The following is a 72,089-nucleotide window of genomic DNA, read 5'->3' as shown; positions in this document are numbered from 1 at the left end:
CCTTGACTTTTTCTTGAACAATTTAGCCTCGAGGTTATCCAAAATCGGGGTCTCAAAACTACCATGAGGTGGCCAACTAAGGACACCATCTTTTTTGGTGTAACGAATCCAATATTCATTAAAGGTAATCGGACCTAACCCGTGCTTACTATAGAGCTCATAAGTGGGAGTTCCAACCGGAGGTATCGGACACGAGTCCTCCAGTCGGGAATCCGTACCACAACGTCTGAAACAACTGAACAAAGTACTACAACCAGGCATCTTGCACGCTAGTCGAGTTTCATAAACTTCAAGGGTTACGGGATTTACCAAGTCCCAGCAAAGGAGCAAAAACCCTCGGTTTTTGGCGGCTGCAGTCGTCAAATATCACAACAAAGAACCAAGTACGAAGAACCACAAATGCAATGGAACCATGCAACAACTAAGCAACCACAACCAAGGACTCTGGGAGCGACCCACAAATACTTAACTCAAAGATCGATGGCGTCACCAGGAAGGCCCGTCAATCATCTCGCTGTACCAAGGTCTACGCCAGGCGCCAAAACAGGTCTACAGTCAGGGCAGCAGTCCGTCGCAGCCGTCAGGAGGCGGGAATCTTCGCGGGAAAAGTCGTCGGGCCACTTATTTCGACAACAGGATCGATGAAGCGGGGTGCACCTTCCCTCGGAGATTTCACACGAAGTTCCTCACGATCGTCGGGCTTGGACCGGTACCACTGATGCAGCCCCACGTTGGGCGCAAACTGAAGGACTGGGTTATTTAGGACCCAGCGGTGCCAGGGGACAACACCTGAAACCTTCGTGGGTTACCTGTTCCGGCGTACAAATGACAGAGACACGGGACACTTCCTTCGGCGTCAAAGATTCGGGGTTTATTTACTGCAGGGAACACAGAAGTCACGTGAAGTACACAGTCGGTATGTTCGCGGGATCTGATTCAATTCGCTACTGTGGATCGCTCCTTTTTATACACATTTCTCTCATAGGTTAACATGGTACACAAAGGTTTACAACTTGGTTCCCATAATTATCCCCGAGAGGGGTCACTTTGATGTATTCGAGGTCCGGAACATAAGTACAGAAGCATTTGGTGGTTCCCAACTGTAAAAACCCATCTTCCCACCATTAGTACATTCCAATCGGCAGTAAACAGATCGAAGAAGGAACAGAGACAGGTGCAGAGGAAGGCAGAAACAGTGGGGAGATCGGAAAGGGTGTAAAAGGGGTGGCATCGGGAAACACGAGCTACAGGCATCAAAGGGACGTGCCTAATGAGATGCTCGGCTGAGACAATAGTCCGGCACGGCAAGATGAGCCTCGAGCAGGGCCATCTGCCTTACAGTATCATCCCCCTCGTCATAAAGACACTTTCTAGAGAAATGTGTCTTCCGCAAGAGTCTTAGGAATCCCAGGGTCGCGAAGCGGACAGCGTCCGTTCGCTGGCTACTTGAGGGCAAGAGACAAAATGGATGCCGTATCTTAAGATGGAACCCGAGGGTACAGATAGAAACCCACGAAACAAACAAACGGTTTAGGTTAGCACAGCGAAACTGCGCACACCCACTAAACTCGTCATTTGCGGTTCATAGATACCAGACTCGACCATATTCGTGCGAGTCGAAAACACCACTTACGATCGTCACGGAACCTCAGACCGACATCATAATGGAGCCCATAGTCATTTCACTTGGGCAAGTGGGTTCAATATCAAGTTCGAGCTGCCTGTTTCTCCTGGTATCGTCCTGCAGAGAAGTTGATTTGTGGCACTTATCCAGCCGCTGTCTGTTGATATGGATGAGAAGTGGAGCAACGCTTCTCCAGCGGCAGTTTTGCTCATTGACGTCTTTGCCGGTGGACTAAATATTGTTATTAACTGGTGAGGAGTTTTGCGGGAGGGGCAGGCGGTGAATTGCATTGATTCAGCACGGCGAACAACGTGAGGCATTCAAGCCTCATTCTCAGCTCTGGGAAAAGATCTTTGCGTTTCACAGTGACAATTGTTCCTTCAGACGTGTGCAGCGAACGACGTGAAGCAGTCAAGCCTCATTCTCATCTCTGGGAAAAGATGTTTGCATTCCATAGTGATGCTTGTTTCATCAGACATGCGTAGGCACGAATGGGCGCCATCTTGAGTTGGGCAAAGAAATCGTATTTGCGAAGTAACTAACAGAGCTTAGTTGAGCTCAATGCCAATTTCTTCAAGACTTATATGCCTTCAGTTTTCTTGTGCATGAGCATGTGAGGCAACTTTCAGTTCTGTTACTTAAGGATAAAAAAAACAGATATTTAATTTTGAGAGTGCCAGCTTTAATGAGTTGCTGCTCAACGGTGATTGGCACAACTATTTCTTAATGTCTGCATTTCATTTTGGTGTGCTAATTGTTTATTGATAATGGTCATTGATACATGTGGGTTTTCACACGAAATTTAAAAAGAAAGTAGGAGGTGTTATATATTGAGAAACTAGAAGAGAAAATGCATTTTTTTAATAATTAAACTTTATTTAAAAAAAAGCATAGACATATGACATATAACAGTTTCACTCACTAGAAAGTGATAACACACAGTTATAAGGTGATAAATATTTGTTATTTATTGTAACTAGTAGTTATGCAGAACGTAACTGCACCACCATTTTTCTTGAGCAGCCCTGGTTAACCAGTGATAAAGTGGCAACATTGAAAAAGATCTTTGCGAACTACGCTAGAGTGTCAGGAACAAATTTAAGTGCTAAACGCAAACATTCATTGTTACTACATTGCCTGGGAGGTCAGGAAGTACTGGAGAAGTTATCTGAACTAAGTGCAGCGGTTCAGAGGACATTGAATGAGTATGAAAAAGGCATTTTACAGTGGGATCGTCATTATCTTCCACGTGTCTGCACTATAATGGAGAGATATTATTTTGAGTTACGTGAACAGAAGAAAGATGAGTCAATTGAAGAGTTTGTCACCGGATTAAGGAAACTAGCTGCAAGCTGTCAATTTGGTGGAGCAGTAGAGGAAAGGATAAGAGATCAATTTGTACTAAAGTGTGCACATGATAAAATTAGAGAAGAGCTATGGTTAAAATATGAACCTCCATTAGACGAGGTTTTAGCAATTGCCAAACGGGTTGAACACATGATGAAATGTGTAGATGAGTTAAGTAATGCGAAAAACAAATCTAATGCTTTGTCTTATAATGTTGAGGAGGTGGTTTGTCAAGTAAAGAATAAAAAGTCAATGGAGGTAGATAATGTAAAACCTTTTCATGGTGCTGTAGGTACCAGCCCCCATGACAACAAGTCTGTCTGTTTTAGATGTGGCCGGACAGGTCATAGGGCGAGTGTGTCATTTTGTTCAGCTTCACAAGTTATTTGTAATGCATGGGGTAAGAAATGTCATTTTGCCAAATATTGTAAGAGCAAGGTTAAAAGAACAGAACAACCACAAATTAAAGAAATTATGTATCAAATTAATGATGGTAAGGCAAAACATCCTTCTCATGTTGTCATCGTGGAAGGTGTTGAACTTCAAATTAAGTTTGATTTATGTTCACATCTCACAATTATTAACAAGGAGATATTTGATGGTCATTTCAGAGATCGAGTTTCTGTTAAAAAAACGGATGCTTCTCCTGTTTGTTATGGAGGTTTGCCAATAAACTTGCTATGATATTTTATGACTTGTATTGAGTTGAGTGGTAGAATGACTGAAGGGAAGGTATATGTTGCTAAGAGAGGGGATGCATTGTTAGGTTGGCCTCATCAATGACTTCTTGGAGTGTTTCCTAATCCCAATGCTGATCTGCAAGTTCAAGTTCAATCAGGTGTTGAACTTCAAATTAAGTTTGATTTATGTTCACATCTCACAATTATTAACAAGGAGATATTTGATGGTCATTTCAGAGATCGAGTTTCTGTTAAAAAAACGGATGCTTCTCCTGTTTGTTATGGAGGTTTGCCAATAAACTTGCTATGATATTTTATGACTTGTATTGAGTTAAGTGGTAGAATGACTTAAGGGAAGGTATATGTTGCTAATAGAGGGGATGCATTGTTAGGTTGGCCTCATCAATGACTTCTTGGAGTGTTTCCTAATCCCAATGCTGATCTGCAAGTTCAAGTTCAATCAATTGACAATCCTGTGGATGTTCTAAGTGAACAGTTTGCCGATGTTTTTGAAGACAAGTTGGGTTCTCTCAAAGGATATATACATCATTTAAACTTAAAGAGGGTGCTGTTCCAGTTGTTGCCAAATTTATAAGGGTAACTTTGAATGAACAAGTCATTGTGCAAAAGGAGATTGAACGTTTGGTGGATATGGGTGTCATTGAGTCTGTTGAAGCTACTGACTGGTTGGCTCCCATTGTTGTTGCGAAGAAAGCCAATGGCGAACTTCATCTTTGCATTGATTTATGCTCTCTCAATAAAAAAGTGGTGGTTGTTAGATTACCATTACCTAATCATGATGAGATAATTGGCCGGTGCTACGTTTTTCACCACACTTGATTTAGCGTCCACCTACCATCAGGTGCCGATAAATAAAATATCGCAAGACCTGACTACATTTGTGACACCCATGGGGACATTTACATTTTTAAGGATGCCTTTTAGGCTGGTATCAGCAGCATCAGTGTTTCAGTGAATAATGTCTAATGTGCTTAAAGGTCTTTCTGGTGTAAAATGCTATCAAGACGATTTTTTAATTCATGGTAGTATGAAAGCTGAACATTTTTCAAGGGTATGTGCTGTATTAGATAGGCTGAGGAAAGCAGGATTAACACTGAAACTGGAGAAATCTAAGTTCTGTTTAGACAAGGTTAATTACTTAGGACATTGTATCACAGGACAAGGTGTTTATCCCAAAATAGATTTAGTTGACACAATTGTGAAATTGAATGAACCAGGAAATAAGGACAAGTTGCTGTCCTTTTTGGGCATGGTTGAGTATTATTGTAAGTTCATTCCAGACTATGCTAGTAAGACACAGAGTCTTAGATCTTTGACATTTAAGAATGTGGTTTTTGATTGGAGTACAGAGTGTGCTAAGGAATTTTGAATGTATAAAGGAGGAATTGAAGAAAGCACCGTGATTACAGACCTTTGTACCAGGTCATAAAACTATCATTTTGACTGATGCCAGTGCCAAGGGCATTGGTGCTGTATTGCTTCAGAGGAGTGATGGTGAAGAACGACTGATAGCATGTGTCTCTAGATGTTTGAGAGGCTCAGAGCTCAATTACTCTGTGATTGAGAAAGAGTCCTAAGCCATTTTCTGGGCCTTAAGGAAGTACAGGAATTTGGTTTGGGGAACAAAGGCAAAAGTTCTCTCGAATCATAAGCCCTTAAAAGAAGTTTTTTTCTAAAAAAGGACTTGATTCAATTTCTGCACGAATTCGAAAATTGATTATTTCTCTTCAAGAGTATGAGTTTGAAGTTAATTGTATTCAAGGTGTGAATAACATTTCAGCAGATTGTTTATCTCGATTGGTGGATGTAAATGAGCTTAATCTGGAGGAGAGTTTTGAAGGTGAAGGTATTAATGTCTGTGAAGTAACTTTAGGAGCTGTAGAGGAATCAGAATGGAAGAGTCAGTTGATTAAAGATGTGGACATTTCTAAAGTGATTGAGTTGTTGTTGTTAGGTAAAAACAAACATCTAGATAAACCTTGATCTTTGGTGTGTGAAGAGTTATCGGTGATGGATGGTATGCTCATTCGTGGAACAAAACTTGTTCCACCCTGGGTATTCGGGGTAAACTTCTCAGTCTTGCTCATGTTGGACATTTAGGCATTGTAAAAACCAAGGAGTGTTTGAGGATGCAATACTGTTGGCCGGGGAAGGATAAAGAGGTTGAAAGGATGGTTAGAGATTGTTTTGAGTGCTGTGCAAGTGACAACATTTTGAAGACCAAACAAATGCCATGGTCTGCAGAAGGCTTCCTGTTCATCCTTGGGATGAAATTGCAATTGACATTGTTGGTCCTTTACACGGGGTGAGTGATACACCTTATTTGATTGTTGTGAGTGATCTTTATTCAAGATGAATTGAAGTAAGAGATATTTCATCAGGAAGCTTGATTATGTTTTTAGAGGAGATTTTCAAGAGAGAAAGTTATCCTAATTTTTCAGAAATGCAGACATTTTTTAAAGATTGTGGTATAGTTTATAAGAGGAGCTCAGTTTACCATCCAGACACAAATTGGGCTGTGGAGAGGGTGAATAAAACTTTTAAAGAGACTATTCAATTAGCCAGAGTGAGTAATCTTTGTTGGAAAACTTTTCTACAGAACTGAATTGCTGCATATCGCATGTCCCTTAATTCGACCACTGTAAGAACTCCCTTTGAGTTGTTCAAGAGGAGGGCTTCAAATTCAAAGTTGTGTCCAGGTTGGATGGTTTTGAATAAAGGTCTGAAGAACAATGATATCAGTGAATGGGGATGTAGAGAGCTTGATAAACAGAGGGCAAGGAAAATGTATTTTGATTAAAAGAAATGTGCACAAACCTGTGATGTGTCTGTGGGGGACTTTGTAAAAATAAAGGCACCTGTTGGTTGTCAACCGTGCTCTAAGTATACCAAGGTAAGGAGAGTTGTCAAAATGTTCACAAATGCAGTGAAAACTGAAGATGGTAGGATTTGGAATAATAGCTGAGTTGTTGTTGTCAGAACCAATCCAAATCCAGCCTTTATGAAAGATGGTTTTGAGGACAAATGTTCATCCTCAAGTGCTGTATTGTTCTCTAATGCATATTCTCACCCTCTTCCTGTCAATAGTAAAGCTACGAGTCAGAGGGTGAGTAAACGGCCTTTGTTTTTAAGAGACTATGTTTGTTAAGTTTTCTTTCTTGTGTTATTATTCAAAATGTTTAATTGATTTTAGCTCATGTGTCTTTCTTGTCTTAAGTTGATCTTTTTACTGTTTTCTGAATCTTATTGTAAAGAAGGAAAATGTGTGACATCATTATGAGTTCCATTTGGAACTGTTCCATGAAGAAGTGTTCCAACGTGGCAGTTAGAGATGATCTGTTGGTGGATGAGGTGATTAACGTATCTTGAGACTTCACCTGATTTTAAGTATGAATCTTCCCAGTGAAGCTGTTTGTCCTCCGCCTAGGTGTAATGAGCTTTTGAGGTAGCTCGGGTGGGCCCCTTCTATCATGGACTATCATTGGGTTGGGTCAAGCAGAGACATAATTCAATTTCCTGAAGTCTTTTAATCCCCAAATTGTATACTTACAAGAAACCTGATTATGCACAGAGTTTGATTGTACTGGTTATTTTGTATTTTCCTGTAATGCTAGGCATTCTGAAAGGGGCCATGCTAGTGGGAGGGGGACAATTTTACTAACAAAATATGCTTAATTAGAACCATGTAGTTTATATACATCTCTCAAATTTGTGTTTATGCTTGAAACTGGCTTTCTAAGGTCCTAGTGGTTGTGCATCCTTCTTTTTATTAGTGAATATGTAAAGTCCACTTGGGAAACAATTTGATTTCTTGGTGAGTTTGCTCTTTGCCTTTGTTTATGATATCTGTAACACTAACGATTGTCCCCTGGTTTTAATCATAGGTGACTTAAATGTAAAGGTGTCAAATTCTGCTTCGTCAACCTTTGCTAATTCCAAAAAAGAAGATGTATGGTCTATCACGGACATTCTGCTCCCAGATAAAATTAGAATGGACAAGTGTGAATTCTTATTACTTGGAACTCTTGGAAAATGTGACTTTATTATATTAAATGTAAGATCTCCAGCAAGTGAATTTGCTTCATATACCTTCCACTCAACCTCCACACAGAGTCTTCTTGATTATGCAATAGTTTTTTATCAACTGTTCAGGATGGTGAAAAACGGACAGTATTTTCAGCTGATTTGAGCGATCACAGTGTAGTTGTCATAGCTGTGGCCTTTTACCTACAGGATTTAGATTGTCGGAACCCTCGTTTGGGTAAGGTCAGCTTTAACAAGTAGATTGGTTGTTCCTTCTGGACAGCTAATTATATGGTTGCTTTAACTGTCAAGATCAAGGGAGTTTTTGCTGACCCTATTAGACTCATATGGGATGATCCCATCTCCTTTTATGAAGCCCACATAGAAGAGTTCCATAACTTGAGCACTAGGCATGATGGTCCTCGGTTGTTGTAAAAATGAACATTTTCTTTAAAGGTAATAAACTAGGAAATACATTTCCTGACATGAAAATAGTGTTTGCTGTTTTCCTTGGCTAGACAACATGAGATTGACGGCCTGAAACAGATAAGATCCCCATGCAAACTCCAAGAAGGTTGGAGGGAACATGTTTTGAAATGGATCAATCTAAGAGGGCTGCAAATGACAAGGACTGTAGGAAGTACTTGCGATTCATGTACAAATATTGTGATAGTAGGGTGAATGTACAGGCAATTCCTATTCCTGAAAATGTCTGGGTGGAATACATTTTTCAGTTGTACTCCAGTAATACTGAGGCAAATATCTCTGTCACCCTTTGTGTGAATGAAGAGATGTATTTCTTGTACAGTACTCCCTCAGTTGATGAGATTATGTGGTTTATAAAGAATACCAGAACATCTGGTGCTTTGCATCCTAATGAGGTTCCGATTGCAGTTATTAAAAAGGAGGCTGCAGTTTGGGGATCCTTTCATGGCCCGTTATTTAAATATTGTTATTGTTTGTGTTAAATCCCCCCATCTTGGAAGGGGAGCATCATCGTACCACTGAATAAGAAGTGTCCTAAATCCTTCCTGGCACGTTTCAGACAAATAGCATTGCTGGATACTTCAGGCAAACTTTTTGCCAGGAGTATCACTTACAACAGTGGGCTCAAGACCAGAATAATATTACCCCAGAACAAGTCAGGTTTAGGAATAATCATACTATACTTGACAATATTGCACTACTTCAAACAGTCGTTGTAAATACTCATTTTGTCGAGGCATGCCAAAATATACAGCATTCATCAGCTGCTCCACAACATTTGATAGACTTAACCATCAAGCGCTGTAGAGAAAGCTTCTCCTCTTGGATGTTCTGCACCATCTTTTGGGTGTTTATATTTAATTACATTCAGATACCTGGTGCCAAAACTTGATGGGAAGGATGCAGGGCCTATTGTGTAGGGTTAAAACTCAAAATGGTCTTAAGCAATGCTGATTGTTGACTCAGGTGAAGGATGATCCTCCCTGAACTGGTGCAATGTCCATTGTCTCTTTGCTACATGCTGATGATGTAGACATAACTGACTTAACCCCTATTGGTTTGCAGACACTTTTGATAGTAAAGTCTTGATCTTTTGTAAGAATGGGTCAAGAATAAAGTGGAATCTCTAAATTAGTATTTAGGTACTGATAAATTAGAAATAGAATAGTAGACGTGTTACTTTGGTAAGGTTTTCTTTAAGAATGGGTGGGATAATTAAAAGCTTTGTTTGAGTAGGTCCTTCTCTCAAGCAAACACCTTAAAAAGATTTTACAAAATGTGTGGCCGACTTCATTTAGCATGTCCTGGCAATCTATAGGATTAAAATCCCCCTGCTTTGTGCTATGCATGTGAAGTGCTAGATGTGAGTCTCTGGGAGGATTGAATGTCAGATTTTTTGCAAGATATGTAACATGGACATACTTGCAGACCCCCATTCTTTGCGCTTGGACTTTGCGTCTTATGCTGAGAGGAGGGAACATTGTGGGCTGCCACGAAGCTTGAAATTTAAATTTTATAGTAAGAATGGTGTACTTTTTATAGGTCCTTTGAGCAGGCTAAAGAAATCCTTGAGCTTGATCTGAGTTTAGATTTCCCTCTGCCCATATATGCTCTGAAGAGCGTCATAAGGAGCTCATTGTTTAAAATAAGTCTGGCTAGAGACATTGCCCTGTGCCAGCCAAATCCACCTAATCAAGTGGTTGAAGATAGTAATTTGGGGAATAAATCTCACGCTTCTTTCATTTGAAATTTTCCCCATGGGATCAGAAGAGTGATCCTTTTATTGAGATTGGATCTGCTCCCCATACATATTATTTCTGGCATCTGGGATAAAATCCCGAAAAAATGATAGAAGATGTGAGATGTGCCAGTTGCATAACAGTGGTAACATAGATAAGGTTAGGTCACACGCCAGTATCGTCTGCAACCAACCGTGGTCTAATGCTATTGAGCGTACTCAGCTACCGACTGTGAGGGCAAATTCAGCCTTTCCGGCAGTCTGCTTATACACTGATTGTCTTAAGGTATACAACATTCTATGTGTTATTGGGGTAAGGTTCAGCAGTAGAATGCCTCTATATTTTTGATGGGCCTAACCCTGAGTAGTCTAGTTTTCACTTTTCCTGGTCCTGAAGAATTGCTGTGATTTTCGAGCCTAGGTGGACCATTACATCCATTCTTGGCCACCTATTGCTTTTATTGTAACAGAGCAATCCAAACATTAAAATAATTTTGGGGGAACATCTCTAGTTAATTTTAAATTCACTTCAGAGGAGTCTACTCTCTACAGCACATTCACACTGCACGTCACTCTTCAGATTTGCAACAACAAAAGAACTCTGGCAAAGAGCCCCCAAGCGGGTCGTTGGGCATTGCAGCAACAGCCTAATGAAAAGCTACCAGATGATGAAGCATGACACTCCTCGGGTGTGCGATACCTCTTGCTCCTGATGGATCAGATCCTTGATACATCAGGTGCTTCCAACCTGTCCTTTTCCCTTCCTTAGAAACTGCATTCCTCTGACTAAATCTGTGCCACTGGGAGAGTGTATGTTGGACCTACATTTGCCTCTTGTCCCCTTCATTGTAGCTATGACAGTTACATATCCAAGATCTAAAACATGTACTTTTTATGTGTCCCGTGCTACAGAAGGTTTGTCACAATTTTTTAAGGCATCTAATTAATAAATAGAACATACATTCAGCCTTGGAAGCTCGTAAATTTGTAATGTTTTTCTTGAATGAAATTATTTGTAATGAGATCTATCAATTCTTCGCATCCTTTTTAAACATTTATTAGGGACCTGATATACTATTGGTGGATTACTTTTGTACAATGTATGTTGCACTAATAGGGTTCAAAATCTCATTATGTTGTTGGACAGTATTTTCTAATTTAGGTTGCATTATGTATAGATGTGTCTTTCTAAAGGCTCACTGATGTATGAACTGATTGTATGGATGGATTGAGCATGAAAAGTGCTCAGACATGCAATAGCAGTATACTCTACTCTCCAGTACGTATGATGTTACTCTAAAGGCTACATCTGTAAGATTCTAATATGCAATATCTGCACATCTTATATTGTACAATGCACTCTGTTACTTTCCTAAGTTTAAATAATGAATGCATTGACTAAGTTTTAAATGCAGTATTTGTATCTTTTATGTCTTACAATGTACACTGTCACTTTTTAGAGGCTGGGAACAAGTGATTTGTTGAGCTGGCTGGCAGAAAGTATAAAGTGCTACTTTGGGCTTTGTACTGCAATATGCAATATTTACGTATTCTATATTGCGCTATGCACTATGTCAATTTTAAAAGGTAGCATTTATAAGATTATAGTATGAAATTTTTATATATCATCTATGATGCTAAGCACATTGTTAACTTATTAAGGGCAGCAAATGATGCTCCTAAGTGAATTATTTAATAGGTTGAAAAACATATGCTTTTGTTGATTTTATTATGTACTATGCACTATTGTTTTTACTATTGTCACATGTTATGTTGACCTCCTTTGGAGTTCCACATCATAGTAAACTAAACTTGAATCCTTGTCAACTCAGCTCCATGAGTCTAGTTCATGGTAAAGGGGTCTACGGAGAGAAGGGAAAAGGTCGCTGGAGACTTCCAGAGTAGCACAAAGAGCAGGCCATGCGTTGTTGCCCTTCTGGAGCTTTGCATTGGCATTCTCCGCAAGCAGTCCATGCTGTAGCGCAAAGTCGAGGCTGCCAGAGCTTTGCGTTGATTGGCAGCGTGGACAGCGAGGTCCAGATGTGAATGGGTCCATTCATAGTCACGAAGAAGTCTAAAATTTCAATACAGCTCTCTAAGGCCACAGGAAGGATCCAGCATCTGAGGGGCACTGCTTGGGGGTCAGGGACTTGCTTCCGCTGGGACCAGGTGCTGGTACAGGATGTTGAGAAACCTTTAATGTCCCTGAGGCTCAGATCAGGAGGCCAGCACACTAGACCTTAGAGTCACTCTACTAGACTTGGGTTTAAGATGACGTTGAGGGTCCAGTTCTCCTCTCCCATGCTAGAGGAAAGAAGGGAAGTAGTTCAGCAAGGCAGTGGTCCGGCAGGGCGGCAGTACAGCAGATTAGCTGACCTTTCAGCAGCACAGCAGTCCGCCTTCCTGGCAGAGTCCACAGGTCCAGAAGTGTACTAAAGAGGTTCCTTTTTATTCCCCATGCCCTCCTTCTGGAAGGTAGGAGAAGCTTCCAGAATGTGGGCTTGAAGTGCATGGAATTTCCTGACTCGCCTGCTCTGAGTCCAGTTTGGCCGCGGTGACAATGTGAAGGTGTTACATCCTTTGTGTGAGGGCAGCCTACTCCCTATTCATTTGCAAGTGTGGCTCTGCACAGCTCCCCCTCATCCTACGAGCAGATGTCCCAACCAGGCACACCCAATCCCTCTTTTGTGTGACTGTCTGGGAGGAATTCACAAAGTCTAAATGTCAGTTACACCCAGTCATGTGACCTAAGAGAGGCTGCCGGTACAAATGGCTAAAGCCAGGAAAATGCCAACTGTCTAAAAGTGGCATTTGCAAAATTGTACTAACAACCCGACTTTAGCATTAAAGAGGGTTTTTCATTACATTTCCAAAGACACCATGACATAGCTACTTGCTTCCTATTGAAAATTATGTCATATGGAATAAGAAATCGCAAATGTTATCCTATGGATGGATCAGTTTAGAAATTCATTCTGAAATTAATTTAGATATTTTTCACTAGCGGGACATGTAAAACTTAAATGTTTGAACTTCTCAATATACAAAACCCTGCCTTATGGGCTAGATGGGTCTACCTTAGAGGTGACGTATATGTAATAAAAGGGAAGCTTAAGGCTTGATAAAGGGGATTTAATGCCAAGCCGACATGGCAGTTTAAACTGTATTCAGTCTGCATGGCAAGCCTGGTCAAGTTTTATGTTTTAAGGGGCTACTGAAGTGGATGGCACAATAAGTGCTGCAGGACCACTAGTAGCAGTTCATTTACAGGCCCTAGGTGTATGATATAATACTCTAAAAGGGTCTTTACTTAAATTAAATATGCCATTCATGTGTAAATCAATTCTACCATGTTTAAAGGAGAGAGCACAAGCACTTTAGCAACGGTTAGTAGTAGTAAAGTGCATGGAGTCCTAATGCCACAAAACAAATTCAGCACAAAGTGGAGGGAAAAGGGCAAAATGTTTGCGGTTTACCCTGCAGAGAGGGCCTGGTCCAAGTTATATATGTATTTATCTTGATATATGTAAAATTTAAATTACATGCTCTACATGGGCTAATAAACATTGTGAAAAGTAAAAGGAGAACTAAATTGAGAAAATAGGTGAAATGCTTTAGGTAACTCATCTAGTTGTACCAGTGTATTAGACACATACTCCCTTAACCAAAACACTACAGTGCATAGAATGAACAAAACTAGCTTTCATTTTTATATGTAATATTTCAATATACATAAGCAATATGTGGGGAGACATCAAAGTTGCTCCACAACTGTCCACATTAAAGCATTAACCATTGAGACATTAGAGACAAATACAGGTCTCTACAATGAGCATCAATTAATTTAGAAATGCACCACACACAAAAACGATTTAGTGGTGGTTCTATTCATATAATGACATTAAAAATTCAGTTTTTTACAGAAGGGAGGTCGCGCATCACAGTTATATCAAATCTCTTCCTGCTATAGTCTTGCATTTAGAAAATTGCTTTCCTGAGATACTCCTAAAGGCCCACTCCACAATTAAGTAAGACATGTGTCAACTTACCCGAATAGATAACATAAGCAATAACAAACAATAGAAGTTGTTGAATGCTTCCTCGTTTCATAGTTTGATGACATCCATCTAGTTGGATTGTAAAATCTATTGCGATATCATCCATTTATCAGATGGCACCTTTAAAGTATATAGTCAAAATTACTGACAAAGAGAAATTAATACCCCTAAATAGTTTTTCTGATAAGTCAGACTTTCAGTATCAAACCATTGTTGATCTCTGCATATCCTATGCATAGCAGTAATGGACAAATAGGCAATATGTTACTCCTTGATAATTTTAATATTATTACAGAATATTTTAATGCCTTTTAAGTTTTTGATAGAACACCACTCTCGCCCTCAGAAGCTACAGAACAACTTATAGAGAACTTTTTCATTCCAGAACAGTGGAACAGTAATATGTGCCTCGGAACCTAGACCAGAGAAATAGGATGTGGTAAGAGTAGAATGGGAGTATGCAATCAGGACAAACCAAGAATGTAATTGCATTTCTTGAATGGTTTGGATAAAAGCCATACATTGTGAAGTAACGCAGAACGGAACACATTTTTAAAGTCAAATAAAAGGATAATATACTTGAACATTTAGTAAATATGAAAATGTGTATAATCTAAACTAATCCTTAAAATCTAATTTTACTAAAATGCTACTTCTGTGTGATCAGTCATTCAGTAAGGATGTAAGATGGTACCTGGAGATTAACTGATGTAAAATGAGACATACACCACAAATCTGAGGCCTTTTAATAGTTTACAGTGCTAAAGGCTATGGACAAGGGGAATCACATTTTCCTACACAATCCCCTTGTTTTGTGCAAAAATAAGCAAACAGTGTGGAATAATTTAAGTCCCGCCCACCTTGCAAAAACACCATAATTATTTTCTTCAACATACTACCTTGCAGAATATGCATGCACTGGTGACACAGTTAACCTAAACTTTATATACCAACTGTAACTGCAACTAAGGAAAGGTGTCATCAATATAGGCTTCAAATCACACATTATTCTTAGCAGCTAGATATCCCGAGAGCAAGGAACTCTCTCTGGCAAAAAGTACTAGTGCCATATTTATATAGGATGCTTAATGATTTCTTTGTTAAACATGGCTGTAGATATATTTCTTAATGTTGGATTTCCCCAGAAATTACCCACATTGAATCAACTTTAATGTTTACTAAACATTCACTTGCTATAGGACTTCCTGGATCTCTTCTCCGTGTTTATTAAATCAAACAAAAATCTGAGGTACAGTTCTTCAAAGGGATTCATATGAAGCCTACCATAAAATATAACTGAACATAGAAAAAATTGCATTAGCAACAACGTTCACATCCAGATACAATTTTTGGAGGATAGTGATGTTTCTGGGCCCAAACTCAAAGAGGTTTTAAAATATTCTTCTTTTCAATTTTATCAATATTAGTCGTTTAAATGAATACTCACAAACATGCCTAATAAAGTTTTGCTAGGAGTGACTTAATTTTATACACCTAACGAATTGCCCTTAGTAGATCACAGAATATTTATGTTCTGTTTTAGGTTGCACACTATTTTTTCCTTTTATGGTAACCATGCTAGCCAATGATCTATCCTAATGCCAAGCGAGTTGAATCAAAGAAGGCTCTGAACTGGACAACCCTGAGCTGAAAATGTGCACATCAACTGGTCTCTGGCATTCATAACCATAGACATTGTATTGGTGGCAATATTTTTTATCAAAATCGTCAGATAGCAGTACATTTATAAATACATTAAAGACCGTAGCATCACACAATCTGTATGTAGTAGGGTCACAATTTCTTCCCTTCCCAACATAGGTGCTCAGGCTAGCAAGGTAGCTAGTAATTTCAATTATGAAAAAGTAAAATAATAATGTAGTTAGTACTAGGAAATAAACAGTGAAGTTGTTTTTTTCTACAATTCAATTTACACAATATGTAATTATACAAAAATAGAAATGTGATACTTAAGGAGATGAAAGGATTTAGGTATGAGAGCACAGACTTTGGCTAATCTCTAATGCTGGGATAAAAATCCAGTGCTTTTGATCCCAGGCTCCCCGCGCAATCACACTACCCAATAGCCTCCATAATTAGGCTATTGAAGTGTGGGGCATTGATGAGCCTTATTTGCTGGAGCAAAGTCACCAAAGATCAGCTGACCACCACCCTCGCCCAGAACCCTCCCACCGACCCCAACGACCCAGACGCCGCCGTCCGCAACCTCAGACAGTGGATCAAGGACTGCACCATCATCCTCGCCCGCTCAAGAAACCCGCCAACAGCTGCACCAGCAAGAAAGCCACCTGGCTCACTGAAGAGCTCCAGACCTCCAAACGAGCATGCCGGAAGCTGGAGAAGAAATGGCTCCATGAACGAACACCGGACAGCCACGCAGCCCACAAGGACGCCACCCACAGACATCACCACCTCATCAGACTAGCCAAGAGTTCCTCCTTCAAAACCGGACTGGACAACAATGCACACAACAGCAAAGAGCTCTTCAGCATCGTGAAGGATCTCTCTAACCCCAGCGCCAACGCCAACGACATCCCGCCCTCACAAAAACTGTGCGACTCGCTGGCCACCTTCTTCCACCGCATAATCGCTGACATCCATGACAGCTTCAACACCACGACCGCCCTGACAATGCCAGTCCCCACCCGCCCTACGAACACCACCCGCATAAAAGGCCTGACCGCCTGGACCAATGTCAACGATGATGAGACACGCAACTTCAAGTCCATGAACTCCATCCAATCAGGATCATCGTCAGACCCCTGCCCCCACCACATATTTAACAAAGCAGCTGCAACCATCGCACCCCAACTACGGAAGGTTATCAACATCTCCTTCGACACAGCCATATTCCCGAAAAGCTGGAAACATGCAGAGATCAACGCCCTTCTCAAGAAACCCAAGGTGTACCCCAAGGACCTCAAGAATTTCTGGCCCATCTCCCTGCTCCAGTTCCCAGCGAAGGTCATCGAAAAAATCGTCAACAGGCAACTGACCCGCTACCTCGAGGACACCAATATCCTAGACCCGTCCCAGTCCGGATTCTGAAGGAACCACAACACCGAGACAGCCCTCATCGCCGCCACAGACGACATCAGGCTCCAACATCGACATCGGCGAAACATCAGCCCTCATCCTCCTGGACCTGTCAGCCGCCTTCGACACGGTCTGCCACCGCACACTAAAGTCTCGCCTTCAAGAAGCGGGAAGCCAAGAGAAGGCCCTGGACTGGACCTCATCCTTCCTCTCCACCAGAACCCAGAGCGTCTGCCTCCCACCCTTCCGTTCCAAAGCCAACAACATAATCTGCGGCGTACCCCAGGGCTTATCCCTCAGCCCGACGCTGTTCAACGTCTACATGGTCCCCCTTGCACATGTCGCCCGCCAGCACAACCTCAACATCATCTCCTACGCCGACGACACCCAGCTCATCCTCTCCCTCACCAAGGACCCGCACACCGCCAAAACCAACCTTCACCAGGGAATGAAGGCCGCCGCCGAATGGATGAGGAGCAGCCGACTGAAGCTGAAATCGAACAAGATGGAGTTCCTCATCCTCGGTCCCACCCCCTCAGCCTGGGACAACTCCTAGTGGCCGAGCACGCTGGGAACAGCACCGACACCCACCGACCACGCACTCAACCTAGGAATTATCCTCGACTCCATGTCGAAACAGGTCATAGCCGTCTCCTCCTCCTGCTACAACATCCTCCGCAAGCTCTGCAGGATCTACAAGTGGATCCCTATCGACACAAGAAGAACGGTGACACAGGCCCTCTTAAGCAGCAGGCTGGACTACGCCAACGCACACTATGCAGGAATCCCGGCCAAACAACTGCGACGACAGCAGCGCATCCAAAACGCCTCCGCTCAAATGAAGGCCCCATTTTTGCTGCAACTCCGCTCTCCTCACGAAAACAACTGTAGCATTGATTAGGGCATTCCTCAATTACCCTCCCAATGGACCTGGGACCACCAAAGAAAGATAAAGAAGAGTTCTGTTAAAGTGACAAAACGCCCCCAGAAGATAGTTGACACAGAACTTGATGGCAGGTGAATTGTACATGATATTGTGCACGCAAAGAGCCAGAAAATTTGATAGACCTATTGTGTATGAAGGTTAAAATTGTCTTACAGGATTTTTTTGATTCTTTGTGTTCAGGGTTGGAGTCTGTTGGAAATAATCTGGCCAAGCTTTGCAAGGGAGGGGCACAGAACTAGAGAGCCCAATGCAGGTACTGACATTTCTACACAAGGAACACAATCCCCACAGCAGTTGGTCACTTAGGAGTAGGCATCTACAGTGTAGTTAACGCAGCTTCTTTGACCAGAAATCAGTATCACGCCGGTTTGATGCTGCACAAAGGCCTTAGTGCGGTATACCCCAGGTCAGGTTGGTTTTACCACAACTACTATCTCTGGGGTGCCGCTCGTTTCGGAGTTTGGAACTTGTGCTGCTGTCTGCGCTCTGTGAAGAGACCAGGAGGACCTGTCTAAGGGAGTAGAGTGCTCGTGACCAGGAGGACGGGACTGCGAGGACCAACAGGCTGTGCGTGCAACACCTAGCACACCTGCCGCCTCTTCCCGTGTCTCCGCCTCCCGCCCAGCGCTTCAAAGACTCCTCGCGGCCCCCGCTCCGCGGGAGCCGCTCGTTTCGGAGTTTGGAACTTGTGCTGCTGTCTGCGCTCTGTGAAGAGACCAGGAGGACCTGTCTAAGGGAGTAGAGTGCTCGTGACCAGGAGGACGGGACTGCGAGGACCAACAGGCTGTGCGTGCAACACCTAGCACACCTGCCGCCTCTTCCCGTGTCTCCGCCTCCCGCCCAGCGCTTCAAAGACTCCTCGCGGCCCCCGCTCCGCGGGTGCCGCTCGTTTCGGAGTTTGGAACTTGTGCTGCTGTCTGCGCTCTGTGAAGAGACCAGGAGGACCTGTCTAAGGGAGTAGAGTGCTCGTGACCAGGAGGACGGGACTGCGAGGACCAACAGGCTGTGCGTGCAACACCTAGCACACCTGCCGCCTCTTCCCGTGTCTCCGCCTCCCGCCCAGCGCTTCAAAGACTCCTCGCGGCCCCCGCTCCGCGGGAGCCGCTCGTTTCGGAGTTTGGAACTTGTGCTGCTGTCTGCGCTCTGTGAAGAGACCAGGAGGACCTGTCTAAGGGAGTAGAGTGCTCGTGACCAGGAGGACGGGACTGCGAGGACCAACAGGCTGTGCGTGCAACACCTAGCACACCTGCCGCCTCTTCCCGTGTCTCCGCCTCCCGCCCAGCGCTTCAAAGACTCCTCGCGGCCCCCGCTCCGCGGGAGCCGCTCGTTTCGGAGTTTGGAACTTGTGCTGCTGTCTGCGCTCTGTGAAGAGACCATGAGGACCTGTCTAAGGGAGTAGAGTGCTCGTGACCAGGAGGACGGGACTGCGAGGACCAACAGGCTGTGCGTGCAACACCTAGCACACCTGCCGCCTCTTCCCGTGTCTCCGCCTCCCGCCCAGCGCTTCAAAGACTCCTCGCGGCCCCCGCTCCGCGGGAGCCGCTCGTTTCGGAGTTCGGAACTTGTGCTGCTGTCTGCGCTCTGTGAAGAGACCAGGAGGACCTGTCTAAGGGAGTAGAGTGCTCGTGACCAGGAGGACGGGACTGCGAGGACCAACAGGCTGTGCGTGCAACACCTAGCACACCTGCCGCCTCTTCCCGTGTCTCCGCCTCCTCTTCTACTGCTGGTATAAGTACTGTTGCACAACGCGATAGCGGGACGCGTGTGCGGGACATATCCCGGGACAAAGCCCGGACTAAGGGCGGACCCTCTGAGACCCTCCGAGACAGGCCGTGACTGGACTGGGCACGTCACTTCGCCTCTGTAGTACCTGATTGTTACCAAACAGTAAGACTATAATTCCCAGACATACCCGCTCTCCTTTTGTTAATTTTGCACTATATTACTCGTGATTTTGCTTGTTCTGGCTATTGGAAAACCTTTAGGATTTAACATCAATCATATTTAATAATGCCAAAGAAGAATGTTGTGATGGGGGGTAATTCTATTGAAAACTATATGGTACAAGTAGTGTCAAAGATAAATACCGAAAGGAGACAATCTTTAGGTCTTAGTCATTCCCCCAATTTATCTCCTTTAAGCCCTTCACCAGATTCACCTTGGTTAGATATTCCATCTCAGGCTGAGGGAAGTTTAATTCTAGATTCCGAGGCACTTGAAAATGGTCCATTAAACATGAGTATAGCTCAGGATCAAGATATAGCTACAATCAATGTCTCAGACTCACAGATAGTAGACCCTGAAGAAAATCATACTGTACAAGTCAGTGAGCAGACAACTATAGAAGCCGATCCTCCCGTTCTAGCTCCAGCTGCTCGAGCGATTAGAAAGTGTAGAAAAACCCAACTACCTCGCGGTGGAGTTAGTATAGGGAGGAAGAGGGCTGCGTCACCACTGAGAAGCAGGGAAAAAGGTAGGAGGAAATTAGAAGAGGACGATAAATTAAATATGGAAGAGGAGCTTATTTCCAGGTTGGTAGATATAATTGACACTAAATTCAGAGCCTTAATTAAACCGGTAGTGGCCAAACTGGATAAGTTAACCGCAGACGTGAAAAAGCTGGGAGTAGATCAAAAGAAGTTATTGGAAGAAGTGTCCAACATATCCGGTTCAGTTAAAAATCTGGCCATACCTGTAAAAGAGGTACTTGGCCACCAACCAGATACAGGCACAATTCCTAATATCACAAGGGTAAATCTTTCAGATCAGACACCAAACACTGTATCCACCCAGTCGCCGTCAAGGGATATCCACCCCCCACAACCACGAGGAATAACTCCACCAAGAGCAGGAGAAGATACACTTCACTTTATTGAGGACGCAGCCCCTCTAGTGCTGGTTTTAGCAAATGCTCCCCCTTTAACACCGGACCAAACTGAATCACCCACGGCGCTAACAAGTAAAGCCCTGCATTGGCTATCGGGCAATATGCGGTTGGCCCCCTGGGGGAAGCAACAACTAGCTAGAGATATTAAATCAGCCAGAAGGGCCACTTGGATAGGCCAAAACCCCCAAAAATTTAAAGGCGACTGCATAATTATAAATTTTGCAAATTCTGCAGTCTTACCAAATATCCTTCCAAACATTCTACCACCACAACGAAGGAGTGGTACTATTATTCCTCTCACTCTGGAATTTTTTGGTAAAAAACTAAGGAGCATGACATACCCTAAGCCTAATCATACCTACACTAGACCAATATGGCCAGAAAAAACAAACGGATGGGGTTTTGATGCACCAGTAAACAACTGGGGCTATAGTAGGGACGGATATGACCAACAACCACGAACATATCATATAGATCCCTATTATTTTAATATCCCCACTTCAAATAGGTATGATATTTTCTCTGCGGAGGGAGGGCTGGACGGGGTAGAATGACTACCAGAAGACGTAGGCATAGTGAATGTGAATACTTGTAGTACTGTAATTCCAACTACTAACTCTCCTGCAACAGAGAGCTTGAATAGAACACAGTGTGGAGGTCAAAAATGTGTGGAGGGACTTCTATTGTTATCATGGAATATAGCCGGACTCTCTGACAAAATGCTAGATAAAGATTGGCTGCATTATGTTAAAAAATATCCCATAATATGTTTTCAAGAAACTTGGGTAGTAGGGAGAAACCTGTACATTGAGGGATATCAGAGCTTTATAATCCCGGCAACACCATCTGCAAGTGGAAGAGCTAAAGGGGGTTTGGCCATTTTTGTTAGTTTGTCGCTTATATGTCAGAAGATTGAACATAAATCTGGTAACAAAAACATTCAGGTTTTGGAATTTAGAAGGGGTAAAATCCATTTTGCACTGATTAATTTTTATAATTCTGTGAACCAGGCTGGAGATTGCAATATAGAAACCTTACGTGATTTGCTAGGGGCAATTGATAGTTCTCTGCCATGCTCTAAAATACTAGTAGGTGATTTTAACACACATTTATGTGGGAACCCTAGCGTGGGACCTGTTGGACAATTGGGGTGTAACAGTATGGAAGGAATACACTTTGAACACTCGCGGAGGGGTACAGGGTTAAACGAATTAATGAATGAAAACAATCTGTTCACTGCAATGTCGACTGTACCCGATCAAGCTGTATTCCCAATCCCTACTTTTAAAGGCCATGCAACAGGCACTTATATAGACCACATCCTCATTTCAGCTGACTTTGTTAATATCATCGAGGATTTTAGGATCCTCATGAGTATTTATAGTGACCACAACCCTTTGTGCATTACTCTGGGCATGAGTTTACTTGAAAAACACACTCCTCGTGAGGACCGTGGCCTTTTAAAATGCATAAATGGGAAGCGTCGCTTAAAATGGGCTATGGTGGATAGCGATCAATTTTATACCTCTGTTAGTGCAGTCTGCAATCAAGAATTAATGATTTGTACATCCTCTGCATCAGCCCCGTCGCAAATCCTGACATCCTTTAAGGAGATAGCTAAAAAGGTGGAGTCTCTTTTAACGGTACCTAATAAGGGAAGGATAAATTCAAACTGCAATCCAAAATGGTTTGACAGTGTTTGCTCAAAGGCCAGTCGCGAGCTCAAGAAAGCCCTAAATACAAAACCAAGAGATCCACTGATCATCAGGGGCTTGCGGAATGAGTATAAGAAATCACTGGCCACTCGTAAGCGAGCAGTTAAAAAAAGTGTATGGGAATCACTCCTAGAGCCCGAGACTTTAAAAAATAGCTCGAAGTTTTGGGAGATAATTAACAAACCAATATTTGACTGTCCTACCATCCCAAATGTGGGCACAAATATATCAGAGGACGAATGGATAGACCACTTCAGTTCTATTTTTATAAATAATGCATCACAGGCAGAACACAATCCTGGTATAGGCAGAGATATTTCTCTATGTTTCTCAAATGAGGAAATAGTTAAAGGAATTAAAGGCTTGTCAAATAATAAGGCTCCAGGTCCCGATGGACTTCCGCCTGACCTCTTTAAGTCACGTGAAGCACTATGGGTGCCGGTACTCACAGCAGTACTTAATGCAGCTGTGCTTTGTGGATGCCCTAAATCATGGGGGGTATCTACAATAGTCCCTATATTCAAGAAGGGAGATCGTAGCAGTCCGGCCTGCTACAGACCGATATCTTTAATAAACTCTGTGGCAAAAGTGATAGGAGGAGTAATTTTAAATAGATTGACTAGTTGGGCAGAGGAAAATAATATAATATCGCCAATCCAGTATGGCTTTAGGCCTGGACATTCTACTATTTCTCAATGTCTGAACTTGTATCTCATAGTCGGGAAGTACACCAAGGCACGAAGAGGAACGATCCATATGGCGTTTATGGATCTCTCTTCGGCCTTCGATTGTGTGAACCGTGGGAAACTCTGGGGCGCCATGGAAAAAATGGGCGTAGACAAAAATCTAGTAAACCTTTTAGAAGACATACATTCAGACACCAAAGCGAATGTTAGATATACCCAGGACCTAAAAGTGACCAAAGATTTTGGAGTGTTTCGGGGCGTCCGGCAAGGGTGTATTCTGGCCCCGTTCCTCTTCAATCTATATATTAATGACCTGGAAGAGACCCTCTTAAGTACCAACATAGACTATCCATACATTGGCCGAAAAGGTCTGCCGGTTTTATTATACGCGGATGACGCAGTCCTTTTATCTAGAACGGCCAATGGACTTCAAACTTTATTAGACTCCTTTTACACATTTATGAAAAACAGAGATTTAAGTATTAATAACACCAAATCCTACATAATGAAGGTTGGAGAAGGTTTTAAGAAACCAAATCGCCTAAATGTAGATGGAGTGGAAATACCTGTAACGCACACATTCTCCTATCTCGGGGTCCTCTTTGATAGTCAACTTAAATGGGGACCCGTGATTCAGAAAAAAAAGGGAGACGTTTCAAGGGTAAACGCGGCTATATTGGATTTCTCTAAAAAGCTGGGAAATAGTCCAGTTGCCGCGCTACTCCAACTATACAAGGCCAAAAGTGTAACCACAGCTTGTTACGGCAGTGAAATATGGGGATATGTTCCCTTGGACGTACTCCAGATAGTTGAAAACAATTTTTTAAAACAGATTTTAAGGGTTCCAAGGGGTACAGCAAATTTTTCTGTGCATGAAGAACTGGGGGTTCCGTATGTCAGTGATAAAATTGCTTTGAATCCCATGTTATGCTGGATGAATAGCTGGTTGAATGACAATATTCCTCTGACCAAGCCTATTCTAAGAGAAGCACTTACATGGGATAACAGGTTGGAGATTCCTTGGCTTAAATATATATTTAAATGTTTCTCTGATTTAGGCCGTCCTGAACTCTTTTTATGCCCGGAATCCATTACTAAATTGGATCTCACTTCAGTCAAAAATGCCTTTATTGACTTAAGAAAACAGGAAAGGGAATCATGTGAATTAAAAAAAGAAAGTGTACGCAATCACATACTAATCAAAAGCACTTTGCTTATGGAACCCTACCTGACATGGCAAATGTCAAGCTATGACCGATTTTTGTTAACAAGGTTCAGGTTCAACCTGTTTCATCTTTTGCTGGCGGTACCCAGGGGTTCTCATCGAGGTCAAGTGTTGCCAGCTTGCGGCTGCGACGATAAGTCTCCGCAAGATCTGGCACAATTTCTGTTTTTTTGCCCCTTTTATGTTGTACCAAGGAAGTTATGCTTGAAACCCTGTTTGAAAGAATTGAACTTTCATCAATATCGTCCTGCACAACTTTTTCTACAGCTGCTAAATTGTGATTACACTTTATTTGTATGTGTTTTTTTGAGAATGGCGATCAAATTCAGAAACAGTATGGAAGGATAACAATACTGATATCGTTATTTATAACTGTGGCCAAAAGAACATTATTTTTAAACGATCTTCAATATCTTGAAATAGTGCTGTATTTTTAATTCTGTGATTTTTACCTGTAATTGATTATGACTTTTTAAGATTATGTGTATGTCATGTTATTTTCTGTAATGTAAATACTTTTATGGTTGTCAATTCGAACAACCGAATAAAGTTATTTGACTTGACTTGACTATCTCTGCAATTCACCATAAATTAACCTTTGCAGCCTATCATACATTTGTCACTGGCTGCCTATTCACTAGTGGCTGCCTTGTCTTATGGACCCTGTTAAAAAATAAATCCAAACTGAATCGATGGCACAAGTCAAAAACAAGCTAACAGATTGGCTAAATAGAAATTCAAGGTTTAATTTCAACAATTTGTGGTGCAACCTCTTTTATAAAGTGCAAAGTGGCTTATATAGTCGACCATGGGAAATTGTGTGGTGGTTAACTTCAGATACCCCTTTTGACTGGGTGGGGGTGTTCTGAATGCCTCCAATACATACACTTATGAGATCAAAGTTCTGCAGCTGGGCATTTTTTACAGCCATCTGAGGCAGACCAGGTGTCCATCCAGCCGGATGTGTAAGCTAAGCACTACCCAACTATTTTCCTCCTGATCATCTACTACTGCAGAATTTAGAACTGTACATAGGTTTGAGATTCTATCTGACCTAGTAGAGCCAACAGTGAATCTGAACAGCCAGTCTATTGAAGTAAAGTAATTGGAGTTGCGGCCCTTATTGACATTTTTTATCATAAATACCTTCCTGTAATGTGTTGTGACTCCAGCATTTGGGGTTACAGGGATATTAGCAGTACCCAAATAGAGGAGAATAGTTTTTCTAGTGGCCCTCTAATAATATTATCCAAGAAGAACTAAGGGCCAGATGTAGGTAAGTATCATTTACCGAATCTTAATTACCGAAAATTACCGAATTTTACCGATTCGGTAATTGAGATTCGGTAAATGTGAGGGGTTGGTATGTAGGGAATCCAGATGTTCCCTTTTACCGAATCGGTAAAATTCGGTATTTACCGATTCGGTAAATACCGAATCGGTAAAGCCTATTGATTCCTATGGGCTTTAAAGCCCATAGGAATCAATAGGCTTTACCGATTCGGTATTTACCGAATCGGTAAATACCGAATTTCACAAGGGTGCAGGGGGTGTCACTTTGACACCCCCTGGCACCCCCTAAACAGGCGTGGGTGCCATGTGGCAGGCATACATGCCCTAAGGGCAGGTCTGCCTGTCACATGGCATAGGTGTGCATGCACACATGTGCATGCACACCGGAATCGGTATTTTACCATGAGGTTTTATTTCATGGTAAAATACCGATTCTGTAAGGCCTCTGGGACTCAGAAGAGTCCCACCTACATATGTAAAATACCGAATCGGTATGAATACCGATTCGGTATTTTACAGATTCGGTAACTTTACCGATTCGGTAAATATACCGAATCGGTAAACAAGGTCCCCCTACATCTCATTGACCCATTTACCGGTCGGTAACGGCCGAAATCGGCCGTTACCGACCGGTAAAGGCCACCTACATCGGGCCCTAAGTGTGGGCTATTTAGAGTATCAAATAAAGTTAGTACCACTTTTATTGTGGTGTTCTATATAGAGCAACCCGTGTGTGAAATTAAACCGGATATTATTCAGGACTGTTTGTCCCATTAGTACCAATTAAAGATTTCTTAGCCTATTACATTAAATCTGGCCTTGAGCCCCTCAGAAGGGATTCGTTATTTAGTAATCTATCAGAGATTGAGAGTTTGATAAACAGTGGGTAAACGTGAACTTTTTGGAAGAAAAATGTGAATACCAGAGCCTGCTGGTATTTCAAAACTGTCTAATAAGGCACATGCTGGAATAGTGACAGCTTCTGGAATAGAGCTGAATCTAACCTTCATTACTAAATCATGGAAGCATATTATTTTTACCAGGTTTAGAACCGTTCTCCCTGCTGGCAACTGAGTTTACCCTTTTACCATTGTGATGCAGGCTTGCTGACTCTTTGTCCCTGTGATGATTCTTCACAGTAATCTTTATATATTTGTTCAGTGCTCCCTGGGACAAGCCGGGGAGCGCACCTGTCAAATGACGTGCAGGGCAACAACCCAAAGCATGACAATGTCATCCAAAGCATGGCATAGTCTTGTCTCAGTGCTTTATGGCCCAACTCCCTGCTGTGTCATTCCTGTGCCCCACAGAGTTCACTCCATCAAAAAGTCTTATCACCTAATCAAGGCAGCCTGGCTATTCACCATCAGGGCTCACCAATCAGGAAAGAGTGCTAGAGGCTGGATTTTGGCTTACAGAAGAGAATGTCCTATAACTTCTTTTCTGTACAAGTTATGATAAATTCAACAATGCCAAGTCCTGGATTTATCAATACCATTTTGTTCAGTATTTGAATGATTTTTCACACTTTCCTAGCAATAGTTACACCCATAACATAGTGCCATGTTAGCCTATGAGGCCACATATCTTAAAGCAGAAAAATGAAATGTGCAATTTCTTCCTCACCGGGGTCTATAAAACCTTTTGTATAAATCCCCTGCTCATAATTGCAGGACTTCTCACCATTGGAACACCTAGGGAGACCTGGGAGTTTCCTAATATACAGAAAATGATGTTGGTGATAATTTCACAGTGCCCACATCACCAAAGTAAAATTTGTAGTGAATTTCCTACACTGGGGAAAAGTAAAATGGGCAGCTTTCAAACACCACGGTTTATAAAACATCTTTAATAGGGACCCTGCTTACAGTTACATGGCCCCCTACCCCTGGAACACCTAGGGGAGACCTTGTGGGTTCCCACAATGTAAAAAAAAGATAAATTATCACTTTCAAAGTGTCCATACCATCAAGGTCGAGTTCGCAGTGAACTGTCTTTAGAATTTCTTTTATCAAACCAATTTAAAGGGAGCTGTATTTTAGAGGTGTAAACCTGTTTTAAAGTCTCTTCAAACACTCCCATTTAATGCTGTATGCAACTGGGTTTTTTCACTTCTAGGCGATTTCATGTTCACTCAAAGCTGTATGTGACCCCTAGTCACAAGTAAGTACTAACGATATTTCGCAAAAAACTACCCTTGGTAAAGCGTCTCTCTTCTCCACATTATTATTCATCCTTTTTTGTGACTAACAAGCATAAAGCATGGCAACAGCCCTCCTGGACTTTGGAGGGGTGAAGGGATTCAGCAGTCACTTGGCAGATACTCACAACCCTCTGACCACATCATCTCTGGCTCATCAGCTTCCCCTTCCCTCTGTCTATGGCCTGTAATAAGGAAGCACTGTACATTGGTAGTGCATTGTACTCCTGATGTTGGGTCTCCTTGGGTTTGGTATTGCAGGTCCTGTGCCTCTGTTTCAATGTTCTCTGGGTTGACCATTGCTCTGTTCCTAGGATATCTGCCCTTCTATCAAAAATTAATTAGTCCTTTTTTCCTCTCACATTCATCCTGCTTATCCTCTCTCTACCCATTCCTTCTTTATCTGTTTTATTTCTTCATTTCTAGGCCAGTTGAGATTCGATGCCAGGAATGGAGAGTCAGGACCTGGAATTCCCTTTCCAGGTAAGTTCACCATGCACTTTAGAGAAGGTGTTCAGAGTAATTTATGAGATGTAAGAAGGAAGAGTCAAAGAATGAATGGTTTAATATCGATTTTACAAGGTTTCAGGACTATCCTAGTCCTTGAATTGTTGAAATATCAAATGATATTCTGCATGGTGGCTTCCTGCTACTAATATTATATTGGGTAAACCAATTGGTCCTTCAGCACTTTTTGACACAGACAAATACCAGAACTTGTCCAGTGGTTGTTTGTGCCAGCACACTCCAAACATACATGGGCTTCTCAAATACACTCCTGCAATGGTTAATTTCCTTCTTCCCGAATCATCACCAATTTATTCATATAAGAACTTCAATATCCGGGGCAACTCTCCTGCAGAGGGTGCCAAGGCTCAATCCTGCCCACTATCTTCCCTAATGTCTACAGTAGAATTTAGTACCCAAGGAACTCTACTTACAGACAACAGCATCAAGACCCTTCAATACACCATTGATATGGAACTCTACCAAAAAATCACCACTGCTCAACTACCATTGACTCAAAAGCTGCCACTATCTCATTTAAATTTGAATGAGAAGAGACATTGAGCTCAGCATGGCCAAGCTTGAATTCCTCCTGTACATCAATAGTAAAAACAGTTAAAAGGTCAAGCCTGGCTCTCTGAAATCAACTTGAGTAGAGTTGTCCCCCATCTGATGCTAAACACCAAATCACTCGGTCCCCCTGTAGTGTAGTTCCTATATTCCCAATAGGTTCTGCGCATTGGAATAATATATCCTATAGATATGACGTAGGACTTAGGTCAGTAGGTCTCTATCGGATTTACTAAACTTAATTGTGAGTGCCAGCTACCTCAAAGGTCACTAGAAACTTTCTCGAATTCACAAGAAGGGATTAGTTACTGACAACCGCATAAACATGACAACTTTGTTTCCCTAGGACTGGAATAACTATCTTCTGAGTCATAGAAACAATAGATAAGTATTTCACTCAGTCAATCGTGCATGCTTCATTTCTACAGAGTTTGCAGAGAAAATAGTGAGATGGGCGTTTTCGATAAAAGATTTATTGAACAGTCTTCTTTCCCATGCAAGAGAGGTGAACTGCTACAATTGTTAGACAGAATGCAAAGTATAATGCGTACAGCGAGAATAGTATTATAAAATAATACTGTAATAGCATTGTATTGTTTCTAAGCCATACAAAAATACATACATAAATAACACAGGCTAAAATACTCAACTAGTGCTTCTAAAATAAGCCTACCCCAATGTACCTAACCTAGGTCTAGTATGAGGGAAGAAGTAAGTATGCTCTTTAGCATAGGTTTAGTTTTTGCCTAGAACCTACCAAAGGTTTCTCTAGGTTCTAATCAGCTCCATACCTTAGAATGAAGGAGGTCTGGTATCTCTGTCTCGGGACTCGATTTCCCAACACCCCGCTAGGGGAGTCAGAAACACTGGAGCTGGATTTCTCAGCAGAGGGCAGCTTCCTGATTAGTGCGTCAGCTAGAGAGTCGGCTTCCTTCGGCACTTGCTGTAGCGAGCTGCATAGGGCAAGTAGGCCGTCAAACTGCTCTGAGCCACTGTGCTTTGCCATAGCAAGTGAAGGTATATTTATACCTTGTAGGTGTTTAGGAATGCCATGTTTGACGTAAAGTTGGGCATATGAACGTCATGAATGAACCCCTAAGGAATAGATGTTCATTGTAAAACTAACTGAGTTCTTGGAGAAATCAATATTCTAGTAAAGGGAAGTCCCTAACGGCTTAAGCTGGTTTTCCAAGAAATCGTTGTGACGTTTGGTGAACAGTACCCATGCCTGTATTTGGGTTGCATGGGCTATGCCTAAATGAGGGCTTGATTTCTATGCATATATAAGGGCAACGTGAATTGTACCTATATAAGGGCATGAATCTTGAATATCCATTCGGAATCTAAAATGCCATACAACTAGGGGTGGGGGGAATTTGCGTAATCGTGTTACGCAAATCTCAGCGAAATGGTAAAAATCTCAGTGAACATGCACAAATTCCACGAGCACGCGGAATTGCTTGTTCGCGATGCTTTTTTAGTGTTCACACTCGCTGTTTGTGTGCTCGCAGGGAAATATCTTGCGAACATGCATTTGCGAACGCGAACAATCAAAACATTTCGCGAAGTCGCGGAAGGCAGAATTTTGGGCAATTTCGCGTTCTACGCGGAACGCGAAATTACCCAAATTCCGCAAATTCTGTGAGCGGAACGGAATTTATCGCCCAGGTCTACATACAACACCCCTTCACAACAAACTCTTTCAAAGAACACATTGACAAGGAAAACTGAAACATTATGGTGGCAACAGTCCCTTCTAAATAATTTGAAACACTACGCTCCAAAAACTAACTACAAATCAGAAGTCCAAGCTGAGGCGTCCTCCCAGGTCTAGGTCGCCAAGGACTACACCCCACACGGAGCTTGATATTACATGTCTTTATCTGTCTGCTTGTAACTGCATACTCAACATTCTCAATGTGCATTCACTTCACTATGCTTTAACGCTTACATCATGTGATATATGCCACAGTTCTACTGAGTTCATCATGAGCCACAAGGGTTCCTTCTTTGCTAACTCACATAACACTACATCTCCCCCTCTGTTAAACAAATAAATATATACTTTTTCTTACCAATAAATACATAATCATAGCTCTTCAATGAGGCTTCATGGTGCTTAACCCTTTCGATGCTGATGACGAGCTCAGCTCGTCATGATGCACGGTTGAGCTGTGCTGATGACGAGCTGAGCTCGTCATGAAACAATGGAAATGGGCATCTTCCAGCACCGGAGGGGAAAACACCTAGCAGCGAAGGTGTTAAATCACAAATCCATACCTTGTCTTCAGAAACTGGGGATGGGCTGTAGAAGAGTCCTTGACCTTCGTTGGCGATGGAGGAAAAATAGGGGGTTTTGACTTGTCCTTTCAGACCTAGTCTCTGCGTTGACATCTGCGCCTGATGAGTGATGAGCCACATGTTAATAATACAAGGGATCTCGAGTAATTGACATCCCAGGATGTTGGGCAGTCACCATGTGTACTTTACTTGTCACAACATGGAAGGGTTCAGCATCAAAGGGAGCATCAGATTCATGTTTTCTTGATTGACGTACAAACATTTGATCTCCTCTAGTGAAAATAACGTCTTTTCCATGTCAGGGCTAGTCTGCTTAGGTCTTCATTTTCCTTTTACAATCCAAGTCTCTTACATGTATTTCTTTCTCAGTACTTGATCTTTTGGTGGTCCATTGAGGTAACTTAGTCATCATGGCTCTCCCGAATAACAAGGTTGCAGGGCTTTCACTGGTGGTTGAGTGAGAGGTCAAATGTAAGCTCAAAGATTAGAATTCAAGAGAGTTTTAAGGTCAAGCTTTTCCAGTACAGCATGCTGTACAGCTTTTGAAGAGTACTCATGAAATGTTTGACAAGGACATTGGCCTGAGGCCAAAGAGGTGTGGTTTTCTGATGCATCACATTAAGATGACTGAGAAAGTCTCTGAATTCTCAACTGTTGAAAGGTGGGCTGTTGTCGAATTTTAAGATTGCAGGAACACTCCATGTCATGAAGATGCTGTCTAATCTTTTACATACTCTTTCTGTGCTAGATGAGTGATCTTCTATCAATAGAAAATGGGAGTATTCATTAACAATCGCCATCAGCTGATGTCTATTGTCAAGAGGACTAAAGAAGCCAATAGCACTTCTTTACAATAAATGTTTTGGCAACTCTGACATGTTTAAGGTGTGCTGAGCTGTTTTTGATGAAAGGCAGTTGCATAGATGACAGGCCTTCAATTCATTTTCAGCTATTTCATTGAGATGTGGAAACCAGAGTAGGTCTCGGGGAGCTTGTTTTGTGGCCACAATTCCACAATGTTCTTCATGGTCCACTTCAAGTATCTGTTGTCTCAAACTCTTCAGAATAACAATTCTTGAACCGCTTATAATAATACTTTCCTGAGTAACAGACATTTCATCTTTGACATTTTTAAACTGGTACTCATTGTAAGCATGGGCGGAAAATCCGTTTCGCTCGCGGATTTTGCGGATTTTCGGTAAATTCGCAATCCGCGAGATTCGCGAATCTCCCGCAAAATCTGCAAATCCGCGAGCAGCGGATTTTGCTCGCACTGCTCGCACTGTTCGCGTGAGTTTGCGGCTTCCCAGTACAACTTCGTGCCCCGCGAATAAGTGCAAAATTGCAGAAATACGATCTTAGCAAAACTGAAACTACTTACCAGGTTCAAAAGTTCAGGCTCATCATTAGTAGCCATTTCCTGTAGTGCTTCCTGAGGGGCCCCTCCAGAGTTCAGTTGCCAGTTGCAACTATTATGTGACCCTGCTCTGAACCTCAGAATAGTTACACATATGCCACAAAGGTCCTGAATTACAGCTAAGGGAGACAAGCAGGAGCCAGGCTGGAGGTTCAAATCCATTAATCAGCCCCTAATTCATTATTGTCAGTTGGGGCAGGGCAGGTGTTGTAACTAATTTTGTAACAATGAAAGCACTTAGCAAGTGCAAAAGATCACTAATCAGGAAGCACTAAGGAAGCAGGTGCCAGCTAAAAAAATATTCTTTGACACATTAATCAGCCCCAAATTAATTCAGGTCACTTGAGGCAGGGAAGGTGTGCTTGCGTTGCCACAATAATGTACACTGACTGGACAACCAGAGGGTGCTGTGATGAAACAGAGGGTGGCATGGGTGGGCCAGAGGGTGGCATGAGTAGTCAGAGAGTGGCAGTGGTGACAGAGAGTGGCAGTGATGAAGAAGAGTGTCCCAAACAGGCTGGACACGTAGAAACAACAAGTTCGCGAAACTTGCGACCCGACAGGTAAGTTCGCAATTTGCGACATTGTACAAAACCCTCGCGAACTGGCAGAAACCCGCGCAAACACAAAAAAAAAATCTGCAAATTCGTGAGAATTCGCGGATTTTGCGGATTGCGAGTTCGCAAATCCACAAAATTCGCGAACGCGAGATTCGCAAAATTCGCCCATGCTTAACTCATTGTCACAGGTAAGAGTTTGAGGGTGCAGGGGCCAACACTGATGTTTAATGATGTATTTAATTTTTAATTTTTAAAAAAAAGAAATGCCAGCAGGAGTGCTTGATTTTAAAATGTATGTATGATTCAGCCATCTTAGAAGGGGTGCCAGGGCACTGCAAAGGCACTCTTGAGTAGTCAGCATGGTTTTGATCTTTCTCTAGACGGTGCATAATTGTGCAGTTTTATTCTTGTAATTGTAAATTCCAACGTTCGATACGAGGAGGCATCTTGGCCTTTGGATTACAAAGACGGTCAACAATACTTGATGATCTGTCACAAGCCTGAAAGGCTTCCCATACAAGTATATGTGGAAATGCTCACAAGTCCACACCACTGCTAAGCTTTCTTTCTCAGGTTGTGATTAAGCATGTCCTGTTTGGGACAAACCTCAGTTTGCATATGCCACAATATGTCCTCGAGCATTTGGGTATCTGCTGTGCTGTGCAAAGATTGAGCTTAATCTGACCTGGCTAGCTTTAATAACAACTTTGGTCTAAAGCTTTAACTCAAAGTACACCAATATCCCTCCTCCCCGGGACCAGCAAGGTCGCCGAGAAACTGGTGAATAAGAAACTCTCCCAGTTTCTTGAATCCAATAATCTGCTAAAAAACTCGCAGACAGGTTTCCGCCCAGGACAGGGCACCAACATCGCCCTCCTGGCAGCAGAGGAGGAGGCCAGAGCGCTCTTGGACGAGGGAGGATCAGTGGCAGTGATCCTCCTCGACCTGAGCGCGGCCTTCGACACCATCAACCACCAACTCCTAATCAAACGGCTCAAGAAGGTAGGAGTAGAAGGCACCGCTCTATCCTGGCTTTCCTCCTTTCTGGCCCAACGCTCCTTCCAGATCTGGGAGAATAACACCCGCTCCTCCGACACACCCCTCCAATGTGGCGTGCCTCAGGGCTCCTCCCTGAGCCCCACATTGTTTAACATCTATATGTCCCCATTGAAGGAGGTCGTCATCCTGGGAGTATGGATTGAAACAGACCTTTCATTCACCACGCAGGCCAAAAAAGTAGCAGGCACCTGCTTCGGGCTACTCAAATCGATGAGAAAGGTCCTGCCCCTTCTTCCACCCACATCGCAAAGACTTCTAATCCAAGGCCTCATACTGTCCAGGCTTGACTATAGCAACGCTATATACCTGGGCGCACCCGAAGCAACCCTAAACAAACTACAGAAAATCCAAAATGCTGCCACCCGGATCCTCACGCACACCCCTGCCAGAGCTTCAGCCAAACCTGCTCTGAAGCTCCTTCACTGGCTCCCAGTGAGGGAACGAGTAATATTCAAAGCCTTAAGCCTGGCCCATAGGCTACTGCAGAATCAGGGCCCCCCCATTCTGAGGAAATTTATACAACCTCATAAAGCCCCTAGATCCCTCCGATCGGACAAGGAGTCCCTCATCATCTTGCCTAGATTCAAGAAAGCCCGCACGGGTGGAAGACGTTTCTCGATCCACACAGCTCGCCTATGGAACGCTCTCCCCCGAGACCTGAGGAAAGAACCCAACTCCCTGCGCTTCAGGAAACGACTCAAAACTCACTTGTTCCCTTAATTTTTAACCACTTCTGTCTAAAATTGCTGTCCCCCCCCCCCTCTTTTTACCCCCGACCCCACAGGTGTAGGGATCTTTAGCGCTGGGATACCTCAGGGTGACTACGCGCTCTATAAATTTTTTTTATTATTATTATTATTATTTTTATTATTTCAGTAGTGTTCTCAATGGCTTGTATGATTTTATGGAAGCTTTGCTCGTATTCATGTGAACAATGAAATAAAACTATGTATTTTGTTAAGTCTCTTAAAGGAGCACTCACAGTAGCAAAGTCTCGTACATATGTTGGACAGTAGCGGGTCATGCCAAAAAATGAACGTAACATGGAAATATCTTCTGGGGGACTGGCATTTGACAATGCTTGAACTTTAGCTGAATCAGGTGCTATGCCCACATCGGAACAGATATGGCCTTTATTGTGTTTCTTCTGTGTAGCTCCAAAAACCAATATTTCATCACTATAAATGATAGCATTTGTGACCAACTGTATGATACATCAAATTACATTTTGAAAAGACTCTGCAGCTGATGACACACCAAAACGTAGTCTTTTATAACAGAACAGACCAATATGTGTAGAAAAAGTTGTAATGTACCTGCAGCTCTCCTTGAGTTCCAACTGATGATATTGTTTATTCAAATCAAGTTGAGAGAATACCTTCGCACCATTCAATTGTGTTATCATGTCAGCAATGTGTCAGCCTGGAGGTTGTTCTCCTTCAACTGCCCTGTTCGTTTGACGCATATCCATGCAGATATGTACAGGTCCTTCACTGTCCTTTTTGGGTACTACCTCTATGGGAGAAACCCAATGAATTAGACCAGTGGAGCACTCAATGATGTCATGTTTGTGTATGGATTCAAAGTATTTTTCAACAGCTTCCCGTAAATGAAATGCAATTAGTCTGTGTCTTTGAGCACTGGGACGGACATCCTCATTAATGTGCAATTGTACTTTAAGAGTCTTGAGTTTTCCCAACCTATGAAACAACAAAGAGAGCTGATTTACTATTTCATGATGAGTATTCATGTTATAATTCACTGATATCAGTCTCATATTAGCAGCTGTGCTGAAGCTAAGCAAAAAGATACTTGATGCCATACCTTGAAAGACATTAATGGGTGCGTGTATGTTTCCTTGTGTTTCATTGTTGCTATAAACTGAACTTGACTTTTTAATGGTGTTAATGCAGTCCATGTATACACTTTAGGTGTAAGTCGAGGCAATGTAGAAAGTTCATTGTATTTCTCCTAAGGTATAAAGTTTTTTGATGCACCACTATTGATAATAAAATTGGTTGTGCAACCATTGACTTTTAGTGCAATCTTCGACAATCCTTGAATGACTTAGGTACTTTGTCATGTCAATATTTCTTTGACCTGTATTTTTCCTCACATGCAGCCAGTCCAACATGCCCATGCTTCTATGAGGTAACCATCAACATTGCACAACCATCTTCTTCACTTTCATTTGACATTGATACTGAAGAACTATTTGACAAAGATGTAGATGATGATCAACTTATTTATATATAGCTTGTAAAGCGCTTGGTTACACTAGCTAGTGTGTCCCCGCACTGAATAATGCTGACTGACAGGTCTAACAAGCAAGAGTGCTGGGCAGGCATTACTATCTTCGTTAGTCTCTAGGAAACAGGATAGTTTTTAATTTTTTGTGGAAAACCGCTTCCGATGGTTCGAGTCGAAGCCACTGAGGTAGTCTGTTCCAGTGGGTAGAGGTCAACACTCTAAATGATCACCCTCCCATTCTAGCTCTGTGGAATCTTGGTACCTGGACTAGCCGGACCCACTTGATCTCAGAGATCTAGTAGGATGGTAGGGGTCCAGTAGATTATACAAGTACGTGGGGCCCTTCTTCTGAAGGATCCGGTGGCCTATACAGAGTGCTTTGAAGACCACACGTTCTTTGACTGGCAGCCAATGCAGAGCTTTGAGTGCTTTCTTAGTTGACGCCCGCCTAGGGAGCATCAGAATTAAGCGGGCTGCCACATTTTGTATGCGTTGCAGCCTCTGTATGCATTTAGCATTGGCTCCTAAATACAAAACATTTCCATAATCTAATCTGGATGTAACTAGGGCATGGATCAAGGTCTGTCTTGCCTGTTGTGGCAGAATGTCCAGGGTTTTCCTGAGGACCCTCAGCATCCCAAAACAAGTGCATGCCACTTGTTTGGTCTGGTTCTCAAATGAGATTTTATTATCCAGCCAGATCCCTAGGTTTTTCACTGAGTTACTGGGAGTGGGCAGCTCACCCAGTGCGGTGGGCCACCATGCCGAGGTCCACACTGAGGCAGCCCTGCCCACAATCAGCACCTCCGTTTTGTTCCCATTTAACTTAAGGCAGTTATCGCCCATCCAAGCTGCGAGTTCCTGCATACACGCATTAAAATTGGTGGCACATAGCTCTTTGGGTTGTGTCAAGGTCACCATCAGTTGCGTGTCATCTGCGTATGACACCACTTCTACCCCAAGCCGGTCAGTGATGTCTTCAGCAGGTGCCACATACAGATTGAAAAGGGTGGGACTAAGGCTGGGTCCCTGTGGTACACCCTGCTTAAGTCCAATTTCTTTAGATCGAAGGGGTCCCTGTGCTACTTGGAAGCTGCGGTCAGAAAGAAATTATTCCAACGATTCCCACGCTTTGCCCACCACTCCTCCCATCTTCAGACACCGTAGAAGAGTGTGATGAGCTACGGTGTCGAAGGCGGCGCTCAGATCGAGCATAATCAGTGCCGCTGTTTGGCCCTCATCCGCATATTTCCTCAGGGTTTCAGTTGACAAAAGGAGGGCTGATTTGGTGGAGTGGAGAGCCCGGAAACCCGACTGGGAGGTATGTTTGATGTCGACTTTCCTCAGTTGATGTTGTCGCTTGGTCTTGTGGGAGTGCGCCAAATGTCGTAGCTTGAATTTTTGAGGGGCCATTTTGTCTTTGTGCCGTGATGCACTTACTTTCTCCTTTGCCTTACAGACCGTTACAAAATGGTTCTCCTCCCCACATTCTTTGCAGATCTGTCCATTGGCGGGATATTTACCTTCGTCTGGAAATGAAAATCCATACCAGAAGCACAACTTCTTTTTCTGTGGAGACATCACTCTGTGTTCCCCGTCTTGTGCTTTGGTTTCCTTTTCATGTTCATGACTGACTGACTCTGGACACTTGCGGCCTCCATGTCAGCAGCTTGTCAATCAGCATGCTCTTCAGCTCTGGCTGCCATGCGAACTCGCTCTACACTGAGAGTTTCTCTCAGCATTCTCTGTCTGAATAAATCTGACAGGCATTAAATTAATTGAACTTACAGGGTTTGATGAGCATATCCTGTTTCTCAACAAATTATTGGATGTTTGCATCAACGTTCTGTCATTCTTGATTGAAAATGTATCTTTCATAATTTACGTTTGGCATTGGATTGAATTTGAGATTCAAGGCTGCTTTGAATTGACAGAATGTAATTTCGTCAGCTCGTGGCATTTTCTTTACTACTCCTTTTACATCTTCACCAGCAAGATTCTGCAGGTATTTGATCATCTTCTTGTCATCTGCTTCTTCTATCACATCAATGAAATCATCAAATGTCTCTATCCAGGCAGTCCATCTGTCAACAATATTCAGCTTATTGGTGGGACCGAATGGTGGTGCTGGCTTCAAGAAGGCGGCAGCATTATAACCGTTGGTGGAACTTAATAATGTAGAGAGTAGAATTTTTTAGGGCACTACTTGGTGATCTTGTTTATGCAATCCATCTCCGAGGCCTTGTGATGTGCTGACTCTGGGTCATCTTTGATAATTAAAGGAAACATCACCTCTTTCTTGGTCTCCATTGGAAAAACAAACTTTCACAATTCCAATCGTTGCTCTTGGCTTTCTGATCTTCAGAAACCTCTGGCGTTTTTCTGAGCCCCACTCTGCAGCTTTGGGGTTGTGCCACTTCATTTAAGGACAGCTCAACAGACACAAACCTAGGCACTTCCTCTGGGGTCACTCCACCCAGGTCTGTGGTATGATTACTCTCTTTACTCAGTTCTGGTAAGCAGATAACCATTTCTTGTATTTGAATTGCTTTGCCTGCAATCATCTCTTTGTACTGATTGGAACCTGGTTTACCTCTGCCTCACAGCACTTCTGTTCACAGTGTTATTTTTCAATTTGCTGTTACTATTTTCTCCTCTTTCACACCTGGTTGAATCCTCCTTTAGCCTTATCACTCCAATGATGTATAGCTTTAGGTTGCGTAGTAGTGCCGTACCTTTCTTTGTAGCCTTCCAAACATGTTCTTGGCCAATGATGTGTGGACTTCTCAGTGAAGCTTTGGCTATCATCAACTTCTTCACATTGGCTGGAGTTGTGCTTTGTCTCCACATATGCCAAACATCAATTACGCATTTCAACTTGAGGCACATGTGACACATGAAAGCAGTTTACTGTACCATGGCAACTCCCTTGGAGAGTTTTGTCAATCTTTGGGTTACTTATTGTCTATAACATCACCAGTTGTAACGTCCTCCTCAGCCTAGGTATTCGCCAATGACTACACAACTTTCTAAACATTCAACAACATTCTAAACATGCATTCACTTCTCTACACTCCGATGCTTACAACAAAGTCTATCAGGAGCCACAATGGTTCCATTATTAATAATTCACACAACCTGACACTACACAAGCCTTTGTCCCCTTGAAACCACTTTGGTTCCCTTGAAAGGAATCCTACATGTGGCACCACAACTCATTATTATTATTATTATTATTAAACAGTTTTGTACAGCGCGTGGTTACCCTGGAGCATCCCAGCGCTTCACCAAACAGAGTAACAGTAAGGAGAAAGAGGAGGCACAACAGTTTAGGAGAAGAGAAAAGTTTTCAGTTGTTTACGAAAACGTAAAAGACATGGCTCTGAGCGTAAACCTAGGGGGAGTGAGTTCCAGAGGGTTGCAACATTTACGGAGAATCTCCTTCCTCCTGATCGGGCCTTTTTGACCCTGGGGACCACAATTAGATGTTGTTGATCAGAGCGAAGAGTTCTACTTGCTTTATACGGGGTCACCATCTTTTGGAGTGCGGGGGGGCCTTTGCCTTGCAAGATTTTTGTGCAAGGCAGAGAGATTTAAATTTCACCCTTTCTCGCGCTGGCAACCAGTGCAGCGCCCTCAATGCTGGTTTGGCCGAGCGTGACATGGGGATGTTATGAAGCATTTGTGCCGCCCCATTCTGAACTTGTTGAAGTTTGTTCAGAGTGATCTCAGGCGCACCCAGGTAGACTGCATTACTGAAGTCTAATCTGGATATGATTAGTCCCTGGATTAAAAGCTTCCGAGATAGAACAGGAATCAGCGGCAGCACTTTACGCACCGATTGGAGGAGACCAAAACAGACACCAGCTAGTTTGGAGGCCTGGGTCCTAAAGGAGAGATCTTGCTCCAGCCAAATACCCAGGCTCTTAATCTCGGACTTGGGTTTGGGAGGGGATCCCAGGCTGCTGGGCCAAGCCGAGCAGGGGAGTGAGGGATTTTTCATTCCCATCAGCATTATCTCCGTTTTTGAGCCATTCAGCTTAAGTGCTGAATCCCCCATCCAAGAGTGGACTTTGGATAGGCAGGAATGTAGCACCTGGGAATTATCCGTGGTCTGTGAGAGGGCGAACACCAACTGGGTGTCGTCCGCGTAGCTCACGATCTTGATGTTAAATAGAGCCACCACATCCTCCAGGAGGGCCATGTATACATTAAATAATGTAGGACTCAGAGAGGAGCCCGGAGGCACACCACAATGGAGGTCGGTGGATGCCGATTGTGCGCCCCCTTCCCAGATGCGTTCACTGAGAAATGACCTCAGCCATTTCAGCGCTGTCATTAAGGACCTAAAGATTTCAGGTCTATCACTTCAATCATGATGAAACAATATTAGCTTCCTCTCTAAATGTACATCATCATCAAGACAATCTGCATAATTTACAAGGCAGCAACAAGTGGCAAGCCTCCAGACCTGGCAGGGAACAAATTAACTGCCTCATGGTAGTGCTAAATCATCAGCAGCCTGAAAACAAATAGACTGCAAAAAAAGAGACAACCTGAAGTCAAGCCTTCATCATGTATTCTTTCATAATCTGGAACAACATCTCCATTAATATCACAACAGCCACAACCCTGCCACAATGCTACAGAACGGTCCATGTCAATACAATAGGATTCACCACCCAGGCACATCTTGCTTCGTTGTAAAATATCCTTCATCGTAACTCAGGTTTCCAGCACTCCTTGGCAATCTTTTACTCCCTGCCTAGGTTCACACTCTACAAATACCTATTTATACATAAATTATTAATGGCCCTAATCATTGTAATTTCTAAAGGTAGAAGCAAAAGTTTTAACAAAAATTATAGCAAATAATTGGGAAAAGATCCTTCATGAGGTTTTTTATTTTCTGAGTTTTATATAGCACAAAATTGACCCGAAAGTATCAGAGCACTTTACATGATCACCAGTTGCGCTACACAAGGACACATTAATGTTTATTAGGCACGGGGAGATTAAGTGATTTGCCCAGAATCACAGGATGTTGAGTGTCCCTGCCGAGACTCGAATATGGTTCCCCAGATTTGAGGTCGACCGCCCTAGCCGTTAGACCACATCCTTTCCTCCAAGGTTGTGCACAGGGATCAAGTTGAATTTGTCCAAACTTAGCAAGGTGTGGCCGGAAATAGTAGCCCTCACTCAATTCACCTAGATGGATAAATAGAGTTAGGTGGATGCTGGAGACATGTAGAAATTTGCCTGAGCATCAAATATCTGTAAAAGGGACTGAGTTGATATTCTCCCCCATTCAATTACTTGATGGTGTATGAGCAAGAAGGCATTATTCCATGCCCAGATAACTAGAGTTTATGATAACACAGTCTCTAATGAAGAGTTTGCCAGATGAACCTATCCTATCTACTTTTTGAACAAATACAATGTTATTGTAATATAAAATGTTAGAGGCAGCTTGCTTAACAAAGCAGTGGCACACATTGGGCCAGATGTATCAAGGCTTTTGCGACTCGCAAAGGCTGAAAATCGCAGATTTTCGGCCTTTGCGACTCGCAAACGGCCGTTTTGCGATATTTCACATGTATGAAATAATCGCAATTTATTTAATCGCAATTATTTGCGATTCCTTCTTTTGCATAGCATTTAAGGAATCGCAAATTTTGCGATTCCTTAAATGATATGTATGACACATTTTTGGTGTGCGAATTTGTGTAAAAAAATCGCATTTTACCATCAACTTGTAGTTGGTGGTAAATTGCGATTTTTTACAAAAAAGCCCTAATTGGCATTTGTAAGGGTGGCATGTGACACTCATACATGCCCATAGGGCATGTATGTGTGCCACATGCACACACATGTAGATTTGAGGGGTGCAGCAGGGTGTCTTTGAGACACCCCTGCACCCTTGAAATAATTCTCAAATTGCGATTAGCAAATTGCGAATTCGCAATTTGAGAATTACTGCACAATCATTCCTATGGGCCTCCTGGCCCATAGAAATGAATGGGAAAATTATTCCTTAATTGCGATTAGCAATTTGCTAATCGCAATTAAGGAATTTTAAGGAATCGCAAAAAAATAGCAAAATTCTACATACATACCATTTTGCACTTCTCAAATAGCGATTCCTTAACAATCGCTATTAGAGAAGTGCAAAATGGTTTCTTGATACATCTGCCCCATTGTTTTTTAACTGACTTGTAGACTCTGTTTCAGGTGAGGCTATAGATGGAACATTTGTCATAACTACCACAAATGGGTAGGACTTGGGAGGAAGGTTCATGCAAGATAGACTAGGTTTATGACTTTGCATAGATACAGGGGCATATTTTAGAAACTTATGTTCAGTCCTATTTGCTGTACATCCAAAGGAATGGTTTGTAGATGTTCCAATACTGACTGAGGTTAATGGCCTGTTGCTTATATTGGACACCCTGTCACTGTCCAAATTGATTTTATTGGTCCCTGTTGGTTTCTGACTTATTGAAGACACAGCTGGAACTGCAGATGATGCTTCCTCATCTGAAATTATGGCAAGGAGGATTGTAGGAAATTGGATTACTGGTTGAGGGGGGTGAAACCCTACTCAAATAGCAACCACATTCTTGTCTGATGTGAAGCACAGGTAAACCCCAAAATGTGGCCAGCCTTCTGGTAGCTTGGCACAAAATTATACAAAATTATACAGGCTTAACCTAGAGAAAATTGTAAAAGTATTTCTGCAGCTTGCAAGCAAGCAGTCATAAAGTAAAAACGCAACACAAGACAAATTCCACACCAATTTAGAAAAATAGAGTACAGTTTAATGAATCATTTGAAAGCAAAATACTAAAAATCTTATTAGTAGAACAGGCAAAATGCAACTTTAATTTGTTTTGTGAAAATCAAGCGCTGAAAAGTAAAAAGCAACAACAGCGGTTATCTGGTCACAGTAGATGGGTCCAAGTCACAAGTTTAGGCTGACCGTGAAGGAGCGCGAGCTGGCTACAGGACTCAGTTCTGTCTTCTGAAAAGGATTGAGTCGATGACTTTTGCTGAAGTACTGTGATGCGAGGTCCTGCATTATTATCAAGAAATCCAGTGGGGCTTGTTGGGTTCATTCCCTGCGATATGCAGGGGACAAGATGCTTCCTGCTAGGCTGGTGTCAGTGTTGGGCTGCGTCGGCATTGAAGAAGCTACCAGGGCTTGTGCGGACTTGTGCTTAGATGCATCTGTGTCAAGGAAGAGCTACATCAAGCTGGGCCGGAGTGGATGGCAGACTGGTTCATACTGCATTGAGATTCGTGGAGATGCGTTGACATCTAAGAAGCCTGTTATTACCCTGTGGCTTGTACGAGGGACCAAATTACTCTTGGAGATTTCCTACAGCAGAAGAATAGTCCTGGTGCAGCAACAGCAGGGCTTGGGCAGGAAATCAGGTCATTGTCAGGCAGCAGGTCAGCAGGGCAGATTTCACAGCTCGGCAGTCCTTCTTCCTGGTCCCAAAGTGGTCTGAATAGTTGGGTCTCAGGGTCCACAACTTATATCTGGTGCCCACTTTGAAGTGGGAGAAGCTTCTAAAGTCCTTCCCCTACAGAGGTGTCTATATTTCTTTCCTCCCTGCCTGACCCCAGCCTGTTTAGGGGCACAAAAGATAAGCCTGACCCCTTTTGTGAGTATGCTGAGGCAGAATCATTTTAATATGCAAGTGTGGTGGGTTACAGACCCTCCCCTCATCCTGACAGCACACATTCCTCCTTAGTCTCTCACTTTCTGGGAGTAATACATAACGATCAACTGCCAAACACTCCTAATCATGAAACCCAGGAAAAAACTCAGGCACAAATAGTTTAGACAGCAAAATGTCAACTTTTGAATAGTGCCATTTTCATAATTGTGACCAAAAATCCAACTTAATGGGACGCAATGTTATCCCGGGCACTCAAGTTACATGAATGTTCTTAAATTTTTTTAGGTTTATAGAGTGGCACTCTGGTCGACGCACGTAGTCAAAGCGTGCCTTTCGAAATGTATTGCAATGTTGAGGTTAGAAACACTATCCTCCATGCTGAGCGCCAAATTGACAACGAAAAACAAGTTTCTGATTGAAGTTCATATGTTTTATTCAGTTCATCAAAAATTGTTCGAATCAGACGATTTTGTAAGACTGCATAATTATCCTTGCTAACATAATTCCCTTCTTATGTAGCATTGTCTTTAGACAATAATCCACTTTATCATAACACCCAATGCATTTCGGTCAGAGGAAACGTGACCCTTCGTCAGGGGTCTGCAAATAAGGATCAAAACAGGACCAAATTAATCACCCTCGAGAATCCAAAAAACATAAAATGGCAGAACTTGTGGTGTGGCATCTTTCTGCCATTTTAAGTTTTTTGACATTTTCTTTATCTTGGTGGCGTGTATCTTTCTCTGAGGCGGCACGTTAATTTCTGATCATTTGACGTTTTTCGTTTGTGACGTTGCATAAACCATTTACCATGAGCATGTTATTGTATATTTTGGATTCTCGAGGGTGATTAATTTGGTCCCGTTTTGATCCTTATTTGCAGACCCCTGACGAAGGGTCACGTTTCCTCTGACCCGAAATGCATTGGGTGTTATGATAAAGTGGATTATTGTCTAAAGACCATGCTACATAAGAAGGGAATTAATGTTAGCAAGGATAATTACGAAATCGTCTGATTCGAACAATTTTTGATGAACTGAATAAAACATATGAACTTCAATCAGAAACTTGAAATTTGGCGCTCAGCCTGGAGGATAGTGTTTCTAACCTCAACATTGCAACACAAAAATCCAACTTAACCAGTAAAGGGAATTTTAAGTTACAATTCCTCAAATACCAAATTTTACTTTCTTACCTGCTCTGATTCAAAGGGGAGTACTTAGTAAATGTAATAAGGTAACTCATGCCCTCCTTCTGATGTCAGTCAGACCGCAACCAACAGCTTGATGGTTGTGGTCCGACCAATATCTGCTGCTGCGGTCCAAGCACTGCATTACAATGTGTGAGGTCGAAGGCAGCAGACATAGGGACCGTCCGATGCTTTAGACGGGATCAAGGAGTCCATCAGACTGTCCGGACAGTAATCACTACAATATAGGCGGTGCCTGCTCAGGCACAGCCGTAGGGATTACCATGTCCCTTTCCTCCTGGCCTTGCATGGTGGTTCACGTGTCATGAAAAGGTAGGTGGAAAGTTAATTTGGGGGCCCCTAGCAGGGCCCCCTTCCCATCTGGCCCTCCACTATGAGGCCTGGGAGACACCTATGGTGCCCCTCTAAACATCCCTTCACCATGTGGTAGGCAGCGCAATGTGACTACCACACAGTGCAGGGATATTTAAAAAATGAATACTTACTATTGCGGCTTGTTCTGAAGCCCGCAGCACAAGCTGCAATAGAGAATATACATTTTGTGACCGCCATGAAGGCGGGTGCATAATAATATTAGCATTGGTACCGCAAACTCCTTTAGAGCAGTCCCGTTTCCATAGTCCAACCTGCATAGTAATGACTCTCTTATGTTATCACTGGTGAAAGGTAGGCCTCGCGGTAGTGAAACACAAATGTAAACTTTTTTCACTACCAGAACATGTAAAAATACATGTCCAACTTTTTACATGCACTGCATCCTGCCCTATGGGCTGTTTAGGGTATACCCTATGGGTAAATTGTATCTAATAAAACAGATGGTTTAAGCCTGGCAAAAGGTTTGCCTTGCCTGGTCGAAATGGCGGCTTCAAACTGCCATTTGCATGCAGGTGCAATGAGATGACTGGGACATCTTTAAAAGACTAGTTAAGTGGGTGGCACAATCAGTGCTGCAGGCCCACTAGTAGCAAATAATTTACAGGCCCTGAGTACAGGTAGTGTCAATTTACTAGGGACTTGTAAGTACATTAAATGTGCCATTTGGGTGTACACCAATTTGACGATGTTTAAAGGAGAGAGCACAAGCACTTAAGAATGGGTTAACAGTGGTAGAGCGCACTGAGTTCTAAAAGACAACAAAAATGAGCTCAGAAAAAAAGTAGTATGACAGCAAAAAGTTTGGGGATGACCCTGCATAAAGTCCAACAGGGATTAATATTATGGGCAAGGCGTTTAAAAAGTTCATCTTCCAGAGACCTAATTTTCTCAATCAGGGGCGAGATGCACTCCTTAAATACTGCTGTAAGTCTTTCAACCCAGGAGCCCAGGTCTTTTAATTATCATTAGAGCCCCTTATGGGATAGTGAGCAAGTGACCAAGGAACCTTAATCAATGATAGGAAAGTTTTTAATGGATACTCCTGTCGGTGGGCAGAACATTTAGCCTTTCTATTGCATTTACCTACCGGGTCCCTGATATTCAGACTCTCCGGAGGTGGACGTTCTGGCTCAGATAACAAGCTTTTATTGGGAGTACCATCGTTGTCCACATTACCCCAAGCCTTTGTGCTCCATAAATATGTAGATGAAGATATCGATGGTGAATCACAAAGTTCTAAAGGGAGATGTCTTTCAGCTTTTTTCTAGGAACTCCAAACCAGCCAGATAAGTATCTAGCATTGAACTTTTGGTTTCAGCCATGGCCTTCGCACACAGAGTTTCTGCTTTCATATTGTTAGAGAAGCTCCCAAGGCACCAAAGCAAACAGAAGCTAAAGACAAAAGAGAGTTCCTAGATGGACAGAATAGGCAATAAAGGCTCCTGGTGGGTGTATGGGCTGCAGTCATCAGAAAGAAAAAAACACAAAATGTAATTTAAACAAGTAGAGTCTAGTAAGGCAGCACAGTTACAGGTACCCTGTATATACGACTGGGGTGTAAAAATGCACTTGTTTACCCTGGAGCCAAGAGTGGTGGCCCAGCCCAGCCTCTTCCGGTTGATGAAGGGCAAAGATGGGTCACTTGTTTCCTGTGCTGTGGGAGAGAGCAGCATGCTAAATAGCGCTTTGTGCTCCTGCTCCAGCCCTTGCAGCACTATGCGTCTTACAGCCCTTAATATTCTCTCCAGAAAACCACCAAACAAGCTTCCTCTGTGTCCCGCGCTGTGGGAGAGATCAGCGTATTAAACAACACCATGGGCTCCTCCTCCAGCCCCTGCAGCACAGTGGGTTTTGCAGTCCTCAGCATACTCTCCAAAAGAGCACCAAAGGAGCCCCCTCTGTGTCTCACCCTGTGGGAGAGATCAGCATACTAAATAGTTCTGTGGGCCCCTCCTCCAACCCCTGCAGCACTGTGGGTCTTGCAGTCCACAATATCCTCTCCAACAAAGCACCAAACGAGTCTCCTCTGTGATTCATCCAAGCTAAGCAAGGTGTGAGCAACTTACAGGAAACTGTTACCCTCATCCATACATTGTAAAGCGAACAGGCAAAGCATTAACCATGTTGAAAGATTCATATTTTTTCATGTGCTGAGTAGATTTGGAATCAGTCCTCACTTCTTGAAATGGGTCAACACTTTATAAGGCTCTCCCACACCCAGTGTGACAGTAAACAGCTTGTGTTTCAACTGTTTCCACCTTATGCTGAGTGCAAGGCAGAACTGTCCGTATTCAAGATATCACTTTTCAGAAATTATATTTTCTTATGATACGACCTACTTAGTTCTATTACGAAATTGCATGGTTTAATCCGCTAAAATAGGAAAGAAGTAAATCCGTGATTATACCTCTATATGTGGAAGTAGGGAGTCTGCTTAGAGATGATTGGAAATGCCCTAGTGCAAGGGTGGTTTATTGAGACCACTCTTTTTCTTTCTCCTCACATTTTCATTTTCCTTCTTGTTTTTTCTCCTTCACACTTTAACTTCTCTCCATATTGTGCCCTCCTTCTATCAAACCCAGATGCTGCCTACACAGAATCATCCTTGCATACCCCGTACACCAAATTGAACGAAAAAAAGAAGCTATATGTACGTCTGGTTGTTTCAATTTAAGGTTACAAACGCCACAAGTACGAGAAGACACTGCAAAACGTAGGACTGTATACATGGTTTTCTCAAGATATTTGGCAATTTGACAAGCTCACATTTTGTAAATTATTTTAGAACAACCTCACTTCAAATGTGTCCTGTAAAACTCTGAATAATATCTCAGATAAACACGTGCAATATGGATGAAGGAAACATTTATACCTCAGTAGTGCTATTAACAGCTAGAGCTACAGTGATGGAAAAAAACATTACTACGCAGTTAGTTCGTGCCGGACACAATATTGAGCAAGGGCGACTTTTTTATTCAGGCACTGGGAAATGTGTTGTTCCATCAAAACTACAGCCCAACTAATTTAGCGTCTGATCATTTTATTAGCAAATGTTCAGGGTTAGATAGTACAATAGGGGGCCTGAATAACACTTGTCTCCGCCCCTTTCAATGACAGGGCAACAGACCCATTTGTTACATGCATTTAACAAAGTTGTTAGTGACCCCCAGTCAAAGAGTTGACCTTTTGGATATTTTGAAAGAATTACCAACGAAGGCTACACCTAGTGATAAACATAACATCCTTACCTGAAATTACGTAGTTGGAATATTTCCTGTTTGTGACTAACCCTGTTTGCATTATAAGATATGTACTATTTGTGAGGATGTCCTGCAAAATATATTAAATTAATATAGTTGGTTTTATATGTTCTCATTGCTCAGAATATCAATAAAAAATATCAAGAATCAAAGGAAATATTGATAGCTTTTAACAATGCTGATGAAAACTAACTGTGAACTTGATTAACTGTTGAGCAAACCGAACCAGAATCATAAATACTACTATTATTGCTTCTTTATAAAAAAAACTGTTCAGAAACATATGTCTCGCTTGAAGGAAATTATTCAATTGTCAAAAAAAACATATATTTTGACAGAATTTCATTTTACTTCTCTGTTGTAAAACGTCAAACAATTGTTTGTTGGTTATGCTATAATCTGCCAGTTAACAACAACTGCTTACCTATCAGGCTGTTCTTTTCATGATAGTTGCTCTCTGTCAATCATTCCATTGCTTTTAAGTGGGCTACGTGCACAACTTGTTCAGGGTAGCACTGCCACCATTGTCCATTGTCAAAACAGCGACAACTTTGGTTCTCATTGAACAATCACTTTAAATTAGAAAAGGATGAAAAGTCTTTGATTGAAACAGAACCTTACTGTCAGAGTGCCTTTTGTTGCACTTCAACTGTCCTTCACATACATTATCATGTGCCTACTTAAAATATTATGTTCACCAAGGCTAGGCACTGTTGTTTTTGTTTTTCAACATAAATTCGTCACATCTACTCCATCTTAATTGATCATTGGTATATCCGTGTATAACTGTGCTGATAGCTCCCAGTTGCTGAGCAACCATTTTTCAAATCCTGAAGAGATGTAAGAAGCGGGTTGACACAAGAGCTTACGGTCCCCACACCCATGTCCAGTTGGCTTCTGCTCCAATGTGATGAAAATAGTTTTTGGTATGATAATTGACTCTAAGCTCTGCTTCTGACCACAGCTCCCTCGTTTGGGAAAGGTAGGGTTTATACATTGGTGGTCCTTACCTGCATTAAGAAGGATACATTCTGCCTTAGCATCCTTGCTTCAGAAAATAAGAGTCAGGAAAACAGTCCCATGACAACTCATTAGCATCCCTGGCCTGGAGAGCAAACTGCTCATTTCACTAATGCCACCTCTCAGTTAAGGCCGCTTTAAAAGACTGCTCAAGAATTTCAAATTCCCAAAATACCTTACTTGATTGTCAATCACCAGCACAAATAAGTTGGGGACTGGAATTTAAATAGACCTATCCTACTTATTAAAACTGAATACATAAAAGCATGGATTTGGCTAAGCTGTAAATGTATATTAAATTGATAGGAAGCAATTATTCCACAACCATAATTCAATAGGTTTAGCCAAAATGTGTTACTTTTATTGAAAGATGTTTTTTTTATATTACAAGGACATTTACTAAATTTTATATGGATCTATGACAGAATTTCGACAGACAGAATTTCGACCTACACAAATATCGGCGCAATTATATCGATTGCAAGAATATCGACACCCTATGTACAACATGATAAGTACCAAAATATCGAAAAAATAATATCGATGTTAAAAATATCGTTGTTAAATATATCGTTTTTTTGGGGGTTTAAAAAAACCTGAAAAATACTGTAAATAATACTTATAAATTACTTAAACATATTTAAATGTATTTAATAATGTTAAAAAAAATAATACATATTTAATAAAAAAAAATTTAACAAATCATATATAATATATACTTACTTAACAATAATTACTATTCCCACTCCAGAGGGTGCAACAGTAGGGAAAGTGTTGGATAGCGTAAGGGTAGAAATTACTATTCCCACTCCAGAGAGTGCAACAGTAGGGAAAGCGTTGGATAGCGGGTGGGTAAAAATTACTATTCCCACTCCAGAGGGTGCAACAGTAGGGAAAGTGTTGGATAGCGTAGGAGTATAAATTACTATTCCCACTCCAGAGGGTGCAACAGTAGGGAAAGTGTTGGATAGCGGGTGTGTAAAAATTACTATTCTCACTCCAGAGGGTGCAACAGTAGGGAAAGTGTTGGATAGCGTAGGGGTAAAAATTACTATTCCCACTCCAGAGGGTGCCACAGTAGGGAAAGCGTTGGATAGCGGGTGGGTAAAAATTACTATTCTCACTCCAGAGGGTGCAACAGTAGGGAAAGTGTTGGATAGCGTAGGGGTAAAAATTACTATTCCCACTCCAGAGGGTGCCACAGTAGGGAAAGCGTTGGATAGCGGATGGGTAAAAATTACTATTCTCACTCCAAAGGGTGCAACAGTAGGTAAAGTGTTGGATAGCGTAGGGGTAAAAATTACTATTCCCACTCTAGAGGGTGCAACAGTAGGGAAAGTGTTGGATAGCGTAAGGGTAAAAATTACTATTCCCACTCCAAAGGGTGCAACAGTAGGGAAAGCGTTGGATAGCGGATGGGTAAAAATTACTATTCTCACTCCAAAGGGTGCAACAGTAGGGAAAGTGTTGGATAGCGTAGGGGTAAAAATTACTATTCCCACTCTAGAGGGTGCAACAGTAGGGAAAGTGTTGGATAGCGTAAGGGTAAAAATTACTATTCCCACTCCAAAGGGTGCAACAGTAGGGAAAGCGTTGGATAACGAAGGGTAAAAATTACTATTCTCACTCCAGAGGGTACAACAGTAGAGAAAGTGTTGGATAGCGTAGGGGTATAAATTACTATTCCCACTCCAGAGGGTGCAACAGTAGGGAAAGCGTTGGATAGCGGGTGGGTAAAAATTACTATTCTCACTCCAGAGGGTGCAACAGTAGGGAAAGTGTTGGATAGCGTAGGGGTAAAAATTACTTTTCCCACTCCAGAGGGTGCAACAGTAAGGAAAGGGTTGGATAGCGGATGGGTAAAAATTACTATTCTCACTCCAAAGGGTGCAACAGTAGGGAAAATGTTGGATAGCGTAGGTCTAAAAATTACTATTCCCACTCTAAAGGGTGCAACAGTAGGGAAAGTGTTGGATAGCGTAAGGGTAAAAATTACTATTCCCACTCCAAAGGGTGCAACAGTAGGGAAAGCGTTGGATAGCGGATGGGTAAAAATTACTATTCTCACTCCAAAGGGTGCAACAGTAGGGAAAGTGTTGGATAGCGTAGGGGTAAAAATTACTATTCCCACTCTAGAGGGTGCAACAGTAGGGAAAGTGTTGGATAGCGTAAGGGTAAAAATTACTATTCCCACTCCAAAGGGTGCAACAGTAGGGAAAGCGTTGGATAACGAAGGGTAAAAATTACTATTCTCACTCCAGAGGGTGCAACAGTAGAGAAAGTGTTGGATAGCGTAGGGGTATAAATTACTATTCCCACTCCAGAGGGTGCAACAGTAGGGAAAGCGTTGGATAGCGGGTGGGTAAAAATTACTATTCTCACTCCAGAGGGTGCAACAGTAGGGAAAGTGTTGGATAGCGTAGGGGTAAAAATTACTATTCCCACTCCAGAGGGTGCAACAGTAGGGAAAGCGTTGGATAGCGGGTGGGTAAAAATTACTATTCTCACTCCAAAGGGTGCAACAGTAGGGAAAGTGTTGGATAGCGTAGGGGTAAAAATTACTATTCCCACTCCAGAGGGTGCAACAGTAGGGAAAGTGTTGGATAGCGTAAGGGTAAATATTACTATTTCCACCCCACCCTATTCCCCTATAAACACACAACACGCTCCAGTACTATCACATAACATTTAATTGTAAATTAATTATCAATTAAATAATTACTTAATCAATTGAAATAATTAATTGCAAATAATTTTTTTATTAAAAAATAAAATATACATAAAAATATAATAAATTATTTGTAATTAAATCAGTTCCCATCCTATTCCCCTATAAACCGACAACCCGCTCCAGTAGTAACACATAATTAAACAACACGGGGTGGTGATGGACTTGGCAGTTCGGGCTGAACTGTTCCCATGAGGCACAGGGTCAGACTGATTTGCATATAGCCATGTCTGAACTGGGGTGGCAGAGTGGGCTAAAGAACGGTGATGGATTAAACCCAGATCTTTTGACTGGGTGTGAGTGTTTGATTAATTCGGATGCTCCGTTCATCACCACCCCCTTTTGTACCCCCCCCCAGTAGTAACACATAACATTTATTTTAAAATTACATTAATTACCAATTAAATAATTACTTTTTCAATTAAAAATATTAATTACCAATTAAAGAATTAATTTATCAATTAAAAAATTAGTTACCAATTAAATAATTAATTTATCAATTAATAAAATTAATTACCAATTAATACTTAATTACAAATGAAAATATGCTTAAAAATTATTTAATTAATTACAATTAAATTACTTCCCACCCTATTCCCCTATAAACCCACAACCCGCTCCAGTAGTAAAACATATAATTTACTTATAAATATACATAAATTATCAATTAATCAATTAAAATAATTCATTGCCAATTAATATTTAATTACAAAATAAATTAATCATTAAATTATTATTAATTAATTACTAATAAATTACTTCCCACCCTATTCCCCTAAATACCCACAACCCGCTCTGGTAGTAAAACATATAATTTACTTTTATATATATTTTTTATATAAAAAATATTAAACACATATTATAACATTTAATTTAAATACTTAACTAAAATTTCTAACACATATTAGTAAATCGAAATTACTTACATCGATATATATGCTATCGATATAAGTAATGTCGATATTACTTACATCGATATATATGCTATCGATATAAGTAATTTCGATATTACTTACCTCAGGGTCGATATTCTGTCCATCGATATTCTGGACATCGATATTCTGTCCCTTCGATATTAGCAACTCGATATAAGTGTAAGTCGAAATTAAAGATTCGATATTTTGACTGTGTACCATTTTATATAACTATTTTCACTTGTATAGAATAGTTATATACATTCATACTTGGGAATAATTCTGCAGAAGGGTTAAAAAACAAAGTAATACAATTTAATTGGATTATTTATGTCACTGATAGTTGCACTTTCTAACCAGTCTGTCTTACAATAACGAATATAGCCAGGTAGGATAATATGTACCGGTCCACCAGTTCCCTTGGGTACTACAGGGGGTCTAGACCCAGAATCAGCAGTAATCTTCCATTGTACTGGCATTTGCATGACACAGGAGTTTTCACTGGTATTTTCTGAATTGGCTCACCACAGTGAAGTGCTTCAAGATGCTCAAAGTATAGAACATTTCAAGTTTGAGTCTGCACATTTATTGGTTGTTATTTTAGTTATTGCTAAAATGAAACTGAAAGGAACTTCTTCTGGAGGTCATTCCTGTGCAACATACACATGACATAGAACACTGTGCACTGAGACCAGCCCTAACAAGACAAATCTTGTAAGAAACTCTTCCATAGCACCACACACTACCTTAAAACAATTATCATTCTGAGCTCATGTATCAGTGTTGGAGGTCTAAGGATTTGGAAATGTACAGGTAGCTTGGTTCCTTGTTTGACTAAACAAACTTTTCCAGACTACTTCCTGTGTATTCTTGTTTTGGGCCTGTTTGCTTTAAAGAACATCCCGTTCATAATTCCACCGTCTGAAGTGTGCAACATTGCTCTGTACTATATGATTCCCACTGTCTGCAATTCACCCAAACTACATTTTGCTTTCGATTATCAGTTACAAGCATCTTAGACAGAAATGTTTAAGTTTTTCTTCCATGCTCTAATTGGCTTTTCTTTCTTTCTCCATTCCCAGTCACCCACATCATCACCATCGACAGCACTTTAAGCCCCGGCCCTCATTTCCATTGGCCGGCGTCACCGTTTATGGTAAACGGTGGCCTGCCATTGGAAATGAGGGTTTTCTGTTCACGCCCTTTGTCTCCAAGTCGGACTAGCTTGCCTGCTTTGCATCTGTCATGAAGACATTTCTTATCAGCTTGTTTATCTACCAAGCTGATAAGAAAGGTTTTCACAAGAACCGTGAAGGAGCATGCACCAGGCGTCCTGCAATGACGCTAGCTTCACGCCTGGAGCATGCGCCAGTCAGCTCTCTTATTGGTCTGTGTTTGTTCTGTGCCCAATACGAACTCAGCCTTCTCTTGGAACAGCCCTCCTCTACATCCTTTCCTAATTCTGTCTAAAGCCACTCGCACCCCAGGGTGGAAGCTGCCACTGTCAACGGTGCTTTAATCTGGATTTATCCTCCCTTAATAGAGCCTCTCAGCGCTACCACTGCCCGGGCCCACTTCTTGGGGGAAGGAGTAGGCTCACGTAGGCTAGCGCTGCTCCTGGCAGTCATTAGGCCGCCAGCAGTGGTGCAGCCTGCGCGCGCCGAACGAAAGCGCATAATTTATTGTGTAATGGTGGCATTAGCAAAATAAAGTAGTTGGCCCGGCCAGAGGCTCATTACTACTTTGTACTAGGTAATGATATTAAGACATTATAAGCAATCACTCAAATTAACCTATTTTAACTAATAAAGTTAGCCAATTACTAATTTAAATTAAAATGTCAACGTTACACGTTAGGAATAAGAGGCCTGCTTTCACGTTTCTGAAATGTTGTTTTGCACAAGAGGTTTTTCTCTTACTTCCTAATGCAGATGTTGTAATTTTCCAGACGCCTTGTGTTAGCTAGTGAATAGGAATGTGTTATGTATAAGACAACTGATAGTGAGGATCTCACCGTGAAGTGTGGAGATGTCAGGAAGTGCGACTCGTTGGAAGAGCTGTCTGAACCACAAGATTTGTTCAAGCTAGCAAATTAAGGACATGGTTGTGTAGCCTGTTGTGAAAATGTGAGAAACTGAGGAGTTTACTTGTTCCTAAAGTTTGCTGAAGACTAATTGGTCCAAGTGAGAAGGGAAATGAAAATTGTTGCCATTAATGCTTTGATTTAATTATATTAACGTGTTTCTTAGACTAGGGAGTGGCCCTCTTTCACACTGAATTCCGGAGAGCTTGCTGCAGAACTTCGGAGACAGATCTTAGAGATGCCTGCTGACTTTGAGCTGAGTATACCATTCCAGCCTCTGCTAATATCCACGGCTTGAGTGTTAAGGCCTCATGCATGTTCATTCTTATTCTCTAATCAGAACTCTTAATTTGATTTTCTGAAACTAACTCGTTACCTTGCTTGCTGGACACTATGGGTGAAATTTGCAAAATCGCGGTCTGCAAAATCCACGAATTTGTGCAAGTTTGCAGAATTTTTTGGGGGGCGTGTATGCGGGGCGCTTTGCGTGTTCACGGGGTTTTTTTCAGCACGGCGACCGCGAAGTTACCCATGCGGTCGTACATGAGCACAGCCATCGCGTTGGGCATTTCATACCTGCGGGGTGCAATTACGTGATCGCGTCTGTTTTTGCGTGCTCACGGGGAAAATATCACACAAACTTACCCACATGGTCGCAATGGGCGTGGCCATCTTGTTTTTTATTCATTGCTATAGTTCTGGGCATGCTTTTTCTATCCTGCTTTAATCTTGGCAATCCTTTGTTAGTTTGAACTTTTTTTGATCTTTTTTACTCATTATCTATCCCTCTCTTTTTCTACATCAATATTTTGGGTTTTTTAACTTTTTGTTACTTTAATAACTACTTTTTTTGTTTAGCTCTCTCTTTTCTTTTACTTACTTGTTGTACCTTATTCTTTCTTCTTTCACCCAGGACCATGGCAAAGAGAGCCGGCAAGTCTAAGGGGAAGGGTCCCGCACCCCGTAGCCGGCTCCCTTGCGGGCGCTTAAGGAGGGGGGATGCGATTGCACAGGAGATCTTTTGCGCGGTGGAGGTGGCCGCACTGGTTTTCTTCGTCCAGCGCCACCTCCCCAAGACCATCGCGGCAGGCCCAGTGCCGGGTACGGGCTCCAGGAGTGTCGCCAGCTATGGGGGAAGGTGTGCCTGGCCATGTGTCGGGAGTCTGGGGTCCGGCGCACCTACAACCAAGCGATTCACCGGTGGTCCGACATCCTGGACCAGGAACACGACCTGCTCGACCTGCTTAGCATGGAGATCCCTGGGCTTGGTGAGTAGTAGTAGCTATTTAATCACTACTTTGTTTTCTCCTGCTCTGTGTTATGATATTGCAAATATTCGTTTTTTCCGAAGAGAAAGAATGCTGCAGATTACATTGCAGGTAAATTATGTTTCAAAAGCTTCTGTGGTTGCAGGTGCTCGCCTGCTCACTGGCGGTGCTACTATGCTTACTTGTTTTCAAATTTGTGCTCATTTGGCCTGAGTGATTATGTATGAGTGTACTTTACAGAACTGCATAATGCTAGACACTAGAGACTCAAGTTCAGTCCTTCCTTTGTACTCCTGCCACTAAGAAGAAATAGTGGTGGTGGATTGATAGGTTGGGTATATTATGACTGGTTATTTACTATTTAGTAGGAAACTTTTTAGTGGTCTGCAATCATGACTGACTGTTACATAACTTTCCAAGTAGACAGCCCGCAAATCCAGCAATACTAATATCCTAGTAGACCACATCAGATAGGTCAATAAATTTAGTGCAATTGTTGTCTTTTTCCCCGAAATAATTTGTTATTGTTTTTTTTTAAATGTTTGATTTGGCTGACAGGAATCATCCATGTTTGTGTCTTTCTTTCATGTTGTACATCAGCTCCACCCAGGGGCAAGAGGACAGAGGAAGAGGTAGCGGCGCCCGCGGAGCAGTAACAGCAAGGCTAGGATAGGTCCGCCGAGGGCTCCTCTTCTGACCCCAGTAAGTTTTCTTGTTGATATTATTAATTATACTTCCCTATCTTTTACAGCACCCATTTATTCCAAACGTTCCTCATAGTTCTATTTTTTCCTAAATCGTCTTTGATCTTCTTGTAGACTGTTTCTAAATTCTTATCCTGCCTCTACTATGACTCTCTGTGCTACTACTAGATTATTATTATTAGTCTGTCTGTGTAGCTAGCTAAGCTTGCACAGTTGGCAAAAGGTGTTAAACAAAACTTCTATTCAGCAATAGCTCTAGGTACTGAGTGCAGTCCTCTGGGTTGTCCATAATGTCTATTGAAGTCTTCTTAATGTTTATGCTTTGACAATTCCCAACAATAAAATGTCAGTGGCCACCAAGAATATGATACTAGTTTACATTTTGATTTGATATGAGGACATACTACTACTGTTGCAGGGACTATTCTGCACATACAGAACTATGGACAAGAAATAGGGCATTGGTGATAATAGGCACAGTTAGACATTCCAGTTTCCATATACCTCAGTCATAACAGAAGTTGAAGCCCAATCTCCTTATACTGAGACTAGCTAGTGTGTCAGAGTCTTTATTTAGCTCCTGAATGCAGCGATGAACCCCAATGATTATACAACTCAGAACATAAAACTACAGAGTCAGAGTCCACTCCCGACCTCTCAGAGTCACGGAATCATGCTTTCAAAGTGTAAACCCTTTTGCTCACTCACTCATGACCAAAAAACCACAGAGTTTATTTAAGTTTTAAAGCTTTATTAAAAGTAAAACAACTAGCTCTGTTTGTACTCTGTAGTCAGTTCATTACATTTCAATTGTGCATTATATAATGTATTACAATCAAATGCATTCATATAAGTTAAATGGTGAAGTCTTTGAAACTGAACAGTGGCTGATTTATTTTACACATTTAGGGGCACATTATGATGGCGGACGGACCTGAGTTCGTCCGCCACCATAGAGTAGGAGGGAACCTCCGCATGGGCTGCGGAGTTCCCTCCTGTGCAATTAGGATGTGACTGCCACCCTGGCGGTCACATCCTCTATTTTTAACATTGCGGCGGGTGCGGCTTCAAGCTGCACCCGCAGCAATGTTAAAAATGCACGCATTGCATTTGTATGTAGAGAGTGGCAGGCACCGTGCGGTGCCTGCCACTTTCTGCATACAAATGTAAGGGGGTACCATAGGTACCCCCCATGTGTACCCCCCAACTCCCCTTCACCTAGGGGGCCCGCAACGGTCCCCCGCAGTGAAGTTACACATGCTTTTCCATGGCGGAAAAGCCGCCGCGGAAAAGCATGTTTCACAGCTCATCCTAATCTGGCTGACGGTGTCTGAGAGACACCGTCACCATATTAGTGCTTTTCCGCCGCGGTTGTAAGCCAACCGCGGCGGAAAAGCTGCGGACGGAAACCAGGACCCACCAGCCATCCTAATGTGGCGGTGGGTCTTTGGTGGGTCCGCAGAGGATTTTCCGCATCCTCCGGGCCGGCAGTGGCTTCCGCCGGCCCGGAGGATGCGGAAAATCCTCCATCCTAATGAGGCCCTAATTGTGGGAGACCCCTCACCAGGTTGGAACTTAAAGTCTTGGTGGTGATGATGATGAGTCGACTCCGAGTAACATCTTGCTCTTGTTCGTACTCGTAGAAGGGAAGCTTCTGTTTGTTATGAGAAAAATGGTGCGTGTTAAAAAGCAAGCATTCATCAGTTGTGCCAAAAAGTGTAGCTTCTTATCATGGCTAAGCATTAAAAAAAAACTTCCTACCCTTCCGAAAGGGGGATTTTTAGTTTAGACTAGAGAGTCACAAATAATTAAAGTTGTTTAGTAACATATTTTTTCATTCCTAAACAAAATAGGGAGTGGTGTATGGCATCTAAAAATTTCACATGTATTTTCTAGGCGTAACACCATTGGCACAGCCAACTACCAGTGCCGGGGCCAGCGCAGAGGCGGTCACTCCAGGGGGGGATGCGGTGCCAGCAGGAACTGCTGTGGGGGATGCCACGGTGGTGGCGGGCAGTGGTAAGCTTAAGCTATTATATTCCTTCCTTATTGAGATTGAGGAGTAGGCTCGCTGCAGGGGTGTATATGTTGTACAGTACAAGTAAGTACACTTTACTGTTAAGAAGACATACAAATTTAGAAGTAAGTTTTTGTCAACCAGCTAGAACTTAGAACTGAAGACAATCACCCTTGACATTACCAATAGCATTGGCGGTAGGAGTTGACGAGTAACCAATGGCCTACTCTAAATTTGACTTCAACTCAGCTGTGAAAGTTTTATCGAGAAGCCAAGTCAGATCAGAGATAAACTTGATGGATGGGATGAACGAAAAGGGAAAGAAGGGTCGTAAGGAAGGACAAGCGAGTTAAATAAATGACTGGCAAAGAATGATACGTGTTTTTGAATGCAGGCACAGTTGGCTGTGAAATTGAATCTGATGCATGACTGGTTGAAGGCTGAAGAAAGGATGGGTGGAAGCAGAAATAAAAGAGGACTGCCTGGGTGGGTGAAACAGAAAATGTATGGGTGTGCAATATATACTTTGGGGCAAATTCAAATGCAAGTCAAGCACGGATGCATGGCTGGCGGCTTTCAAAAAACAAATAAAAAGGGTGTTTTTTGGTGAGAAAAAGTAAGGGTTAGCCATTAAGAAGAATGATTGACATTTACTTTGAATAGATGGATGCCTGGATGGTATCTTCCTCATAGATAGCATAGGTGTATCTAGAGTAGACAGAGGAGAAGGTCACTGGATGAAGACTAAGTGTGTTACTTTGAAGAGCATGTAACACCGCACGTCCGTGCCAGAGAAGCAAAGCTGAGGAAAGTAGAAGTTGTAACTGTTCAGAATACTCCCTTGACTAACAGTAGTTTGCAACCACAGCATATATTGTGTATCTATATTGTATAGTTCACATTATCAAGTCAAGTCACAAGTGCCTTCCTCCAGCGATTACGGGGACCACTCACTACCTCTGATATTAATTTTTTTTCTTTTCAACTCTGTCATTCATGTGTGGCCTATCTGGGTTCACTCAATCAATAAAAACAAAGCACATAAAGTCATCCCTTATATAAGCAAATATCCTGTGAAGGATAGATGATCACATTATCTTCTTCATTTTCCATTTGTAGTAGTCAGGGGCAGGGCAGGGTGAAAGTTAAATTAATTGACCAGTAGCCCTTATAACAGAGTATGGCCAGTGCCACCCGTAATAGAAAAGTAAGAGCTTCACCACCTGCATGTACTGGACTGGTAACAGTAACGCAAGTCTGTGTCATCATGGCTTGCGTCTGTTTTTTTCGAGTGCAAGTTGACTGCGCTGGCATTATGCCGGCTTCCACAAGTTTATGTACCAATTTCGCTAAACAAGAGAGAAGAAGAAGACTGATGTACTGTCTGAGTCTAATATAGTGAGTCCATATAGTGCTAGTAGAATTCCTGAAACTTCCACTAATGTTAGAGCAGAGGCCGACAAAATTGTAGGTTAGATAGATACATGCCACACAAATGTTATGTACTGTGCTTGCAAGTTGCTAGTGCTACTGTAACACAACTTTCTTTTGAATTGTTTTGTGATAATCTTAAAGAGTATTGGACTTGGTTACAGTATTTTTCTTTTTCTTCATCTAGATACTCCTTCTTCTTAACTATCTCGGAAGGAGTAGGCTATCCGGGCCAGGAGCCGGAAGCTGGAGGTAATTGTCACCAAATATAGGCGGCTGGTGGCCCAGGAGGAGGAGGAATCGCAGTCGACATCGACAACAGCTGCATCCTCCTCCGCTCCCGCTGGGTCATCCGGTCAGTGCAATCCTCCAGCGGTATGGCGCCGTGGTCTGGCAGCCTTCCGCCGCCGCCGAGTAGCGACAACAACAGCTGCCCCCCACAGTGCCTGCAAGGCAAGGATGCACCGTTTGTCGCTGAGAGTGACCTACCTTGAGCAGCAGGTGGCTCAACTGTTGAGGCAGAAAGCCCAGCTCAAGGCCCTCAGTCGAGAGATCGCGACCACCTGGCCACAGAACACCGCCGGCGGAAGTAGATGGAGAGAGACTGTCCCTTGCCCCTTTTTTAAAGATATTTGGGGGGTGGGAGTACGGCGTTGGGGTTTTTGGACTTTTGGGACATTTGATTTCATGGACATTGATTGGGGTTAGTGAGGGGGGTGGGTTGGGTTGTTGTGGGATAGTTTATTTTTGTTAGGGACAAAATAAATATTTATTTTCTACTGAAACATAGCATACACGTTTTATGTTTTGACGGGGAGGCAGGGTGGGGTTAACTTAACTGTACGTTTGTTTTCCTGAAACTTAACTGGCTGTTTGTTTCTAATTGTCTAAGTAATCGCCCAAATTTCTACAAAAGTGCCACTGACAGAGTTAGTGAATTCAACTGTCCTACTACTTTACTAGTACTACCGTCAGTCTCTCCTCTCCTCCTACTCCATCATTCTTCCTCCCACAAAATGCTTATCTTACCGGTCATTAGTGTTTGTGAATAGGGCTAGGCACAGGGCTGCCTGCATGGAAAATGGTGATTAAGTTTGGCAATGGAATCCCGGACGGTTGGAAATGGCATCGTTGTGGTGGTAGTAGTAGTGGTACACACTGGCCGTAGCAGCATATAAAAAAAAGCAAATGAGATATTGAGTGGCCTGAGAGGAGCGTTAGAACAGTATGATAGTACAGTACACAAGAATAGTGCCATAAATTAAATTGTAGCCTAAGCAATGCTTAAGTGTTCATTCAAAAAGTTTATTTAACTAGTAGTTGTGTGGATTATGGCTACTACAAGAACTAGTATTAAAGGACACAGCAGCGTAAACTTTCATCACATGTAGGAGGAGGTTGTTGTTGATAAATCCACTCGATGGCGGACATGAAATTCTGAAATTATTTGCAAAATGCAAATACTCATGGGTGTGTGTCAAGCAGAATAGGAATATATCCTCGGATTCCTTCACTGGCCTGCCTTTAAATTGATTTTCTGTTGCTTTGATCTTATCCTTCCCAGCAAGAGTGTGGAATTATTGCTGTCATTTACTCACACACTTCAATGAAAACCACACAGCCCAGGGGAAGAGGGCTAGGGTTTGAAAAATGGATGGGAATGGGGTTTTTTGGGAAAGTTTTGAGGAGAGAGGGAAAAAAACCACAGCATAGACAAACAACAAATGAAGAAAAACAAATCTTTTAAGGGACATAAAGGAAGTGCACTACTGCATGCATGAAGTTGCTAAATGGATGGTTAGGTTACTGAAAAGTAGTACTTACTACAACTTACTAACTATGAAGAAACAATTTGGCAGTACAGGGCTGCAGTAAATACGCAATTTCACTTGCATATCTGCCCTCAGAGAGAATAAACACTTATTAGTACATTAAATTAGTTTTAAAAATAGCAAAGAAACTTATCAAATAGCTGGAGGGATGAATTTGAAGCAGAGAGCAAACAAACGCATAGAGACACACTCATAGAAGTTCACAACAATAACATTATTTAAAAGATAAGGAGAAGTGAAGAGGATACTGTAACTGTATGTTGTAGTTGTCCTGTTCAATTTGGGAATTTGCATGCATCCAGCCATTCCTCTTACTCACAGTACTCCTCCATTCCATCTGACGCTCCGTTGATCAATCTTGGTGATGACCAGACACACTGTCCATTGCCTGCCTGGCGGATGCGGAATTGCGGATCGCTAATGGTAAACCTGAGTTAATCCCTTTTCCCATCGCACAGGGTAAAAGCCGGCCTGTAATTGTTGATGGAAAAACAGGAAGTGATATTAAAAACACCATGGAGAAAAAAATATAAGGTACAGTGTGTAGTGCAAAAATAACACTTTCAGTTTCAGAGGCGACAGTATTACATACAAGCATCATTTCTAAAGTGCATACTCTGGGTCTCCTTTTCAAGGATAGTAATTAGCACACAGCAGGCCAGGCCCATGCAGACAGTCAAGGCAGGCACCACTGAGTGAAGCAACCTGAAGTAGCATACATCTTTGACACAGACGGACAAAGCATATCTAATTGTATGCAGCAAGCCACATAGCCGCAATTTTACATAAACTGCTGTCTGGACTCTGGCATAACAACACTACACTGGCTTGACCACTCCATACCATGGCTAGACAGACATGTAGTTCTGCTGTAGTTGTTGTTGACTGGTTTACCTGTTTGTCACTCACGAAATGGCCATAGTTCTTCCGTAAACCGACAAGGATAATCCATCCATCCCAGTGAGTGACTGTAAAGAAAAAAGATATTATGTAACTTTGATCATCAAGACTCATCATCATCATGGTATATTGGCAAACTCAATGTTGTTCATGCAGTCGCAGTCTACACACACAGTGAGTCCAAGGACATTTTGCATGTTAAAAAATGCAACGTAGTGGCCCCTGCAGTAGAAGTACATTTTGAATTAAACAAGGTAAAAAAACCAGAGTAGACTTGAGTTACATTTAGTGTCTAAAGGATTAAATAATAACAGAATACATATGATTAATCTCATGCACAACAAACAAACAGCAATTGCTTTCATCAGAGCCAGACTGCCAGTGCTGTCCACTGCATGCCATCTCATCATTCATTACCTGTTCCACTTTTTGTCCTCATCTTGTTCTTAGAGTGAAGGCCCACAGGGCAGCCTCTTGTGTCAATTTCAGAAGTAACTGTCAGCAATCAGCATATAGTCAGTAATTCCAGTCCCACTTCTTTTGAAGGGACTCGTCTACAAAGCGTTTCTTCATTCTGCATAATCCAGCCATCTGCCTTGAGGGAAATGGATAGGGGGAGTCTGGAGGAGGAGGATAAAGGAGCATGACTGAGTTGTGAACTTGTGAACTTCAGGATTGCAGACAGCAGCACCTTCAATAAGGAAATAAGACGAAGACAGTGCTGCTGATGGATTTGTTGAGATTAAAGTTTTATTGTTGTAAAAGTTGCAAGACAAAGAAAGACACACAGGAGTAAAAGTGAATAAGGAGTCAAGACGAAAAAAAAAGGAAGTCAGTTTCAGGCCTAGGTGTCAGGGAAGTAGAGCTCGTCCTCAAACTCTGTGAATTGAGACGGGAGTAGGTCAGCTAACAGAGAAGAACTTCCGTCACCTAAGTCGGTGCCCTCTTCTTCCTGTGTGGATTCACGTATTTAGTAATCTGGTGGTATGAAGTGCAGATTCATCTTGATCATTGTTAACCTCTCTACATTTTTGGGCGAGAGGCGGGTCCTTTTTGTTGAAGTTACAATGGCACCAGCAGCACTGAAAACACGTTCAGAAGACACGCTTGCGAGTGGGCAAGACAAATAATTTGGAGCCAGCTTGGGGATCAGTGGCCATTGACCCATTTTCCTATACCAATAAAGCAATGGGTTGTGATCAATGTAGACCTCTGTTGGGTCATCCAGTTAGGCCTGCACCATCCACTCAAGGTCATCCAGGGGTGCTGAACTCTGCGTACCATCTGAGGCCTTTGGTCCAACACTGGAATCAGCAAACCCTTGATGAGTTATCCAATCTGTTTCCGACAATATTATGGCTGGGCCTGGTGCAGGTGAGGATGATGATACGGTTGCTGGTGTCAGTAACAGCTCTGAGGGAAAGGGACTGCCTTCGGCCACAGAAGCGGACCTTGGCACCGAATGGCCTGCTGATTCAGTGGTACTTCTGCCGGTTCCTTCAATTTCCTGCCGCTCTTTTTCGAACCGAGTGGCTGACAGAGCTAACCAATGTTTGTACTTTGAAACATCTGCTTCATTAAAAGGAATGAATGCTTTGCTGGCCAGTTCCTTTTTGTACCGTGGATCCAGAATAGTGGCACAAATGTAATGTTGTTCTGTATGTATTTTTTTAAGCCTTTCATTGTCAACTAGGCGGGTTAATAGACTCTCAAACCAACTGATATGCGTCTTGCTTGTCAGTATCATCTTTAAACATTGAAGACACTGCCTTCAGTTGGTGCTCTAGCATGCGCAACAATGGGACAGCTTTGCCCAAAGTGCAGTCCTCCCTGCTGACTTCACGCGTGTATACCTCAAAAGGACTAAGCATGTCTGTCAGGTTTTAACTAGGTCCCATTCCTCCAACTCTAGCCTCATGTCTTTCATAGAAGAACCCCGTGCAAAGACATACTCATTGATTACCAAGCACTGCTCAGACAGACGCTCAAGCATGTAGAAGGTTGAGTTCCAATGTGTTACCACCTCCTGGATGAGTCCTCTGACTGGCACACTACGGCCACCTTGAATGATCCTCAGCTGTTTCCAGGCCTTAAAAGAATGGCTGAAATGTGTGCAGATTCTTCGGCAGGTGGTCAGTAACTTGCTGACTGTGTTTTCTTTTTTCAAGAAATCTTGAACAACAATGTTAATACTGTGCGCCAAACACGGCACTCTGAAATAGCCACCATCATTCATGGCCCTAACTATATTACTGCCATTATCCGTGGAAACGTAACCAATCAAGCGCTTTCTTGGATGCAGCCATTCAAAGACCTTACTGTTAAACTCCTCCAAAATGTTTACTACAGTATGAGATTTTTCCATGGCAAACATGGCTACTGTTGCATGTTTCCGACTAGCTTGAAAAATTGTGGTAGTGTCAACACCTGCAGACATCTTGTCTCTAACCCCTGCAAAAGAGAGTCAGTGTGCAGTGATGCACATGTAATCAAGGGCTTGGCAACTGGTCCACATGTCTGTTGTCAGGTGGAAAGTGTGAACAGCACTCTTCTGCAAAGCTGCCCCAATCACCTCCAGCACATCTTGATGTAGTGCTGGAACCGCAACTCTGGCAAAATAGGACCAGCTAGGAACCATCCATTTAGGGCATACTGTTGCCACAAATACTCTAAAACGCACCCCTTCCACGAAAGAAAAAGGGAGAAGGTCCAGCGCTAACATTTTAGCCAGCATTGCATTATAAAGACGTGCCATAGGGTGGTTGTGTTCAAATGGCGCATTTGACCAAAACATGCTTTTAATGGTGGTCTGGACCGTTTTCATACGTGATGATAATGATGATGCAGACTTCTTCAACCCAGTTAGGCTCATTGATGTACTTTTTCGCATTGGTGTCTCTCTCAGACTCTTAATGTGTCTCATACATGTTGCTGAAGTAAAGGGTATGGGCGCTACCACTGCAGTGCTGCTGCCAGGGGTACTAGGTCTACCAGAAAAAATGTCTTTCGCTTCTTCACTTCCCCCCTGCATGATCAGCCCCTCGTCATCATCATCAGATGCAATATGAATGAATACATTTGGATTTGTTGTACATTTGGTTTCCTGGATCTTCCTTAGGTGTGCCTCCCAAATGATAGTGTGGTGTTTTTGGAGATGACCTCTCTGGCCTCCGGTACCATAGTTGGTTCCAAGCTTACCCCGACTAACTATTCGTTTACAAATCGAACAAATGACAAGGTTTTCCGCCATTTTGCTAATACTAAAGAAGTCCCAACCTGGGGACTGAAGATTTCTGGTGGTGGTGGAGGTGTTACTTTCAATGCCAGATGAAGTGGAGGATGGGCGTGGCTGAATTTGACTCTGTTGTGCACTTACAGCACCACTACTTGAGGTCATAGAGGTCGAGCTGGATGGAGGTCCCTGCCGGCCCTTCTCATGAGAAAATATGGAAGCTGTAGGTCTTGTTGGTGTAGTAGTTACCTGTGTTGGTGGTGGTACCAGTGCCACGCTGCCCAAATCACGCGCAGCAGCGAATTCGAGATAGGGTAAAAATGTCTGTCTGCTGCATGCCCGCTGGGGCTGGAGTGACGACTGTGATGACTGGGTCGTCATCGCCAGACTGTTCATCAGCAGCAGAATCCACCACTTCTACTTCTTGTTCGTCGTCATCACCCATAAGTGAAAGCCTTGCAGGAACCTTCCTTTTAGGCTTAGCAACCTTTGTCGGCTCATGGCGTGTCTCCCTCTCAGACTACATTGGTGGGTTCCAATCAAGATCTAGATCATCAGAAGGAAGGGGGCTTGAAGAAGAACTTGTACTAGTCCTGCTTGACCTTTTTCTTGCTGAGGATCTGGAACACAATTGATCATCAGGAGGAGGAGTGGCTTGCTAAGATGATACCTCTGCTTGAATATTGATTTCCTGATGTGCCCCTACTTCTGGAGGAACAGGCATTGTGGGCAGTTGTGCCTCTCCATGCACCTCTCCATGCACCTCTACATGCACCTCTACTTGCGCCACTCCTTGTGCCTCTACTTGCGCCTCTACTTGCGCCACTCTTTGCGTCTCTACTTGCGCCTTTACTTGCGCCACTCCTTGCGCCACTCCTTGCACCACTCCTTGCGCCTCTCCTTGTTGCACCTGTGGATGTCATTACGGCTGTGGTTGAACACTCGTCAGATGAGTTACACCCTGCGTTGATTGGATGCTACTTTCTTGCGATGAGTCAACGCTAAAATCACTTGTAGATGGTGATAGAGCAATTAAAGTGGCTGCCTCTGCGCCACTCATGGCCTTGGACCTAACTTGACGTGGTGGCATTGAGACCAATGAAGCTGAGGTGCTGCTCCCAGCTTGGTCCCCGTCGGACACCGCTGCTGCAGGCGTAGCTTTTTTTCCCCCAAAAAAGTGTCTGTGGGCACACCAGTCTCCTTGGTAAGTGGCGCCACTTGCTTCTTCTGCTCCTTCTTACTGTCAGTGACACTGGCAACTTTCTTGGTAGAGGAGCTACGGCCACCTTTCTTTAGGCCCATCTTCTTCAGATGTCAGAACAGCAGGCCGCAGTTGCACGAGTTGCAGAGTTGTCTGTGGCCACACGTGACGTCACGTGACGTTGTGCTGCACACACCGCAGCAGAACTTCTTCCTGGCACTGATGATGAACAATGAGGATGATTCGTGGTTCTCTTTGTGCACCTAAAAGCAAAGGAAGCCAGAGGAACATCAGTTAAATAAATGTTGCATATGTCATGCTTCAATTAATATTTGCAACTAGGCATTTATTATTATTAATACAACACACCCAAAAGCGGAAAGACCAAAAATAAAAATTGCAATTATTTCTAATCAAAAATGGATGTTTACATTATTAGTAGAGAGACCACACAGAGAGAGTTGTTTCATGCACCACTGAGTACCCCTGGGCATAATGGATGAAAGCAAGGCAGACTGGGTGCAGGCCTATGGCACAAAGCACACTGCCTGGCTTCAAAATAGCCTCTTGACCCCCACCCACATGGCCAGGCCCTGCCTGAACCAGGCCTCAAAATGACCCCCACCCACATGGCCAGGCCCCAACAACACCCGAAAAAAGTGAAAAACACACAAAAATCACCACAATCCAATGTCTTCCATGCCCTAAATGATGTTTAAATTCAAGAGACTCCACAGAAAGCCTTGGTCCATGCACCACTTAGTATCCCTGGGCATAATGGATGAATGCAAGGCAGACTGGGTGCAGGCCTATGGCACAAAGCACACTGCCTGGCTTCAAAATGGCCCCTTATCCTCCATCCACATGCCCAGGCCCTGCCTGGACCAGGCCTCAAAATGGCCCCCACCCACATGGCCGGCCCCAACAACACCCCAAAAAAGCGAAAAACACAAAAATCACCACAATCCAATGCCATCCATGCCCTAAATGATGTTTAAATTCAAGACACCCCACAGAAAGACTTGGTCCATGTACCACTGATACCCCTGGGCCTACTGGCTAGTGTGGCTTTACACGCACCCTAAAATTAAAAAATAAATCCACATATAACAGTGAGCTATTCAATTCCATGACATAAATGATATTTAAGTTCAACAAAACTCACAGAAACAGTAGTGTCATGCACCCATGACTAACCCTGCGCCTACTGGATACTGTGCCTACCCACAATATATTTTTTTTAAAGTTGTGAAAAAGTTTAAAAACTGTAGCAATGCCACAAACAAACCACACCACTCACTTGTAAAATCTCAAATCCAAAAGTAATCCAAAAGTGATCCAAAGAAAAAAGTCCTCAAATACAAATATCCAGCAGCAGCCACAAAAAGTAATCCTTCCAGCTCCAGATCCAAATGAAAAGTGACCAGGACATAAACAAAGCACTGGGAGGAACCTGATGGACAGGAACAGGAAGTTGGAGACTCTGGGGCACATCCTTCCTCGCACCCCCCAAAAATGGACTCCTTGCACAAAACAGTGCAGCCAAATGTCAATCTGAGGAGGTGTTCTGATCCAAATCATCATTTTCAGAAGGTTTATGCTGCCTGCATTAGATTTCTTGTGCAGAATTGCAATTTTTGCAAGTTTGGGAAAGCGAGCTGTTTAAATCTCTCGCCGGAAGTCAGCTGCACGTCGCATCTACATGTTCGCAATTGTTTACTTCCACGATACGTGATCGCGGGCCCTTATGACGTAGTCACATTATCAAACTCTCGCAGTGCAAGATGGCGGGCTGCTATGACATACTCGCGGTTCAAAAGTCTTGCACGACCACGCAGCCAGATCCAAAATGGCGCAGCACACGCAAACCGGGAGGAAAAACAACTCGGTGAACTAAGAATCACGGTAAGTCAATGCCGCGGGTGCGAGATTGTATTTTTGAAGCGCGACCAAGCAATAAAATCCGCCAGCTTGCGAATTGCGAATTTTTTGACAATTACGCGCGATTCGTGGACCGCAAAATTGCCAAAAATTCACAAATTCCACGAGCAGAACGGATTTTCAGCTCACCCTTAATGGACACATGCTGCATTTGTTTTTGTAATTCTTACATACCTGTAATAATGATGCTAATAATGTAAATATTTTCTGAACTAATGATTCATTTGAATTAATTTGTTAATTAACCATTTTAAATTTACACAAAATCTCTTTGTCGTTTCATGTTAAGTTCTATTTGGTTTTCACTGTAAATAACTAATTATGTAAATGATAACTCCTTATCATCTCAACTTGCCGACTAACAAAGGTCCATACAACCAATGGTGTTGGTTATTTGACAATAATATTAGACGTTTGAGATACAAAAATCTCTGCTCTGGCAGAAACAGCAGCCTTTTTACAGTGTTTAAATCAAATCACATAAAAATCTGAGACTTTGATTTTCCCAGACCATGGAATCAATGTAACATATCTAAAAGAGAACAGGTATCCCTTTTACAAACAACTTCAGAGTGAGGTTCAAGGTCATAAGTAGAAGAATCTTAAAAATGAACAAAAAAGTTGTAAATATTCTTTTTGAGTATGCTTCATAAACCTACATTTTCTAATGTTCAAAAGATACTGTTCTGCCCGCATCCCTACACTCCTTGTGGCACACAGTTAGCAGAATGTCCAGAGGAAAATGATCTCATCTGGCAAAGATGGCTGCTGCTCAACCCTTGTACTCCCTAAACTGCGGATGCAGACTAAAGATCTGCACTACGGGACACTAACTACTTCCCAGGGTGATGTTGAAACCAAACACATTCTGTCACTACTACCCCAAGGTTAGCTTTCTGTCCATTCGCATCATTTTCATGCTGGGCTGCCACATCAGTAGGACATTGGGTTACCACATCAACACATCTCTGCTTTGGGTCCTTCTCAGTATGAAAGGACCAAATGGGGCTTCTCTTCAGTGTGATCTGTATATTAGGCTTCCTCATTAGAACTAACAATAAGACAGAGCTTTTTCACTTATGCCAAAACCCTGGTATATGCCCTCATCATTTTCATGCACACCTTTCTGTTTTTTTCTGAACCTACTGTTAGATGCGCACAAAAAGATAACCTAATCCTAATCCATCATTGGTACCTGGTGTAAGCACTTGGCTGGACCACTGCCTTCTTTACTGCCTAACAAGAATGATTCTCACTGAAAATTATTTCCAAGTTTCATCCTGACTTTATACACCAGTGTCACTATCCTGACCGCAATGTGTATATATGTACCTGCTGCTCATGATTTTATGTTGACACTAGTATGCAATGCCTTACAGTAAATGGTGTCATGCAGAACTATCCTGAACACTTACTGTGTTTACACGCATATACTGGTTCTTAGGCCTTTGAGGCATGTTTTTACCTTACACTAACACTGGGTCTTTATGCACACCATTCAATCCTCATACCCTATGCTGGCGCCCATTACCCACACTGCAATTTTAGTCTATACTACCTCATGCATACACTGTGAATTGGTTGAGAGGAGCACCCACCGCCTCATCGGTAACCTCTGCCCATCTTAACACATGTCAG

This window comes from Lissotriton vulgaris, chromosome 1_1 (assembly GCF_964263255.1).
Source record: "Lissotriton vulgaris chromosome 1_1, aLisVul1.2, whole genome shotgun sequence".
In the NCBI taxonomy this organism is placed as follows: domain Eukaryota; kingdom Metazoa; phylum Chordata; class Amphibia; order Caudata; family Salamandridae; genus Lissotriton; species Lissotriton vulgaris.
This window is presented reverse-complemented; position numbering follows the sequence as displayed.